At 46.7% G+C, this 67,094-nt stretch overlaps 7 protein-coding genes, 1 long non-coding RNA gene and 2 pseudogenes across 9 annotated transcripts in view; 7 read left to right on the forward strand and 3 right to left on the reverse strand.

Moving 5' to 3' along the window:
• The window catches only part of LOC101785649, a 2,680-nt gene extending 408 nt beyond the window's left edge, over nt 1-2,272 (forward strand). Inside the window, exons 1-4 of the mRNA XM_004984738.4 lie at nt 1-38; nt 231-357; nt 476-909; nt 1,653-2,272. The exon at nt 1-38 is cut by the window's left edge and continues 408 nt beyond it. Coding sequence (XP_004984795.3) covers nt 1-38; nt 231-357; nt 476-909; nt 1,653-2,037 — 984 coding nt within the window. The 3' untranslated portion in view covers nt 2,038-2,272. The remainder of the gene's footprint in view (nt 39-230; nt 358-475; nt 910-1,652) is intronic.
• Nucleotides 2,273-2,488: 216 nt separating this feature from the next.
• LOC101785247 (protein MODIFIER OF SNC1 11) lies at nt 2,489-5,512 on the reverse strand. Its single transcript, XM_004984737.2, has 6 exons — nt 5,189-5,512; nt 3,418-3,477; nt 3,200-3,325; nt 3,050-3,107; nt 2,866-2,919; nt 2,489-2,770 (listed from the first exon to the last, which is right to left on the reverse strand). Exons 1-5 carry the CDS (start codon nt 5,419-5,421, stop codon nt 2,890-2,892), a joined length of 507 nt encoding a protein of 168 aa, XP_004984794.1. The 5' UTR covers nt 5,422-5,512; the 3' UTR covers nt 2,489-2,770; nt 2,866-2,889.
• Nucleotides 5,513-6,842: 1,330 nt separating this feature from the next.
• LOC101784851 lies at nt 6,843-8,387 on the forward strand (annotated as a pseudogene).
• Nucleotides 8,388-13,117: 4,730 nt separating this feature from the next.
• LOC101784448 (protein IN2-1) lies at nt 13,118-15,036 on the forward strand. The gene is made up of 9 exons (XM_004984736.2): nt 13,118-13,226; nt 13,305-13,379; nt 13,523-13,583; nt 13,701-13,787; nt 13,870-13,968; nt 14,112-14,220; nt 14,306-14,382; nt 14,483-14,671; nt 14,783-15,036. The coding sequence occupies exons 1-9, from the start codon at nt 13,201-13,203 to the stop codon at nt 14,789-14,791; spliced, it is 732 nt and encodes a 243-aa protein (XP_004984793.1). The 5' UTR covers nt 13,118-13,200; the 3' UTR covers nt 14,792-15,036.
• A 1,173-nt stretch (nt 15,037-16,209) lies between these two features.
• On the forward strand, nt 16,210-18,713 carry LOC101783765 (protein IN2-1 homolog B). 2 transcript variants are annotated; one of them, XM_004984735.4, is made up of 10 exons: nt 16,220-16,457; nt 16,571-16,645; nt 16,740-16,800; nt 16,916-17,002; nt 17,111-17,209; nt 17,570-17,678; nt 17,769-17,845; nt 17,982-18,089; nt 18,259-18,339; nt 18,420-18,713. In XM_004984735.4, the coding sequence occupies exons 1-10, from the start codon at nt 16,270-16,272 to the stop codon at nt 18,426-18,428; spliced, it is 894 nt and encodes a 297-aa protein (XP_004984792.1). In that variant the 5' UTR covers nt 16,220-16,269; the 3' UTR covers nt 18,429-18,713. The 2 variants fall into 2 exon arrangements, with proteins under 2 accessions (XP_004984791.1, XP_004984792.1); XM_004984734.3 differs by lacking the exon at nt 18,420-18,713 and having other exon boundaries at nt 16,210-16,457; nt 17,570-17,845; nt 18,259-18,345.
• A 9,554-nt stretch (nt 18,714-28,267) lies between these two features.
• LOC101786064 lies at nt 28,268-29,672 on the forward strand (annotated as a pseudogene).
• A 6,057-nt stretch (nt 29,673-35,729) lies between these two features.
• On the forward strand, nt 35,730-37,097 carry LOC101786468. The gene is made up of 3 exons (XR_002675861.1): nt 35,730-36,077; nt 36,230-36,503; nt 36,826-37,097. It is a non-coding gene; the product is annotated as an uncharacterized LOC101786468 (long non-coding RNA).
• Nucleotides 37,098-37,542: 445 nt separating this feature from the next.
• Nucleotides 37,543-43,396, reverse strand: LOC101783367 (ABC transporter C family member 3). Its single transcript, XM_004984733.3, has 10 exons — nt 40,933-43,396; nt 40,744-40,830; nt 40,019-40,663; nt 39,760-39,924; nt 39,386-39,680; nt 39,065-39,279; nt 38,517-38,822; nt 38,310-38,373; nt 37,906-38,145; nt 37,543-37,824 (listed from the first exon to the last, which is right to left on the reverse strand). Exons 1-10 carry the CDS (start codon nt 43,333-43,335, stop codon nt 37,709-37,711), a joined length of 4,536 nt encoding a protein of 1,511 aa, XP_004984790.1. The 5' UTR covers nt 43,336-43,396; the 3' UTR covers nt 37,543-37,708.
• Nucleotides 43,397-45,716: 2,320 nt separating this feature from the next.
• On the reverse strand, nt 45,717-48,568 carry LOC101782959. The gene is made up of 6 exons (XM_004984732.3): nt 48,291-48,568; nt 47,424-47,580; nt 46,711-46,792; nt 46,573-46,620; nt 46,218-46,318; nt 45,717-46,128 (listed from the first exon to the last, which is right to left on the reverse strand). Exons 1-6 carry the CDS (start codon nt 48,472-48,474, stop codon nt 45,996-45,998), a joined length of 705 nt encoding a protein of 234 aa, XP_004984789.1. The 5' UTR covers nt 48,475-48,568; the 3' UTR covers nt 45,717-45,995.
• Nucleotides 48,569-49,398: 830 nt separating this feature from the next.
• LOC101782547 lies at nt 49,399-52,050 on the forward strand. Its single transcript, XM_004984731.2, has 4 exons — nt 49,399-49,683; nt 50,846-51,018; nt 51,122-51,311; nt 51,564-52,050. Exons 1-4 carry the CDS (start codon nt 49,602-49,604, stop codon nt 51,791-51,793), a joined length of 675 nt encoding a protein of 224 aa, XP_004984788.1. The 5' UTR covers nt 49,399-49,601; the 3' UTR covers nt 51,794-52,050.
• Nucleotides 52,051-67,094: the final 15,044 nt, after the last annotated feature.

Raw genomic sequence — 67,094 nt, forward strand, 5'->3', positions numbered from 1 at the left:
GAGGATCGGAGAATGGCTGCGGAGACCATGCAATGCAGGTTGCTAAAATTTGCCGGAGCTGCTTGATTCTTTCTTGCATTCGTGGATGGTTTCTTGGCTCCTAGCATCGTTTCTTGAGCTGTTGCTGGGAGTATTTTAGTTCTTGAGATTCTTGTTGGTGGCTCCTACTCCAATGGGATCCTAGGATCAATTTCTGACCAGTTTCTGCATTTTTGTTGCATTGATTGCAGGGTGAATGGTGGGGGTGGGGAGGGCGGTGGTGGCATGAGGACGGTGGAGTGCCTCAGGGGCAGGCTGCTCGCAGAGAGGGTGGCATCCAAGGCTGCCAAGGAGGAGGCCGACCAACTAGCCAAAAGGGTACAATCTTATCCCACCCATTCCGTACTGCTTCATCCTCTTTAATTTCTATTGGTTCACATCCTAATTGAACTCTCTGTCTGCTGAATGCTTGATTTGATGGTTGGTTCCGCCGCAGCTGGACGAGCTGGAGAAGCAGCTCGCCGACGAGGTCAAGGTGAGGAACAAGGCAGAGAGGAGGCTCAGGAGGGCCATCAAGAAGCTCGAGTCCCTCAAGATTCTGGACGTGGAGCTCTCGGACGGCTCCATCAGCTCGCTGTCCTCCAATGGCCACTCCGCTCACCGGGCGCCGGAGGTGGGGGAGAGGAACAGTCCTGGATCGTTGACCACCGATGATTCTGCTCCATCCGGTACCCAAGGAGGTGGCGATGCCGACGCCGACAGCGCCAAGGGCTCCTCCGCCGGTTCCTGTACTCAAGGGAACTTCTCCCAGGACGGGAGCTGGTGCTCCGTTGTGTCCGAGCAATCCCCGGCTGGTGCTTGCATGGATCTTGCCGGCACAAACAATAGCAGCAGCTCTGAGGAGAGTGCCGGTGATCATGATTCAGAGAGGTACGCATGGTCGCTTGCACAATAAGCTTATTGACAACAGTACTTAATTTGCTGTTTAGTAGTATATAAAATTACAAAATACGAGCTCAATTGCTTTAGGGACTTGTTTTTCACTTTTTTGCTTGCATAGTACTACTCATTTCAGGCTTCTTTCAAGATTAATTGTTAAGAGTTTTAAGTTTTTCTCATCCTTTTCAAGAGGAACTGACTCCTTTCAGGCTTCCTGCCAGAAATTGTGACATCATCCCTCCTCTTAAATGTTTACCTCTTTGGAGTTCTTGGAAGGTAGCTCCAGTAGGCATCTTTCACCATGTTAGGTGTAGAGGAAACAATTAGTGCTTCCCTTCACCTTAGGACAGAATGATTGCCTTTTGGGATAGCACACGGGAGGTGGACGGATTGTCTGGCACTACACAATGCACGCCACATAAGTAGACTGAAGCAAATCAGCCTGAGAGTTTCCTTTCATCACATCGGTGGATGCTATTGTAGCTGAACCAAATGAATGAATGATCATGCACTTGCAAGTTGCAATTGCATACCACTTGACCGGAAATGATCAAGAAAGGTGGAAGTGTTTTTACTCGAGACCACAACCATCAGTCCATCACAAGTAACATCAAACAACATAGGCATATTTAGAGAAATTCTCCAAGCAATTGTATTTCTGCAGCTACCTTGGCGGTTTACTTCTCACAAGTATTGCCGTGATAAGTGACTCTTGTAATGTGTTCTTGTGCCAGGCAACACCTTGATGCATCCAGCGGCTGTAGCTCCGCAAAATCCGAAGAATCATTCCACGACAGCGACGACAGGCTAGCGCTTGTGCTGGTAGACCCCCAGCTCGTCGCGCAAGCGGACGGTGGCTCGAGAACGGAAGCCAACGACACGCAAGCAGCAGAGCTCCACCCCGTGTCCCACGAGGAAGCACAACAGGAAGAAGAGAACAACAGGCTTGCCATCGTTCTAGCCGACCACCAGCCTCAGCCGGCCGCCGCGGAACCGAAGCCGCACGCCGACGTGGAGTCCGTGCTCCTGGCGCTGCGGCGGGTGAAGGAGCAGCTGCGCTACACGATCGAGCGGCGGTCGGAGCTCGTCGTTGCCCACCGGGAGCTCTACGGCCACTGAAGCCACCGGGAGCCGCTCAGACGCTCAGTATCGGATCTGCATCAGTGTCTATTCATAATGATGTTTATTAGGGTGCAATATCTGTTCCTAGTTCCTTTTCACCTGCAGTGATTTATACATAGCGCTGTTTAGGGAGTATCTGTAGAGAACGGAATAAGATTGGCTCATGTGGAGCCACATCTATTTTTACAAAGGATGATTTCTTGGTAGTTTATATGCTCCTGTTTCTTCGGTTTATTTATGCGTACAACTGATACGTTTGTCAGAGAAAAGGCCAATGGCATGCTGCTGGATGCATGCCGTCTCTGAAGCTTTACGCCAAGGGACCAATCGTCCACTGGATGGGCATCGCACGCCTGCATGCATTATCTAATGAGGCGCAGATGCCATGCTCCAGGGTTTTCCATATCCCGTTTCGTAGCACGCAGCAACTGAAGGACGTTGCAAGATAAACCAGTGCTGCCTTGTCTTCTAACAGCTGACTACACCAGCTTAAGGAAAGGAAATCACCGTGTCACCAAATGAAGAGGGAAACAGAAGGTACATGATCATCCCACAAACCAGGCAGCAACCTAGCTACACTGCCTAGCAAGTACCGTAAGCAAGAGTCATACAAAGCCAACATCTCGTAAGATGGCTGGGACTGGGAAACACATGACGTCCCCAGTCCAATGCAGTTAGTGGTGTACAAGCTATGGCTTCACCAAAAGTCTCCACGGATAATATCTGAGACCTGAAAGAGAAGTTGATTCTTTCCATGTTAGGGAAACTACAACGGCAAGTCTGACAAGGAAAAATTGTTACGGGATGATGACAGCATCGTCTAACCTCATCGAAGGCAGAGTGCTCTGATCACGCTGTGCCTGTCACAGTGGCTGCATCCTGCGTTAAGCATAGACAAACAGATGGAGAGCGCAGCCAGTTAGAATCTACCAACTGGAGGTGAAAGCTCCACGCAAAAATCATGTAGAATAGGAGGCAAAAGTTATTCACAAAACCATCCAAGACATACCGGCTTGGAGTTGTCCTTGCCATTTTCCCGAGGTGATCCACTGGATGTTTCTGCAAACCTGGCAAAGTTGTGAAGAGATGTAAGCTGAGCTGGTAGCTAGGTAAAGTTCCACAGAATAATCAAGGAATGACCACTGCCACGTTCACTAACCTGGCGGCCCGTGCCTTTCTTTTTTCTTCTTCTGCCTTGTCAACATTTGTGCCCTGACCAAATCGTTCTAAACGGGCCTTCTTCTTAGCCTCCTCATCAGAAGAAGATGATGAGGCAAGGCCAAACCTGGCAATTCCATTCATTTAACTATGCATCAATTCACCACTTGGGACAGAAAAAAAAAGAACATTAGAGAAATTTCTGAGTAATTAACACACCTCTCAGCCCTGGACTTCTTCTTTTCTTCATCCTTTACATTTGAAGATCCAGTCCCGAATCTTGTAGACAGGAAAAGTGAAATGCACTTAGGAATTGTGATGTATCATTTGGAAAGTTGATCAACCAAATAGGAATGATACAAAGTTTGGAGTATGCTCAAATTAAACCAAAAGGGAAGAGGATCTGCTTGGCCTCAGCTGGATTGAAGAGTAAGTTTGCTTGGCTTTAAGCAACCACTCAACCTTATTTAGTAGAATTTACATGAAGCACCATGCAGATGAACAGACTATATATCCATATTGGACAACCTACAGTGTAACCCCCCAAAAAAGTAAAATTTGTAAACCTTCTCAGAGAAGACATATCACAACAATCATCTCAGGGATACAGAAATCAGCTGACCACCTTAATAATAATTGAAAGTTGAAACTAAAGTTAATAGCTCATAAAGCAATATTAATTTCATAAAAGGGCGTACCCGCTGATAGTTCCCACACAAGGTGGGGGTCTGGGGAAGGGAATTTCATCATATACCATAAATTTCCAAATTTAGCCTTGGAGTAAAGTTATACAAATGCCATATGCAAAATAAGCACAATTTGTAATCACCAAACATCCTTGGATCTGATGTATCTTGTTTCAGATTTCAGAACAACAAAGGAATGTTCAATAATAACACATTTTATTTCAAATTTTACTAACACTGAGGTTAGGACATCAGACAAGAAGGTTAAACCTCTTTCAAACTAGAAGAAAACTTGATGACTCATCTAAAACACTTATGGATTCATGAGAAAGACAATTTAACCAGGAGGCTCCCTATAAGGAATTGCAATTTTCTTGCAACAATGCTCTTTTTCTTTGTTGATGTTTAAAGTGGATTAAAACAGAAAAAATACTAATATATTCTGAATTTTTATCGACTAGGTTTGCATCTAATTGTCTACAATTTTGTTGGGGCATCTAAAGACTGGGCACGGATAAATATAATTATGGACCTAAAGCTTTTGAATTCCTAACAGTTTATCCTAAGCAACAAACCTATAAAATGAAGGATTGAAATCAAGGGTTAACAAGGTGAACATGAATTGGCAAAAACTATAAAGTCTAACGAGTTTCAACAATCAAGTAATGAAGTAATTGAGTTAGTAACTGCATAACACTTAAACTTATAATTCATGCAAGGGCCTAGCTTCTTAAGTCTTGGAATGAAGTGATATCTCTGTGAATCAGGTCAGCAACAATTGAACACCACAACGGATCATACAATCATACACAGTTAAATTATGGATGTCCAAAAATTTGAGAATCACGGCAACATAGCAAACATGCTTTGCAACATTGTGGATAAATGCAACATCTGTACTTTAAAACCCTATAAACGCCCAAAATCCTATAGTTTTGCAATTCAAATATACACCTAATGAAAAAAAATGAATACTCCAATACTACGTCACTTCAATGTAGATTATTGGATAGTTGGGTTAGCTCAGCTGGTCCAGCTCAAGTTGAGTGGAGCAGGCCGACCGGGGTTCCAACCCTGGTTTGAAGTTTGAACACTGGTTTCCGCATTAAGCCTCAGAGGCAGGGCCGCAGGGGCTGTATTCAACCCCCTATAATCTCTATCTATGAAGATTATTCTGTTTAACTCTTAAAAGAGATAGGCTAAATGCTCGAGATTACCGAAATATTGCGCTTGAATCATGAACTTGTAGATTTGTTAGGAGAAAACCTCTAAACCCTAGGAAAGGGGATCCATGGGAGACTTACCTCTCGGCGCGGCTGCTACGCTTCTCCTCCTCGGACATCACCACCGCTGTCCCGAACCGCTCCGCGCGGCGCATCTTCTTCTCCAGATCCGTGGCCCCGGCAGCCGCGGTCGCAGCAGCGGTAGGGTTTTGTGCCGGCGTTGAGGAAGCGGGGCTCGCAGCCGCCTCTCCGGTGGCTGCGGCCGCCGGCGAAGGCGCGGCGGCGTCCGCGGGCGTGGAGCTCTGAGATGCCATCGGCGAGGGAGAGGGAGAGCGCTCAGTCGGGAGGTCGCGGTCGCGGGTGTGGCGAGAGATATTTTCCCTTCCCTTTTTGTGCGCGTCGCTGCTGCGTGCTCTCTTTCTTTCTTTTCCCTTTCCGCGCGGTCGGCGCCTCGGCGGTCGCCGGTCGCCGCCCTTCCAGCAAATGGGCCTTTTGGGCTGGGATATACGCATAATTGGGCTGGCTTGTGGCGTGCTAAATTATCATTTTTGACCGAACTATAAATTATTATGCTTCTTTAAAATAGGTTTCGATCTCAAAAAAATAAAATAGGTTTCTAAGTATGTCAATATCAATTTTCTTTAAATTATTTTTCTCCCACATATAAAAGTTGTGTCTTCCTCTCGAAAAAGAAAAAAAATTTGTGTCCATATCGCATGGACAATAACACATTTGGACCGTAGAACGGAGGTATTAATATATGTATCTGAATCTCTGTGCGAGAAATGGTACTCCATTAGGTACCATTTTGGACCGTCCAATAGATTAACATAGAGTAGGGAGTTTAGGAGATCGTAACGTTTGTAACTTTATTCAATTAATCCTGTAGAGACACAAATTTATAACCGAAAGTCATGTTTTTTTTACTATTTCAATAGACATTTTCATACCTACCTTCTCGTTTATTTCATGTCGAAATGGTTAAAGAGAACTAGCATTTTCAAAAACATTCTACTAATTCAAGCTCTCTGCTAGAAATGACAGCATCAATTATGTCATAGATGTCTGCAAAAAAAGTTACATCATAGACGACCATATATATACATCTAATACAGATGTGAGTGCGGTCGCATGCTAGCGAAGAAGTAAAAATGACCCAATCAGATACTTCTTTTCAAGAATGATCTAATCTTCTTACGTCTCACTCCATCAATAGAAACAAGTTTGATTTTTTAAAGATACAATAATGTAGATGCAGGTCCTCTCGTACATTCGCATGCATAATTAAAAAGCTTATTAATGGGCACCTCACTATTGAGTGTAAAAGAAGAAGAAGAAAGAAAGAAATCGAGCGATCAGCAAACAGCAAACTAGCACGAGGCTTTCTACTAAAGATGACTTGATCAGTTTCATATGGGTGAACCATAACATATATACATCGAGGACAAAGAAAAAAAGCGCAACTGCAATTACATTAAACGGTCAGACAAAGACTAGTCGATCTGAACGAATGAAAAGATCAACGAACCAGCCAACCCCCAGCAGCAGAACTGAATGAAATCTCATCTCACTAATGCGATTAGAGCCCGCCAGATTGTATAAATACCCACACGGCAGGCCACACCGATCCAATTCACAACCGCCCCGGCTTACGGCTCACCAATTGTTCACCAAAGCAGAATAGCAGATCATCCTCGCGTCTCCACACCTTCCTCCAAGCTCGTCGCCACCGGCAATGGCCACATCAGCCGCAGCACCAGCTGCCAGGTATTCCCATCTCACGATGCATTGCTGCTGCGATTGCCATTTTACGTGTCCCTGATGATGAAACGGAGTATGCGCGCAGCTCTGCCAAGGAGGCACTCCCGCCTATCCTCGTCTCCACCTCCGAGCAGCCCCATCTCTTCGATGGAACCACCAGATAAATCGAGCCGTCTGATTAGTGAATAATTACCATTGGTTATTGCAGAATCGTATGCTTTTTTTGCATTGAGTATGAGGCAAATTAGTGAGCAGTGTTGCTGGCATAAAGGCTCTACATGGGCTACTTCTGTCCGTTCTCTCAGCGCACTTGGGTTACCAGGAACTTCAAGGTTTTCTACAACTGCAACTCTTTTCTCTCTTAATTCTCAAGAGTTTGTTTAGTAGAACGATGAAATGAAAACGCAAAAACATAATCAAGTTTCATTTGCTTTCTTTCCAGGTTTTGCAGGAGGAGATCAAGCTGGTTGCGATTCATGTGCAGGACAAGCCAGCTTGGTACAAGGAGAAACTCTACCCCAAGGGCACGGTACAGATAAATTGTCTTGGATAAAACTGGAGCATGCACCGTGGAATTTTTCCTCCATGGACAAACCATCATATTTTGTTTCCTCTCAGGTGCCTTCCCTGGAGCACAACAATGAGATCAGGGCAGAGAGTTTGGACTTGATCAAGTACATCGACAGCAACTTCGGCGGCCCGGCGCTGCTTCCTCAAGTAAGGCTCATCGTTTACTGAATCAACATCGGCGCAACTCTTGGAATGAAAAACACAGTGATTTTTCTGGTTTTCTGATATGTTGTTAAATCTGTCGGGATTTGAATGTGCTGAACTTTTATCTTCCATTTTCAAGGATCCTGCGAAGAGGCAGTTTGCTGATGAGCTGATTACTTTCGCCGACACGTTCACCAAAGCGCTCTACTCACCCTTGATGTCCCATGTAGAAATGTCAGAGGAAGCAGGTAGGAGCATTTGTTAGAAATATGCTCTGTTTAGATCGAAAGAATTGCAGTTTGGGTTCACTGACATGTCAGTTTGCTGAATCTCCGTCTTTCTCGGCTTGGTCAGCTGCGGCTCTGGACAAAATAGAAGCTGCGCTGTCAAAGTTCAACGACGGCCCGTTCTTCCTCGGCAAGTTTAGCTTGGTATGTCCATCCATGCCACAGCCTGAATTGAAATCCAGTGGCTACCCACTATTTCTCCTTTTATTTTCTGATGAAGGATTAATTTCATCTGCTCCAGGCGGACATCTCGTACGTGAAAATTTTGGAAAGGGTTCAGATATACTATTCTCATGTTAGGAACTACGATATCACCGAAGGCCGGCCCAACCTTGAGAAGTTCATTGAGGAGATGAACAAGATCGAAGCATATACACAGACCAAATATGAGCCTATGTTTTTGCTTGATCTTGCGAAGAAACATCTAAAGGTCAGACATTTCCCAAAGGGAAGCAATTCATAACTTCTTTTCACCAATGATGTATAAATTGCATGTTTTAATTTTTCAGATTGCGTGAAAATGCCGGACAAGGTCGTCCTCTCGCTTGCTTGCCTGCCAGTATTCCACTTCAGTACATGCTTTGTTTGAATAAATGATGATATCTTATTAAATGTTTTGCGTAGTTGATAATGAACTGTGTTGTTTGTATTTCATTTAGGCGAGGCAATGGTACGTAGTATTGTAAATTATGTTCCTCAATGGTGGTATTGTATTTTTTTTCCTTGTTGCATGAAGGTGATGAACGATGTGCTTTGAGCCGCACAGTTCTTATCTCTGGCTTTAGTGGCTCATGGGAAGGGCATGTTCGATTGAGTTTCACCCAACTCTGCTCCATTGCAGTGTAAGGTCCTTCCGGAAAGCCAGAAGCTCAAGAAAGTTGAAAAACTCAGTTTTCTCAACTTTTCGTAGCCTTTTGAGTTCAGGAAGCTAAACATATCTTCTAAAAGCTAGTATTGGCTTTTCAGAACAAAAAGCCAGCAGTAGCTTTTTTAGAAAAGCTCAAAAGCTGCAGCTTAAAACCTAAGAAGAGCTGAAGCCAAAACCAAAGAAAAATTTATCTTCACTGTACTAGCTCCTCTACTCTAATTCATTTTTTACCTCGGGTCCTAAAACAGTTCCACGCTACAATAGTAAACAATGCTGCCACAATACTTTTTGCAGAGGGAGCCTCATGAAGCTTTGCTAAACATGCCCTAATGGTTCCTATAGATGACATTGAGCGCATATTTTGAGATGATATAGCGCCCTATATGCGTGCCTGCTACTTTCATGGAGCCTTAGCTTCGATTACTATATAATAACATTTTGGTGACATATCATCTCAACTTTGTTATTTTGGGTCATAATTTCAGGGATGCATACACCTAAATATCATCATTTCCTAGAACCCTTTTGTGATAGAACAGATAGGTTGTACTAGTCCACCAACTCATGTTTCTGCATGGGCTAGAATGCTAGAGTGCATACTAAAAGAAGTTTGTGAATACATTGACATGGAGACTCTATACAAGGAAACCTCCAGTATGCATTGGCGAGGAGTATATTTCATTTTGTAAGGGCTGTCCTTATTTTTTTTTTCAAATGTTATGTGCTGGAACCGGAGCTATTATACCATAGTTTTTGTTGTCACTTCTTAAATAAATGTCACAGCTTTTAATTAATTACTATCCCTAAAGACTGGTGAAGTGGTGATATTGTTATTATTAGTTAACTGGGAAAGAGGAGAGGAGAGAAAATAGCATGCATTATTCAACAAATCAAGCTTATTCTGCAACAAAACCTCCTCCTACTGATCATGACTTCATCAGTTATGTCACAGCTTTTAATTAATTATGTACAGTACTATCACTAAAGTGCGAGGAAGCTCCAAGTTACACCCATTTAATCAAGTCATCATCCATTAATCAACTTAACTAAATAAGAATAACTTCGGTCGTTCTTGAGATGTGTCATGAGCATTGCCTAGGATTTATACACACCTCACAAGCACAACAAGATGAACATCATCATAACATAAGCATTACACACATTGTCCATCACCTTATGTAACCTTACATAAAAGAGTTCAAGTCACATACATGACAAGTTCATAGAGTTTGCAGCGGAAAGTCCTATCATCGCTCTCAACATACGATATAACATAAAATAAGAAGGTTAACACTATATACCGATAGTGCCCTTCTTATAGCTATGGCCATCACTTCCTACCCGCACGTCCGTTCGCAGGGAAGAAGTACCCAAAGACGGCCTCCGGCTGCGGATCACCTGCAACAACTTACGGCGGCATCGTGAGTACAAAAGGTATTCCGCAGGTCTTGTCTAAGTATGGGTGTATACTTGCCTAACTCTCAAGGAGAATGCATTTGGTTAAGTAGTAAGGAATGGTTTTGGTAATTAAATTTGCATAAAAGCATCTACATTTGATCAAGTTATAATAAGCAAAACACATGGCATTCTAATATCTCTAAGTCAAGCATCAAGTAATTGCAATAAGTGGATGTGACCGTAAACATGAGCTCAATCTTCTATGAACTCCATTTGGTAACTCTACGTTAAAGTCCAAGTACATGAGTGTGGTCTTTGACCGGAAGCGCAGCTATTGCAATAGATTATAATCCTGCAGGATGTACAACTTTTTCCACATGAGACGCAAGACCAACGACCATAACCCCGACCGAGGATAAGTGTTGATTCATGCCCCCGACCGTTCACATACCCACACCCGTCTACGAATGAACGGTCGGAATGGATAGATGCACCGGACACGGACGATCACATCTCATCCCATCCCGCACTGAATCCGGTCAAGGCAAGGTGCGACTTATGCTACTTGGCTTACCATTCCCATATTAAGCATGTGGTTTGTACAAAATAGTGCTCAAGTATCACAACGATAACGATAGGGCCTTAACCACTTAAACAAGACTAAGTCAAGTGAGCTCCAATCTCAACATGACTCTACTATTCTTGCTCAAGTTCGATTCATCATTCATAGTTAATCAATTTTAATCCATTCAAAGCTAACCAAGTATTATTTAACCAAAAATTCTATAACTCGTGAGTGGTGGTGACCTTGCCACCTCTCGACTTCTACCGAAGCTAAGCATGGATAAGCAATTTAAATTTGTGACACCTAACAAGCATACTTGCCTAGAAGGAGTTACTCTAGATTAAGGGTGGATAATGCATCAAGTAGGAGCTAAGCAACATACACATAATTATTAACTCATGCACATACAAGACACGTATACATCATTGATCCAAAATGGGTTGAAAGAATGCTTAGGTGCATGCCTTGGGGTTCAAAGGGAGCATCAGCGGCGACGGGCTTCAGCTCAGGCTCACCCTCCTCTTGCTCCGGTGTTTCGGTCTCTACACGAGTGCAATGATGCTTGATAAGTAAATATGTCATGAATGGTTGCAATGATATGAGTATGATATGACTAAGTATGTTTTAGCATTGCTAGATAATTATACAAGAGGTGGTTGTATCATACATAAGCAAGTAAAACAAGTGCAAGTGTAAAGGTGCTGGACGAGGGGTGGCCTACCGTCCGGCTTGGAAAAGGCAGACCATCCGGTTTGAATGGCGGCCCGTTGGGCGGCCGTCTACCAATCAAGTGCGGACCCTTTTGGCAAAACTAGACAAATTCGGTATGGTTTTTGAGTTTGAATGGCGGACTGTCCACAGTACAAAATCAGCACATGTTGAAAATATGTGCAGAGGCTCAGTTGGTTGTGTGGTTGAAAGGTGGACCGTCCAGCCTCCAAGGGCGGACCGTCCGTAGTACAAAACGTGCTCGGGAAGTGAAAATGAAAGGTTTAATTGGTTTTTGTGTGAAAATGGCGGACCGTTCGCAGGTGTTGAGCGGACCGTCTGCGCTGACGGTGTCTGTTTGGGGTGCAGTTTGTTTCTATAGGTTCCTAACAGTGTCTAGAGTTCATCTAGGGAGATAGATTTGACATGCATTAAGGATTTAAAGCTCTAGGTCATCAATGGTGATTTGGTTCTAAAGGGTTCCATGGATTCAAAACCTAGGGTAATGGGGAATGGATCGGGGATGGAGATGGCTCACCGATGATGGGTAGAACTCCAGTGAGATGCCATAGGTTGGTGTAGGGTGGCGTTGGGGAAGCTTGGGGTCGTCCTTGACTTGAAGCTTGAAGGAGGTCTTGGGGAAGGAGGAAGAAGAGCTTAGGGAAGCTCCAAGCTCCAAGCCCAAGGAAGAAGATGAAGGAGAGGTGATGCAGCTCGCCAACGTCGAACTCCGGTGGTCCTCTGGCGAAGCTCCGACGAGGTTGAGGGGCTTCAATGTGGAGGGACCTAGGGAGCTCCTCCATGGTTTGGGTGGAAGAGAGAGAGAGTTTGGGAGTGAATGCGAGGGAGAGAGAGAGCTGGGAGGAGCTCAACTCGGGCGGGGGGCGTGGCTGACGGGTGGGGTCACGGAGGCGACGTGGCGCAAAAGCTTTGCGCACGCGACACGCACAGCGGTGTGCTGGCGGACAGTCCGTGAGTGAGGAGCGGACCGTCTGCGTGTGACGCGGCAAAGGTGGTGACCATGGTCGTGCATGACCAACTCACGGTGATGACGTGCAACGACGGACCGTCCAGCCTACAGGGGTGGACCGTCCGCAGGTAAAAAAAAATGACTCTCAAAATTAGCAAGTTTTATTTAATAACTAGGCTTTAATTTAATGCTTAATGATGCTCATGATGACATGATTAGCCTAAGCATGTTTAAGGCTGTTACATAAAGATCGTGATATTTGTATTATTAGTTAACTGGGAAAGTCGAGAAGAAGAGAGAAAACTGTACGCATTATGCAACAAATCAAGCTTATTCCGCAACAAAACTTCCTACTACTGAACATGACTTCATCAGTTATGTCATAGATCACGACGTACAAGCACCTGAACCAGCGCGATACAAATCAACCAGGCATCACAAAGAGGCACGGGATGACCCAATCGATTACGCCACCATCCTGTCGCTAAAGGGATGTGCCAGTCAGTTCCAGTTTACAAAAGGGACCAAGCAACAAAAGTCTAACCTCACTAGCTTGATCAGAAAAAGAAAAACAAAAAATTTAGAGGAAGCCAAGTGCCTCCACTCCCACAATTTAGCCACCAGCGACAGAGACGTGTCCTAATGCGAATTTAACAGCCATGCTGCCTGTACGCCATCCACGACCAATCCACCCGTATAAATTCCAAGCCCGATCAACGATCATCTCACCACCAGATTACTCGGCCCACCGCTCACCAGAACCACTGACACTGTCGCCGCCGACTCTCCAGCCTCCTTCCTTCACACTCCCAGCTCGTCGCCATGGCCGCAGCTGCAGGGCTAGCCAGGTGGGGATGATTGGTCATCGTCGTATACGATGCCGCTGCGATTGCCATGCTAATGGAATGAAACGCCTGTGCATGCAGCTCTGCGAAGGAGACGCTCCCGCCGGCCCTCGGCTCCACCTCCCAGCCACCTCCCGTCTTCGATGGCACAACCAGGTGAATGGCCAAGCCGCCTAATCACTAGTAGCAGTTAGTTACAATATCCCGTAGCATTTTTTTTTACTCCTGCGTGTATATTTGTCATCAGAAGGTAAATGTTGATTGACTAAAATGTTTCTTTCTTTCTTGCTGGAGTGAAGTCTGTACATCTGCTACTTCTGCCCGTTCGCGCAGCGCGCCTGGGTTACCAGGAACTTCAAGGTTCGACTAGTTTCAGTTCTACAGAGTTCTTAAAATTTGCTGTACTTTTTACTGCTCTTGTGTACTAGTGAAAAATTATCTCAACAGTTGATCTTGTTTCGTTTGCTTTCTCCCCAGGGCTTGCAGGACAAGATCAAGCTGGTGGCCATTGATCTTCAGGACAAACCAGCTTGGTACAAGGAGAAGGTTTACCCACAGGGCACGGTACGGTGAATCTCCAGTAGTCCAATGCTGTCCATCGTCAGCCATCCTCCGTGAACACTTGAGAACATTTCTTGCTCGGCAGGTGCCTTCCCTGGAGCACAACAACGAGATCGTGGGCGAGAGCTTGGACCTGATCAAGTACATCGACAGCAACTTCGACGGCCCGGCACTGCTTCCAGGGGTAAGGATGATCGTATACTCGATCACCTTCAGTGCAGACAAACACTTGCAGAAACGCAGTGATTTCTGATTGACTCAGAAGTCAGAGCAGAGGTTGTGAAAATTTGTTAATGCTAGGATGTATTTGATGACGGTTTTCTGCAGGATGCTGCAAAGAGGCAGGTTGCTGATGAGCTGATTGCGTATGCCAATGCGTTCACCAAAGCGCTCTACTCGCCTTTGATCTCCCACGCAGAGGTGTCAGATGAAGTTGGTAAGATCAGTGCTTAGACTGAAAGAATTGCAGTTTTGGATTCAGTAACATGCTGGCTCGCTCAAACTGTCTGTTTCTTCATCAGTTGCTGCTCTGGATAAACTAGAAGTTGCGCTATCCAAGTTCAACGACGGTCCATTCTTCCTCGGTCAAATTAGCTTGGTATCACACTGCATTCCGACCTGAAATGCTGTTTGATTTTCCTACTTGGTGGCATTATCGATTTTTTAAAACTCTTTTCTAATACATGAATCCCTTTCAGGTGGATATTGCATACGTGACGATTTTGGAAAGGGTTCAGATATACTATTCCCATCTTAGGAGCTATGAAATCACCAAAGGCAGGCCCAACCTTGAGAAATTCATTGAGGAGATGAACAAGATCGACGCCTACACACAGACCAAAAACGACCCTCTGTTTTTGCTTGATCTTGCTAAGAATCATCTTAAGGTCAAGTAACCAGATGTTTCCCAGAGTGAAAGTATGCTGATTTCTTTTCGAAACTTTATTTCACTTGCAATTCATTTACCAAACGCGACTTTTTTTCACATCTTTTTTCAGATCGCCTGAAGATGTGACAGCACGACAGTCTGTTTGACGGGAGACACGTCAGTCCGTACGTGCGTTACTGCTTTGTTCAAATAAAAGATGACATGAAGTGTTTTGTGCTAATACAGTAGTCTGCGCTGTTGTATTTCCGGGTCATGACAATTGTGTTGCAATTTCCCTTGTTTTCTGATGGTGAACAGTGTGCTTCGAATAGTCCAGTACTCTACTCTCATGTATTCCCATTTTTTTAATGAAACACATGTATTCCCATTTGTTCCATCAAATAGTTATATATTTCGAGTAAGGCAATGAAAGGTAATACGTCAATCCACCAAGCATATAAATGGCTATGGACTAGTTAAAACATAAAGTCTTTTTTTTAGCTTTTACTGAAGGATAGGCTAAATACGAGTCACTTAAGAGAAAATCAATGCAACTGCCCTGCTACACATGTGTTCTATACCACAATAATATAGAGGAATCTGTCTTGCATCTATTTCTATACTGTCCTTCTCCAAACAGTGTTGGAATTTGATTGGCCTGCAGGTTGATGACATGATATCAAAATCTGGAATCATTTAAACTCCAGCTAAAACTCTAGCTAGCACAACCCTTCATGGAGATGATAGTCATCATGTCCTGGAGTATATGGACAACAAGAAATGACTTAATCTTTGAGGGTCAATCAGCAACAATACAAAGGTGTAAAGAAATTTTCAAAGAGGAATTCTCCAAAGTTATATGCAAGGAAAAGGCAAAATATCATCCAGCGATCGACTCATGGCTTCAGTCTCTTTTGTAATTTTTCTTTTTTTTTCTCTTTCTTTTTTATTTTCATCTCTATTGTAAAAACTTATGTCTGTTTTTTAATATATAACTAGTAGAGGCCCTCCTGTTTCATCAAAAAAAAATATTTGTATGCGTGTTTCTTCTAGAATTTTAGTGACTAGGATGGAATCAAGCCATCTTAAAAAAGGAATAATAAAGTCCTTACGTAAGGAGTCCTGATGTTTCAAGTGTATGAATATTGAGTCTATCACAAGCCTCTGTAATTCTACTTTAGTTCGAATATACAAAGGCCACCGGTAATAAACCCATGTAATCCACCCACAGCTAGACCAAAAGGGAGTCATGGACTCATGGTCCCTCCTCTTATTTCTACAAATTCCTCCAGAAGTTATTTCATTCTATTTTAAATGCCAATTAAATTATGTGATTTTCTTTTCTTTTCTTGATCAATTTTTTTTCGTTAAATCCGTTTGTTCCATCCACCAACCACCCGCCGGAAGCCCGGAATCCTTTCAGAAAATCCAGGAAGGCTCAGCAGGACCGGAAGGACGGCCAGCCACACAGGGCCGTGCACCCGCACCACGTTCGCGTCCAAGTGAACCCGGCACGGCGGTACTCGGCTGAAAGCCGGCCAGACGGACAGTGACCCCGCCTGAACTGACGTGCCCACTCCACCAATCAGTGCCTCGCACATCCACACCTCGCCGCCCATGAATTCGCTCGCTTTCCCTCGATGCTGCCCGTCACCGCTGACGCCGGCCTCCACCTCTTCCCCCGTCACCTCTTACGCTCCATCATCGGCGAGTATAAAGATTCGCCGCTCGCGCCGCGCCGCTCACCGCATCGCCGTGCAGAAGCCCACCCGAATCGTCGCCATGGCAGCCACCGCACCGCCGAGGTAAGTAAGTGCGCCAAGCGGCGGAGTGGAATTCTGTCTCAATCATAGCCCGGCCGTCTAGATTCGGAACTGAATTTCTTAATGGGAAATGGGAAATTTCTTTCTCTGCGCAGCTCCGTCAAGGAAGTGCTCCCGTCTCCCCTCACCTCCGCCTCCGAGCCTCCTCCCCTCTTCGACGGCACAACCAGGTAGGCTTGTTCGACCCAGCTACTGCAAGTTTCCACAGTTGCGCAGAAACAGATCAGGAGGAAAAAATTAATCCTTTTTTCCTGTCCCGTGAAGGTTGTATGTTGCGTACCACTGCCCATACGCGCAACGCGCTTGGATTGCCAGGAACTACAAGGTACCACCACCTCCACTGTTCTTTGATTTGTTGATGAAGCAGTTCTTCTTTTAGTGGGGTGTCGTGCTGATAAAAAGGAAAACGAATCTTTTCTCTGTTCCCTTCTTCCGTCCAGGGTTTGCAGGACAAGATCAAGATAGTCGCGATCGATCTTGCTGATAGGCCATCATGGTATAAGGAGAAGGTTTATCCAGAGAACAAGGTGTGTTTGGTTAATCTGTTCCCCTATATCTTTCATGTACAAACCTTCCCCCATCTGGCCATCTTCCTCTTTATTTGCATAAATGATTTACCTTCATTTTTTTGGTAGGTGCCTTCCCTGGAGCACAACAACCAGGTGAAAGGAGAGAGCTTGGATTTGGTTAAGTACATTGACAGCAATTTCGAAGGCCCATCATTGCTTCCTGATGTAAGACGTTAGAGGGGTGTTTGGTTCTTTAGTCGGGACTAAAATTTATATCACATCGAATATTCGGACGTTAATTAGGAGGACTAAACATGACCTAATTATAAAACTAATTACATAGATGAAGGCTAATTCACGAGACGAATCTATTAAGACTAATTAATCCATCATTAACACATGTTTATTGTCGCACCATATTATCAAATCATGGACTAATTAGACTTAATAGTTTCGTCTCGCAAATTAGTCTCCATCTGGGTAATTGGTTTTATAATTAGTCTATGTTTAATATTTCTAATTAGTATCCAAACATTCGATGTGAGTTGTTTTTCAGTCTTGTTAATGTCTCAAATCTCTTCGCAGGATCCTGCAAAGCAGCAATTCGCTGAGGAGCTGCTCGCTTATACCGATGCATTTAACAAAGCACTATACTCATCTATACTCTCCAAGGAAGATGTGTCCGAGGAATCTGGTAACATAATAGTTCGTGTGTTTGACTTGTTTGAAAATGCTTTTATGTTGTATAATATGCTAACTTTCACATGTGAATTCTTGATATCAGTTGCTGCTCTGGATAAAATAGAAGAGGCCCTGGGGAAATTCAACGACTGCCCGTTCTTCCTCGGTCAGTTCAGTCTGGTATGTGACTGAACTCAAGGAATAATTCCCCCCTGCAGTGTGGTCGAAAGTCAAAAATCTCTTTGAGAGAGAGAGAGAGAGAGTTGTGGACTGCGGTTAACGTACGGTTTTGTCGTGATGCTTAATTTCCTTGCAGGTGGACATAGCATATGTACCATTTATTGAGAGGTTTCAGATATTCTATTCCAACATCAAGAACTATGATATCACGAAGGGCAGACCCAATCTTCAGAAGTTCATTGAGGTAATTCAGACTGATGGACGCTAAATTAGGCAATTAGTAGTACATTCACTTTGCACTCTTTGGAATGGTCATTTTTACTTCCGACAAGGCTGTATGTCTCAATACATAGCGGTTTTATTGATAATGATTTCCCGAGGAGAAATTTTAACTCTGAACTTCTATGTTTCAGGAAGTGAACAAGATCGATGCATACACACAGACTAAACAGGACCCACAGCTTTTGCTTGAGCACACGAAGAAGAGACTTGGGGTATGATATCTCCTAATATTCTGCGCTGGTCTATTTGATCCGCCAATTTCTAACCGTTTGACCGTCATTTTAACTTCCAGATTGCCTAGAGCCTGTGACCAAGGATGAAACTCTCGCTATGGCATTACCATCATAGACTTGAATAGTAGATCCAGACTCATTTGTATGCTTGAATGTTATATGCATTGTTTACAATAAGACATGTCCTTCTATGCTGGTCGTGCTTTTGAGAATAAACTATAGTTGTCAGGGATTAAGCTTTGTAGTGCATCATCATCAGTGTGCTACTCGACATGAAGGAGATGTAACGATGTGCAGTGTGCTGTTAAATGTTGCTGATTTCAATATATCAGTGCTCCTCTCATATTAATATTCTCCCTGTGGTATTCTTGTAGTCTAGTAACGATGGAAAGTATTGATCAGCAAAGGAAATCACAAGTGAGTGGAAAGAACAATCTCTGAAAATGGATCATTAACATACTTGGCCCGTGTTTGACACAAGTTGTTTCTCTGTTTCTGTACATAAAAAGGAGAAGCTTTAATAATCTGTAAGTCAAAATAAACTAAATATACAAAATTGGCTTTTTGAGCACCTTCTCTAATTAAGCAGATTCTGTATCATTATAGTTGCGTCAAACATCTCATTCCCTTAAATGTGTCGAATATCTTCAATTTAGAACGAAAATATGCTGGTACACAGGATACAAGTAAACAACTAGTTTGGATGCCAGTTCTTTGCTACAAATAAAAAAGCAGTACTACCCTTTTTTTTCTCTAAAATAAAAGGGTAGAAGTTTAAGCTACTGCGAGACTTGGCCCATCAAAATTCATCTGGAACATCAGTTTTGCCCCGCCATCGTGGCCAATCCACACTGCACCGGTCCTTAGCCAACGCCATCACGTCATATTGATTAGCATTGAATTAAAGACCGAGAAGATTCAAGATGATAAGGAAAGCCAATGAATTCCAAGGAGAAAAAATTGCTCAATTGAGCGATTGTTAAGACAATCTTGAAAAATGTTTTGAGGATTAATTTGTTCAGTTCTGCTAAGGATCGGCAACCTGGAAATTTTGAGAACTTCCTGCATCACTTCTTGTTTTCCACCCGTTATAAGGAAATGATTTCATCGTTACAGGCTTACAGCATTACGATTTCAGTTGCCCAAAGTCTACTACGACCAACGGCGCAAACCGTTAGATAATCCTATGCACGTTTACACGTTCCTGGTTAGTTAGAGTTTGATAGAATAAGCTGAGTCCGATTGTTGTCATCTGGGCGCGTCCGTTGGCACCTAACGCATGCTGCATTCGTGCGGAGGTAGCCCGAGTTTTTAGGAAGTTTTTCAGGACGCACTACACTTGCTTGGCCGGGGGGATGGCGCGTGGAGTGCGCGACGTCGTGGATGTTAATGGCCACGACTTAGTTTGTTTGTTAGGCTATTTATTTGCAATACAACGGTCAGAAAAGCTGCCGCATTGCAGCACAGAAAAGCTGCCACGGCGAGCTCTAACAATTAGCATCTGAGCCTTTAGGGTCTGGGATCGCCACCGTGCAATTGAGTGGGCACTCATGCCGTGCCATCGCTTAGCATCGCCGCTCCCCATCAGGGAGCGGCAGCAACGATAACAATGGCAGTAGCAGCAGCACGGACCGCGAGCTCGTTATCCATCGCGTCACGAAGGAGATAAGCAACGGCGGCTCGTTCCCGGCGCTCACCAAGACAAACTACTACGACTGGGTGGCGCTTATGTGCGTGATGTTGCAGGCGCGCAGTCTCTGGATCGTGGTGAGCCTCGGCACGAACGACTACGTCAAGGATCGCATGGCACTGGAGGTGATCGCCAAGGCATGCCGGCGGAGATGATGGCTCCATCGCGAGCAAGGCGGCCGCCAAGATCGCGTGGGACGCGATCAAGATGATGTTCGTTGGCGTGGTGCGGGTGCGCAAGGCGAAGGCGAACACGCTCCGACGGGAGTTTGACACGCTCAAGTTCCGCGACGGTGAGACGGTGGACGAATTCGGCGTCTGCATCAACAACATTGCTCACTAGCTAGCGGTCCTCAACAATAGGTGCACCGAAGAGGAGATCGTCTGCAAGTTCCTGCAGGCTCTCCTGGTGTCGGTGTTTTATACCAGCAACCTATTGAGGGGGTACCCGAGGTAGTAGATTGGTTGGTGGGGAATCGCTGAACCTAGAACTTGAAGGTAAAAGCGAGGACACAAGATACAGATTTAGACAGGTTTGGACCGCCAGCGTAGCGTAATACACTACGTCCTGTTTGGGGTGTTGTATATTGCTCCCTGCGCTTCGGTGTTGAGGTATAAGGATTTGGTCCTCTATTATCTAAGCTGCCGATTTAGGGACCCTGCCCTCCTTTATATACTCCAGGAGGCAGGATTACTAGTCGGTTACAAGGTGGAAGTCCTAGTAGGATTACATGGTATGAGTCCTAGTAGGATTACAGAGGAATTTTAGTAGGAATCCGCCTTCTTCCTTCCTTGTGGGTACTGGAGATCTATCCTCGACAAGCCTCCGAGCGCTACGTAATCGAATGCAGCAGTCTTCAAGTACTTTTAAGATCCTCGCAGAGTAATTTTGGTAGTCTTCGAATACTTTATCTGGCTGAATCTTCAAAGTTTCTCAAAGCTGCCATAAGACTATGGTGTGCTCAAAACCTTTGATCGTCTTGATTATGTAATCTTCATATATGGAGGGCGGCGAAAGTCGCACTCTATATGGAGTAGCCCCTGAGTCTTAGATTGAATCGTAGAATTAGGCTGAGGGTCAACAAAATTTTGAATTTTCTTCTTTCAACTTGAAAAAAATCAATTATTGGGTGTAGCTTATCAGCCCTCGAGCCTTGAATTGATTATTCAAGCCTTGAAATGATTGAATAATCAATTCAAGGATCTTGAATCTTCACGCAAGTCATCATCCGAGTAGTTTTCCAACGTCCAGCCCCCGAGCTTCTGCGCCATTTGAGTTGTGTAACCACATCGAGTAGTTATTGGCGCTTAGCCCCCGAGCTTGGAAGCTAGCTAAGCCATTGGAGATATTCCGAGTAGTAATTGACGCTTAGCCCCCGAGTTTGGAAACTAGCTGTGCCTTTGGAGGTACGCTTAGCGGCCTGAAGTGTCATCACCGAAGCTTGACTTGAAAGAAGAGATGCATATATTATGTAGCATATTTGTAGAATATTGAAAATTACTGAAATTTATTCAGTGATCAACATAAAATGTTGTGTGTCATGCTCTTATTTCAGCCATATTTCTCCCGAGTAGTTAGCTTGTTGCGTTTAGGCTCTCGGTGTTTGTTTAGCCATAGCCACGGCGTGGCGAGATCTTTGTCTCTTGTATGTGTAGGGCACTGCCGTTTGCACAGCTGAGATCTTTGTCTCGCGTATGTGTGCTAGTATTTAGGCATGACAGATGATCCGAGACTTTTACGAATTAAAGCATGGTCTGCTCGAGGAGATTAGTGACCTTAAGAGAAAACATAAATGAGTAGTCGGTATTTCGACAAAAGAGACTGCACGATTACGCGTAAGAGTTTGCTGCCCTCTAGCGAATAGAGCACGTGTAGTGCGCGTAAGATTTGTGCCTCCTTAGGGTGTAGCCATTGTGAGCCTCCACCATTTAGCGCATCAAATTTGGGGCTATTGCCTCTAAAATTCGATGTACCAAACCCGTGGCGGTGCCTCCACAACTTAGTGTCAAACCCGTGGTCGTAGCCTCCGTAATTTGGTATGTGGCTGTCGGTCAACATGCCCCAGAAATAGTTGATAAAGTGTAGCTCTGGAGGGTAATTACCGTCGAGACATGTACACAAATAAGTAGTCGACACATTGGCCAATCATGCTGAAACAAGCTAGAGAAAAAATAATTATTAAAAAAGTGACTTAGCTTGATTCGTAGGCGATTAATGTCGAAGCTACAGTGATTGTCGATGAAGTCGTGACGGTTTATTGATGAAGTTGACTAGTCGGAGTCGATTCTGACTAGTTGTCGACGGTGTGAAGTCTGCCCCGACTAATTTTCTAGTCGAGATGAATAGTCGAAGTAGTCGCCCTCGACTAGTTTTCTAGTCGAGACGAGTAGTCGCCTGTCCTTGACTAGTTTTCTAGTAGAGAAGAGTAGTCGCAGTAGACCGTTTTCGACTAGTTCTCTAATCGATAAGAGTAGTCGAAGTAGACCATTTTCGACTTGTTCTCTAGTTGAGAAGAGTTGTTGAAGTAGTCGTCGGTGAGTCGATGCCGCCGGAAGTTGGTGTAGTAATGCTCGCATCTTCCGTGTACATTGAGTGAAAAAAATCTTGAAGCTTCCTGGTGCCTTCCTTAGGGTGCCCGTAGGTAAATTGCTTTGAACTCCCAAAGGATCAGCGGCGTTGGCCTGCATGTTTCTGGAGGCACGTGTAGCTATGAACTTTTTCCCTTTCTGTCTCAGACTAGTGATCTGTTCCATTTTGGAATCGATTGACCAACACCGTCTTCAAAAATATTCACATGCTAGTTGATACGCGGGATGCTGTATGGATTCGATTCGAAGTTGTCATCCGAAACATGTCGGATTCAACTTGAAAGGAGCTCGCGTCTTCTGTTGATGGAATTGGGCATGATCCGATTATTTTTCATGGCTTGTCGTCAAATCGGCGATTCGCTTTGAATTGAAACTCGACGACTTATTTTTTGTTGAGTAGATTGATTTTGAAGATGAGGTCCTTCAAGCTCGTCCAATAATCTCGACGATCACCCCTAACTGGTGCGCCAGATTTCGGTGTTTTATACCGACAACCTATCGAAGGGATACCCGAGATAGTAGATTGGTTGGTGGGGAATCACCAGACCTAGAACTTGAAGGTAAAAGCGAGGACACAAGATATGAATTTATTTATACAAGTTCGAGCTGCCAGAGTAGCGTAATACCCTACGTCCTGTTTAGGGTGTTGTATATTGCGCCCTGCGCTTGGGTGTTGAGGTATAAGGATTTGGTCCTCTGTTATCTCAGCTGCCGATCTAGGGACCCCTGCCCTCCTTTATATACTCCAGGAGGCAAGATTGCTAGTCGGTTATAAGGTGGGAGTTTTAGCAGGATTATATGGTATGAGTCCTAGTAGGATTACAGAGGAATTCTTGTAGGAATCCGTCTTTTTCTTTCCGTGTGGGTACTGGGGATCTATCCCCGACACCTGGCAAGGTACTCTCAAATTGCCATGTCCATTGAGACGCTTCTTGACTTGAGTGAGGTGTCGGTCGAGGAGTTGATTGGGCGAGAAGTTTGCGGAGGAGCGCCATGACCTTGGCGGTGGATCTAGCTCCATCGCCAAGCTGAACCTCACCGAGGACGAGGTGATCGCGCGTGTGGCGGCGCGGATGCAGCTGTCCAGTGAGGGATCCTCAGGGCACGCCAAGGGATCTTCGTTGGACAATCATGGAGGTCGTGGGCGCAGGCGCGGTGCTCGTGGTGGCAGCTCTAGGCTGCCAAGGGGCGACGGCGGTGGGAGCAACAACGGCAATGTTGTCGAAGACGATGATGACAGAGACAAGTGTCGCTACTGCGGAAAAAGGGGCCACTGGGCTGCGAATGTCGCAAGAAGAAGAGGTACGAGGCGGCCGATGCGGCCCAAGTTGAGGATGCGCACGAGCCCACACTCCTGGTGGCAACGGCAACAGTCAACGCCTCATCCACCACTTCCCCGACTCTGGCCAAGACCGCGGTGCCGCCAGACTCCTCCTTGATCCACCTCGAGGAGGACAAGCTCTTTGTCCAGCTTGACGGTAACGGTGACCACGCGAGATGGATCCTCAACACCGGCACCATGAACCACATGACGGGGGTGCGCTCCACCTTCGCCGAGCTCGACACGGGGATCCGTGGGACCGTCCGTTTTAGCGATGGCTCTGTGGTCGGCATCGAGGGACGTGGAACCCTGCTCTTCACCTTCAAGAATGGGGAGCACCAGGAGCTGAGCGGCATCTACCACATCCCTAAGCCAATGGCCAACATCGTCAGCCTCGGGCAATTTGAGGAGGACGGCTACAAGATCCTGCTGGAGGGTAGATTCTTTCGGATCTCGGATCCACGGCGGCGACTACTGGTGAAGGTACCATGCTCACCGAGCCAACTCTACGTCATCACCCTCAAAATCGACAAGCCAGTGTGTCTCACCGTGCGGAGCAGAGAGGCGGCCTGGCAATGGCATGCCAGGTACGACCACCTTAGGTTCCAGGGGCTCAAGAAGCTGTCCAAGGCAGAGATGGTGCGAGGGCTTCCGCAAATCGAGCACGTTGAGTAGGTCTGCGAGAGCTGTCTCGCCGACAAGCAGAGGAGACTCCCGTTCCCGGCATCGAGTACGTACCGGGCATCGGCCCATCTGGAGCTGATCACACGGACCTTTGCGGTCTGATTACTCCCCCAACACTCGGTGGCAAGGAGCTCTTCCTCCTCACCGTAGACAACAAGAGCCGCTATATGTGGCTCATCCTGCTGGCGGCCAAGGATGAGGCAGCCATGGCGATCAAGCGACTGCAAGCCCGCCTGGAGGTGGAAGCAGGGGGGAAGCTGGGGACGCTGCGCACTGATCGCGGCGGAGAATTCACGATGCGGGCGTTTGCGGAGTACTGCGTGGAGCAAGGAATCCAGCGCCACCTCACCGCGCCATACACGCCCTGTCGCCCCAGCAGAATGGGGTTGTGGAGCGGTGCAACCAGACAATTCTGGGAAAGGCCAGGAGCATGCTAAAGGCCATGAACATTCTCGGATGGTTCTGGCGGGAGGCGATCACGACGGCCATCTTCATCCTCAATCGCGCGCCAACGAGAAGTGTTCCAGAGCAGACCCCGTACAAGGTGTGGCACGGGAGCAAGTCGACAGTCCACTTCTTCCGCACCTTCGGCTACGTCGTGCATGTCAAGAACACGGCGGGCCATCTTTGTAAGCTCGACGATCGCAGTACTGTGATGGTATTCATCGGGTATGAGCCGGGCTCCAAGGCGTACAGGTTCTACAACCCAAGCACCGAGCATGTCGTGATCTCACGCGATGCGGTGTTTAATGAGTCCAAGGCATGGGACTGAAGCATGGGCGGTGGCGACATCGACAACACGGGCATAGAACCGTTCCACGTCGAGCAGGTGTCGATGGAGATCCACGGTGGCACAAGGGCATCCGACGCGGCGCCAGTAGTGCACCATGGGGCATCCAATTCTCCACCACCAATGCCCGCGACGCCTGCGGCGACTCCCACGAGTTAGTCAGAACCGCGCACGCCATCGCCACCAACGCTGGCGATTGAATTCGCCTCACCGCCAAGTAGGGAGCTGGATGTGGACGACGACCACGACAGCAACGTTCCCTTTCGCTTCAGGACGGTGGACAATGTGCTCGGGCCGACTAGTCCACCAGGCTAGGCCGAGCACGTTCTAGGCGACGACCTGCTACTCGCCATCAGCGACGAACCGGTCATGTTCGAGGAAGCACGCAGCAAGGAGTGCTGGCGCAAGGCGATGCTCGAGGAGATGGCGTCGATCGAGCAGAACAACACCTGGTACCTGTCGGATCTCCCCTCCGGCCACCACCCAATTGGACTGAAGTGGGTGTTCAAGGTGAAACGCAACAAGAATGGCTCCATCGCCAAGCACAAGGCCCATCTCATCGCCAAAGGGTACGTCCAGCAACAAGGTATTGATTTTGAGGAGGTGTTTGCGCTGGTGGCAAGAGTGGAGTCTGTGCGGATGTTGCTCGCCGTGGCGGTGCAGCAGGGGTGGCTTGTGCATCACATGGATGTCAAGTTCATGTTTCTCAATGGCGAGCTCGACGAGGAGGTGTATGTCCATCAACCACCAGGTTTCATTCCAGCTGGGCATGAGGGGAAGGTGCTCCGACTGAGGAAGGTGTTGTACGGGCTCCTGCAAGTGCCTCGTGCCTGGAACGTGAAGCTGGACAGCAGCCTACGAGATCTGGGGTTCACAAGGTGCGCCAATGAGCACGGCCTATACACCCGCGGCGAGGAAGCGTCACGCGTGGTCGTGGGAGTCTACGTCAACGATCTCATCATCACCGGGGCGAGCGCGAAGGAGATTGGTGCATTCAAGGATGAGATGCGTTGCCTGTTCCGTATGAGCGACTTGGGGCTGTTGTCGTTCTACCTCGGCATCAAAGTCAAGCAGATCAAGGGCACCGTCACACTCTGCCAGGCGGCGTACCGCGTACGCAAGGAAGCTGCTGGAGAAGGTAGGTCTAGAGGGTTGCAACCCCTGCCAGACGCCAATGGAGCCACGCCTCATGCTGACCAAGAACAGCGGCACACTGAAGGTCAACACGACACAGTACCGCAGCTTGGTGGGCAGCCTGTGCTACTTGGTTCACACCCGGTCGGACGTCGCGTTTGCCATTGGGTACGTGAGCAGGTACATGGAGCGGCCGCAGCAGGAGCATCTGGTGGCGTCAAGCATATGCTCTGCTACGTCTCCGGCACGATCGACTACGGCATCATCTACTCCAAGCACGGCGACGGCGAGCTCTACCTCAACGGGTACAGCGACGGTGATTTGGGGGAAGATGTCGACGACAGGAAGAGCACCACCGGCATCATCTTCTTCCTCGGTGACATGCCATAGTCTTAGCAATCCCAGAAGCAAAGGGTGGTGGCGCTCTCCTCATGTGAAGCAGAGTACATCGTCGGCGCCAGTGCGGTGTGCCTGGCGGTGTGGCTCAGGTGGCTGTTGGGCGACATGATCAACACCAAGGTCCAGCCGCCTCTGCTGAAGATGGACAACATGTCCGCCTCGCGCTGAGTACGAATCCTATCCTTCACGATCGGAGTAAGCACATTGATACAAAATATCATTATATCCGTGAATGTGTGGATGACAGGAGGTTCAAGCTGGATTTCACGAGCTCTCAGGAGCAGCTCGCTGACATCCTGATGAAGCCGCTGGGCCGCGCATGTTCCAGGAGCTGCGCGGCAAGATTGGAGTCGTCGAAATTAAGTGAATCGTGCAAGTCTTAGGGGGAGAATGTTAGATAATCCTATGCACGTTCATGCGTTCCTGGTTAGTTAGAGTTTGTTAGAATAAGCTGAGCTCGACCGTTGTCATTTGGGTGCGTCCGTTGGCACCTAACACATGCTGTGTTCTTGTGGAGGTAGCCTGAGTCTTTAGGAAATTTTCCAGGGTGCACTACACTTGCTTGGCCGGGGGGATGGCGCCGGCCGTTTCAGGCGTGTGGAGTGCGCGACGTCGTGGATGTTAATGGCCACGGCTTAGTTTGTTTGTTAGGCTATTTATTTGCAATACAAGAGTCAGAAAGCTGCCACATTGCAGCACAGTTTGTATGCGTTCTTCCACCTCTAGTTCGCGTGTGTCCACCTGAGAACAAGCTCGCCGTGGCAGTTGAGAACGCCGGCGAGCTCTGATATAAGCAACAAAGGGACCGTCCATCCATCCATGGAGATCTTCGTGTAAGCCTGCAAGGCTTGCACATTTCGTTATCAGTTAATAATCTCGCAGGATTCGTGAAGAGCGGAAAGGTGTTTAGCGTTGAATAATACTAATCGCCTCCGAACTCCAACTCATGTGCCGTTCATATTGCGACATGCCACATCAAAGAGACAAAGACATGGCCTCAGCGGCTCAGCCATTACCAGTTTACCACTAACCCGTCTTGCCGCTGCTCGTCACTGCTGACGCTCGAGCAGAATCGCTTTCGTCTTCCCTTTAAGCTCTGACTGGCCTTGCTGATGGCACCAGATTTTTCACTTGAAAACTGCATCCTTTTTTTTACCTTTTCTATCCCCGGCTATAACAGGTTCTTGACAGTTTTTTTTTCTTACTCTTTTTTGATGATCATGTATTGACACAGCTGGATATGATACGAAGTGGCATAGCATCATTGTCTTCTTTTTTTTCTGTGAATGTAGCTGATTTGTGGTATGGAAGCACTTCCTCCTACCTTGACATCTGCTTGTGAGCAGCCACCTCTCGACGATGGCACAACCAGGTCGATTATTGCTTTGCTCTCTGAAGTTTAACATATGACCAAATATTTTAGGCCACAGACTGCATCTGCAATTATGCGTGTTCAATACTTACGGTAGTTTTCGATGCGTCTCTGACTGCACTTTACCTAGCTGACATCTGCTTAGATCTGGAACTACAGATTGTACATGTCGTACGTTTGCCCTTACGCGCAACGGGCATGGATCACAAGGTATTGCTGATCGTGTCCAGTCTTCTTGAGCTAGTTTTGGTCCGTCTGTACATGCTTTTGAATTTTCGATTATTTGCTTTGGGGCACTAGGGTTTGCAGGAGGAGATCAAGCTAGTCCCCTTGGACATGGCAGATAAGCCTGCATGGTACAAGAGGGTTTACCCCAAGAACCAGGTGTGGCTGGAGTCCAGATCCATGTAGTTATGCACGGTAATGAAAATTGAGATCCTTACCACTTGTAATTCTTCCTGACAGGTGCCATCCTTGGAGGACAACAAAAAGATCATAGGAGGAAGCTTGGATCAGATCAAGTACATAGATAGCAACTTCGACGGCCATAAACTGATCACTGATGTGAGTTCATCGTAACTGTACTTCACCGCAAGATGGAGTAGCTTGCTCTTCTTAGGTTGGTAATCCAACTGGTTATCTCAGGATCCTCGAAAGCAAAGGTTTGCAGAAGAACTGTTGGGATATTCAGATGCTTTCAACAGGGCAATGCTCGACGAACTGAGATCCAAGGGGCCTGTGACTGCTGAAGCTGGCAAGAACTAAAAATATTTAATTATTCCTATTATGTTTTTGTTGTAGTTATGGTTGTGCATATACTGGATCCCCATTTGTCAAGCACTTATGGTGATCAGTTGCTGCTCTGGACAAAATAGATAACTCCCTGTCAAAATTTGATGATGGCCTTTTCTTCCTAGGCCAATTCAGTCTGGTACATTTGCAGAAACCATTTTTGGCCCCTCATGCTAGTTATTTTAAAAAAAAATCAAAATACTAATGGTGTTTGAGTTTTTGGAACAGGTGGACATTGCATATTTACCATTCATCGACGGATTTCAGATTTTTTTGCTGGCATAAAGAATTATGACATCACACAAGGGAGAGTTCATATACGGGTATTCATTGAGGTACTTGAAATAATATTTTCATCAGCTTATTTTGACAGGGTGTCCTGACACCAGAACAATGTACCGCAGGAACTGAACAAGATTGATGCGTATACACAGACAAAGCAGGACCCTTAAGTGCTGCTTGCTCTCACAAAGAAGTGCCACAATGCGGCCTGGTTTGGTTCCGGTTACTTATTTTTAGCACCCGTCACATCAAATATTTAGATACTAATTAGGAGTAGTAAACGTAGACTATTTACAAAACCCATTACATAAGTGGAGGTTAAACGGCGAGACGAATCTATTAAACATAATTAGTCCATGATTTGACAATGTGTTGCTACAGTAAACATTTGCTAATTATGGATTAATTAGGCTTAATATATTCGTCTCGCCGTTTAGCCTCTACTTATGTAATGAGTTTTGTAAATAGTCTATGAGTATCTAAACATTCGATGTGACACGTGCTAAAAATAAGCAAAGGAACCAAACGCCGCCTAGTCTATACGGCCATCTTTATCTGAGATTCTACCAGCATGTGTTGTCGGTCAGTGGTGATACCTGACCTGTAGCAATAGCAACACTTGCGTTTCTGACGGAGTTATGATTTTTTTCTGCAGATATAAGGTTTTCACCTTGGTAGTCTGATGAACAGATAAAGGATGATGAGACGAAGCACCGAATCTGCTTGTTTTCAGCTCACTAAATGGCTATATTCTTGACTGTTTGCATAAGAATGATTAGGACGAGATCGATAACTTATCTGTTGAGTGATGTCGATTTGTTTTGTTCTCCAGAATGCAAATATTGCAAACACTTCTACAATTTTATTCGGTTAGATGTAGTTCCACCCACCAAATATTGTGTTATTCGGTCAGAGTTGGTAGGCCTCCTCTCTGTCACCCTCCATGCTACTCCTGACCGCCGATTTCTCTCCAATGATAAGGCTTTCTCTAGCAGTGGTGCCTACCTATCGCCTCTGGAAAACCAAGCTTCCAACGAAAGTCAACTTCTCCGGCTGGCTCCTTCACTTTGGTAGAAATACCAGAGCTCCCCTCCACCACAAAAATATCAGGTCCTTGGAAGAATCGTACTGTGAACTGTGCCATGGTGTCTCTGAAACCGCAGAGCATATTTTCTCGGCGTGCCCTGTCGCGATTGGAGTGTTGGAACAGGGTTGGCATCTCGGTTCAGGGAGAGAACCTGGCAACCCCGTGGGTGATGGGAGTGGAGCTCCCCCAGTTCGCATGGATGTGATGTTGCCTCTTCTTTGGCAACTTTGGAAGGCCCGGAACGCCCTCATCTTCGACCAGCAGACGTCAACTCCTACCGACGTTATCAGACGAACTTGCCGGGATCAAGAGTACTGGGCGTGTCGCTACGGACGCCTAAAGCCTCTCGTGCATGCTTGGCGAGAATTTCTCACCTCGATTTTGTAATCTCTCCCTTTAGCTCGTCGCTTGACTGAGCTCTTTGTAATCTCGGCCTGGAATGCCAGGATCAACCTTTGCATCATTTGCCACCTTGCTTCATCAATATAAGCAGTAGGTGGGGATCTTCCCCCCGATATTGGTCGAAAAAAAATATTGTGTTACGACATCTCTGAATGTGAATATTCAGCCGGCGGGCACGTAAGATTCAGAACGAAGGGGGTGATATTACCTGAATTGTCGAAACCGACCATTACAACAAGCAAAGCAGCCCGTGTGCGCAGCCGCGACGCGCGCGCACCACCGGCCGTTGGCCAACCGCCAAGTCTTCCCTCTCGCTCATGCGACGAGGAGCAGCGTCTTCCCTATCCACTCTGCAATGCTAGGGATAGCGATGACAAACGCCACCGCCGTCCGCGGGCAGGCGCCGCAGTGCCGGGCTGTAGGTTCGTCAGTCTCAGGCCACCGCGCGGAAGCGGGAGTCAGCGGAGGCGCGCGGGAACTCGTCGGAGGCTCGCGCAGGGCCATGGCGAGCGGAGGTCACCGGCGGCAGCGCGACCTCGCCGGCTGCCATGTCGCCGGCCCGAATGTTTACAGGTAGGCCCTTGAATGTTTTTCAGATAGGCCCCAGTAGATCGCGATTAATAATCGCGATCCGATTATTTACAAATACCCCCGATCGTAATAATAATCACGATCCGATTATTTACAAGTACCTCCTAATGTGGATCGCGATTTATTTACGAATACCCCCTTATTATTTACAAATACCTCCCTGATTTGGAATATTTACAGATATTATCCTTTTTTTCGAGAATACGCCGGAGAGCTGCGTACCTTTGTATTAAGAAGAATGAGTAGAATTGTTACAACGCGGGTCTACCGGGCTCACGCACACGGTTTTGAAATGTAGTTTGAGCTTACATGGCAACTTATTTACATCCGTTTAAACACAAAGGTCAGGGTAAGAAACCACTAAGGTACCGTTGCTTCAGCGTCGTCCTGCTGTTGCCGCGGCCATTGGAACATTGCTAAGTGTTTGGCTCCTGCCGCGCACCAATCAGCAGGTTGTTCTCGGATTAGCTCAGTTAGTTGCAGAGGATTTTTTTTGGGGGCTCTATCAAAGTTTCTGTCGTTGCGCTGTTTCCAAATTGTCCAGGAGATCAACATAAACAAGGAGTCCATCCCTTTTCTTAGTGATCTGCTCATAGCTCGCCGCTTATGCACCCAGTAGTCCGTTAAGGAGGTTTCAGGCAGCGAGGTGGTGTTCTGTATGTGCAGCACTGTCGAGATGATGTGCCAAACCTCCTTTGTGTAAGAGCAAACATCTAGCAAGTGCTCTGCCGTTTCTAGCTCCTATTCACAGAATGCACACTCCGCGTTTCCTTGTAACTCATGTCGATGTCTTCTATCAGCCGTCCACAGCCGCTCCTTAAGTGCCAACCAAATGTACAGATATTACCCTGTTTTGCCGCTCTAACTCGTTGGCTCGTCATTACGCCGTCGTCCTCGGCTCCTCGCGACCTTCGTTCCACTTCCAGCCCGCGACGCCGCCGTCCTCCCCAACATCTGTTGCAGGCGGAAGCGCGAAGATCCATCCCCACTGGAGCTCCAGCAAGAACCGGCTCTCCGGCAGCAAGAAAAGGAAACGCTCCCTTCGCCGTCGCCACATCCGAACCGAGAAAGAGTCGGGCGCTCGAGCAGTTGAGATCACGCCGCCGGGCATGGCGGCGGGCGATGCTGAAGAGGCTTTACATAATCCTGGTGAAAAGGTTTGTTCTCTCTGCATCACCATTCTGGCTGATTCTTCCCGCTTAACTGAACTATGTGCAGTGTACTTGAGGACTGCAGTTCAACTGAAAAATTCACTTCCTCTCACTTGGGCATTCTATTGAATTGCTGATTGTGGTATAATTGCCACTTATAGAAATCTGCTGGGAACTCCAAGCAAGATCATTCTCCGAGTCTTTTTAGTGAAAGAATGAGGAGTCCTCTTTGCGAAATGGTTGAGATGGCACAAACCATCCACTCTACTGGCCATCTCTTGTTCGTAAACCATTACCTTATTAGTCCTGAATACGAGTAGAATAAACGAAAGCTTGTTGATATTGAGTTTTCCATGCTACTGATCATCTCTGACTATGCTTGTAGCATGTATATCTACATTGATGCTGCATGCGTCTGAGTTTCACGGGCTTTATTAGGTGAGGAATTATTTATGCTTCTTTCAGGGTCATGCTGTACAAGAGATCATTGAATCAGTAGATATTGTGTAACCACCCAGAATGAAATGCTGAGGAGATTTTCTTGCTTCATTTTTCAAGGATAGAGCATCTTATTGGAAATTAGGATTTTGTAAATGATACATCAGTTCACTACCTTTTATGGGTTCTTGTGTCATTATTTTTCCTCATTAAACGTCAGAGATGAAATTCATTAACAACCTGAGAAACTTGCTCGTCCTATGCTTGCTGACACCTATGGAATTCTCCTAAAAGGTCTCAATGCTTGGTAATGATTGCCAAGGGAAAGGGGATGATTCAGGTTAACCTCATAACAATGTTTTATCTTTCTGTCCTTCCAATGCTAAGCATCTATCTCCTGCATGCTAGGCTGTGAAACCTCTCTCTGTGTCTCTCGCCTTGCAATCTCCTCCTGGTATGCAGGAGTATGTCTTTGTAATGAGCTTCCGCTCTCCCGATCAATATATTGAGTAGGTGGGGATCCCCGTTGGGAAAAACAAAATGCTAAGCGTCTCATTGAAGAATGTTCGAGGCTGCAAAAATTGCAGAAGATATCAAAACTTACTTGCAAATTCTGTTTAAAACCCTGACATATTTAACTGGGATTCCTATTTAACCGCGAATTCTTCCTGACAGGTGCCATCCATGGAGCACAAGAAGAAGATCATAGGAAAGAGCTTGGATCTGATCAAATACATAGATAGCAACTTTGACGGCTCCAAATTGATTACCGATGTGAGTTCATCGTAACTGTACTTCACCGCATGATGTAGCAGTTTGCTCTTCTTAGGTTGGCAATCCAATTGGTTATCTCAGGATCCTGAAAAGCTAAAGTTTGTAGAAGAACGATCTTTCAAAAGAAAAAGTTTGTAGAAGGACTATTGAGATATTCAGATACTTTCAACAGGGCAAAGCTCGACAGACTGAGGCCCAAGGGGCCCGTGACTGCTGAAGCTGGCAAGAACTAAAAATATTTAATTATTCTTATTAGATTTCTGTTGCAGTAATGATTGTGCATATACTGGATCCTCATTTGTCAAGCGTTTTTGAAGGTCAGTTGCTGCTCTGGACAAAATAGACAGCTCCCTGTCAAAATTTGATGATGGCCCCTTTTTCCTAGGCCAATTCAGTCTGGTAAATTTGCAGAAATCATTTTTGCCCCTCCTGCTAGTTATATTTTTTTTTGCTGGCATAAAGAATTATGGCATCACAAAAGGGGGAGTTCATTTACGGAAATTCATTGAGGTACTTGAAATGACATTTTCTTCAGCTTATTTTGACAGGGTGTCCTGACACCAGAACAATGTACCGCAGAACCTGAACAAGATTGACGCGTATACACAGAAAAGCAGGACCCTCAAGTCCTACTTGCTCTCACAAAGAAGAAGTTTTGTGTATGAATTAACTTTTATACGGCCATTTGAGATACTTCCTGCATGTGTTGTCGACTTGTCGGTCAGTGGTGATAGCTGACTTGTAGCAATAGCTACACTTCTTGCGTTTCTTTGTTTCTCTCTGACGGAGTTATGATTTCTTCTGCAGATATAAGGTTTTCACCTCGGTGTTCTGATGAACAGATGAAGGATGATGAAAGGAAGCACCAAATCTGCTTATTTCCAGCTCACTAAACGGCTGCACATAGGAATAAGCTGAAGGATGTATATTATTGGTCTGTTGACAGGCTTTCCACAAGAATAATTAGGATGAGATCAATAACTTGTCTGTTGAGTAATGTCAATATGTTTTGCTCTCCAGAATGCAAAGTTGCAAACACTTGTGCCATTTCATTCAGATGTACTTCCACGGTTCCACCCAGCAAATATTTTGCTACAACATCTATGAATGAATTTGAATAGTCAGCCGTCAGGCACGTAATAGTCAGAACGAAGTTCGCTCTTTCAGTAATGACGCTCATGTAACTCTCCTAAAAGGTCCAATGCATGGTATGGGCAAATGCTTGCTAAGGGATAGTTGAGTCGTGACATGCAGTGGCGGATGCGGCCCTGAGTTTAGGAGGGGCTCCCTCTCCTTCTTTCTTCCTAAAAATCAGGGAGGGGCTCAAAGGAGTTCCATAGTCCAAGCGGCGGTAGGGGGAGCCCCACCCACCCCACCGCGGCGGTAGGGGATAGCATCAAGGGAAAGGGAATGATTCTTGTAATATTATAACGATGTTTTTTTATTGTGCTCCATTTTTGTTCTGAGAATCTCTTTGACAAATGTTGAAAGGCAAAGATCACAGAAAATGTCAAAGCTTCCTGGATATTTGACAACCCTGAGTTTTGCAACCGTCCCTAACATGGTGTGTTTCACCACGATCGTTAATTCGTTATATCATTCCATTGGACAGGGTATCTCTGCCGTTGGTGTATTTTTTGAGCCACTTAGTCAAACCAGCTTAAAGTGTGCAGCATCCGGAAGAAAACAAGCAGGTTGCTCCGGCTGAACCATGCCCCATCCTGAAGAGGCTTTACAGAATACTGATAAAAAGGCTTGTGTTCTGTATCGCGTGTTCTGTATCGCGTTTGCTCTCTGCTAGTCTCTAACAGGGTAACAGCCTAACAGGAGTACCGTATGTGCGGATGCATTCTGCAACCTGTAGCATTAGAACAAGCAATGCAGACCGGGCGCAGCCGCGAGAACCACCGGCCGTCGGCCGACCAGACCTTTAGAAGCTTGTGCCTTTCCGCTCCGGTTCTGCAATGCCACCCCGCGCCAGCGCCGCCGCCGTCCGCGCACGGGCGCCGCAGCACCGGGCTGTAGGTTCGTCGGTCTCAGGTCACCGCGGCATCCCTGGAGGAGAGAGGGCCGTCAGCGGCGCGCGAGGGGAGCGGGAGTCCGCGGATGCGCGCGGGAACTCGTCGGAGGCTCGCACGGGGCCATGGCGGCGGGTCTAGCGGAGGTCACCGGCGGCAGCGCGACATCGCCGTCGGCCATGTCGCCGGCCCGAATGTTTACAGGTAGCCCCTGAATATTTTCATATAGCCCCCTAGATTGGATCGCGATTAATAATCGTGATCCGATTATTTACAAATATCCCCTGATTTGGATCGCGATCAATATTGGCGATCCGATTATTTACAAATACCCCCCTAATTTTGAATATTTACAGATAATCCCCTGTTTTGTCTGCCCGTGCTCCGGCGTACCTCGCGGCCTTCCATTCCAGCCGGCGACGCCGCCGGCCCCCCCAACATCTTTGCAGCCGGAAGCGCGAAGATCCATCCCCATTGGAGCCCTAGCACAAACCAGCTCTCCGGCAGCAAGAAAAGCAAGCACTCCGTTCGCCGTCGCCACATCCGAACCGAGAAAGAGTCACGCGCTCGACACGGCGCCGCATCGCGGCGGGCGGTGCTGAAGAGGCTTTACAGAATCCTTCTATAAAGGTGTGTGCCATTCTAAGTTCTAATTGCTTGAAATTGCTGATTGTGATGTAATTGACACTTACGAAATCTGCAGAAAACTCCAAGCAAGAGACATTTTCCAAGTCTTTTTTAGATGAAACAATGAGTCCTCTTTGCAAAATGATTGAGATGGCACAAACCATCCACTTTACCGCCGTCTCTCGTTTGGAAACCATGACCTTATTAGTCCTGAACATGAGTAGAATATAAACGAAGGCTTGTTGGCATTGAGTTTTTCCATGCTACCAATCATCTCTGATTAAGCTTGTAGCATGTATATCTGCATTGATGTTGCGTGTGTCAGTTTCTTGGTCTTTATTAGGTGAGGAATCCTCTTGCTGAGGTTTTGAGGCAGCCATATTTCGTTGTCTGGGACAACAGTGATCTTGTCACTCATGAGGTGGTGGGCGGCCTCAAGAATGTCTATGCTATTGGAGCTGGTAACACTATCTTCTCACTTTTTTACACTAAATTTTGCTTTCCCAGCCCTGAAATTGGCCCTATTGGCATTCTACCCTTCATGTTGGTTGCTTATGATGTTGAATAAAGCATAAGTGCATACCATACATGGCAGTGGTTTATGCTCAGATTTTACTTTATCTGTTTATTAGTGCTTACCCATCAGCTTGACCTCTTCCCTTAATAGCGTATTGGTGAGGTACACTGAAATTAGAAGGGTTCCTTGGAATTCTAAGAAAGGAAACAATCTATGGAAAAAATCCCAGAATAGAGATTTTGCTTTTCCACAAATGGTAATGGACATAGATATAACAGTACCTACTACTTTGGTGTACTACATTTTGTTAGTTCTTGTGTCATTCTATTTTTCTCTCTACGTTTCCGGAATGGTGTCAGCTTTAACAAATGAGAGCACAACAAGCAAATCCATCTATTTTGCTCATTGTACTGAGATGATAGTACTCATTTGCTGACAGAACAGCCTGAGAAACTTGGCGGTGCTCTGCTGACTGACACTTAGTAAACCCTCCTTAAAGGTCACAGTGAGCAAATGCTTGCCAAGGGAGAGCAACTCTGGTAACATAAGTTACTATAATCATGACCAGTATATGTCAGTTCTGGTAACACTGTCCCTGTTTGTTCTTGAACGTAATGCGATCTAGTAAATTTTTTATATTTTCAACAACTCAGCCTGCCTTGACAGAGTGGCCAAAAGAAGCACTGAATCTTCACTCGTCATCTATGTATGCAGTGGACCTCATTGTATATTCTGAAACGAGCTTTGAGAACAGAGACGACTTGTCCTCCAGCAATTTGGTTGGCGTGTCGTGCTCAATGGCTACACCTGAAAACAATAGCACAGCATCATCACAACAGAGGGCTCAACGCTTCAAATTCGGTAATTACTTCTGCTAGTGGCGCTAACCGTTGTTAAGAAGGAGCACCATGTCACTGTCAAGAACTGAAGTAATTCTGTGCGCAATGGTGATGACTGTCGTCTCCAAAAACTGCTGCCTAAGCGTTTTCTGGATCAAGTTGTCAGTTGCAGTATCCACCGAAGCAGTGGCTTCATCCAGAACAAGGATCTTACTCCGTTTCAGAATTACCCTACCAAGACAGACAAGCTGACGCTGGCCTACACTCCAGTTCTCACCATTCTCTATCACTGCAATCCAAGTCAAGAGGATTTCATAAGAAGAACAAGTACCATGTGCCTCAATTCTTGCATTTTGGTAAAACTAGTACTACGAAAAAAATTGTGAAAGGTACAGGGTGAGAAAAAAGATCTAGTAGCTTTGAACTGCATGACTCAATGCAGCTATATCAGACCTGGTGAATCAAGCTTCAGCTCCTTCTTCCTAACTTCGTCCCCTAGCTGACAACAATCCAAGGCCTGAAATAGTAACAGATAGATATTTCAGATATTTTCTTTCTTTTTGAGAAAAATAAACATATTGATGTTACAACTTAGCTATGATCGACGTGCGAAAAGTGTTAGAACTTTCAAGAAAGGGAGTGTGTAAAAAGTAAAACTACCTCCCAGATTTGATTATCAGTGTACTCCCCAAGAGGATCGAGGTTACTTCTAACAGTTCCCTCAAACATCGTTGGCTCTTGTGGGATGATGCTCAGTCTGGATCTCAGATCATGCAGTCCAATGGTGCAAATATCGACGCCATCTATTATTATCTGTCCAATAGTAGGGTCCACAATACGGAAAATGGCCTGAATGAGGGTTGATTTGCCACTTCCTGTTCTTCCAACAATACCTGTCTTCATGCCCCCAGGAAAAGTGACTGTAAGGCCCTTCAGAACAAACGGCAGTTGTGGGGCATATTTCACCTGCATCAGACCGAAAAATTATGAACGCCGTCCACCTAACATAATTCCTTTGCTCTTTTAATTGGTAATTCATATGACCCTTTGGCTTCTTCAAATGTGTTGACGAATGATCTTCAGAGCATAACGAAGCACAGATTTTATCTATTGTTTTGCATCAGACTTAATTCTCAGAACACTACTCTAGTGCTGAAAAAATAAAAGAAAAGGAAAGAGCATGACGCCAACAAGGATGAGGGATTTACATGGAGATTGTAGAGCTGAATTTCTCCATCAGATGGCCAGTTATGAGTCAACTTATCTCCTGACATGTAAAGCGGGGGCTCTGCAGGAATGCTTATATATTGCAGAATTCTCTCTACTGATATAATCTTATTCTCCAAATTGCACATACCCCAGACAACCCTGGCTTGCAGCATGTTCAGATTAAGCCCATATGTGATAGCAAGACCAGCAATACCTGAAAGTTGGGTGTAATGTTAGTTACAAACTCGGAGAAAATTCCTAACTAATTTACCACCATCCATTCAGTAGAGCTATAAATTTGTTCAGAATGAGCAGAATACCTGGATTGATAAGACCGGTGGGCAGATTGATCAAAAATATCAAAGAGAAGGCAAATATAAGAGCTGACAATGCATCCAGACGGAAGCAAAGCCAATACCTTGCCCCCATGTTGTAGAATCTTGGTTGAGAGTAGGCATCTATTAGATGGCTATTAGTTGCTACAAACTGATTTTCCTTGCCGAAACTTCTAATGGTAGTTAATCCTGTTATTGATTCTGCAAAATGTTGTATGATAGGAGCTTTGCAAACTCCTACTAGCCTTTGCAGCTCCCTGGCTGTATCAATGTAATATCTCTGCAAAAAGGCAAGTATAATGAGATATCGGTGACCCTGCACCTTTACATGCAAGAGGATAAGAGTGGGTGGAAGGTACCTGATACCAGACACATGCAGCAAATACAGGAATGAAAAGAACAAAGACCTGCCATGCGACCTGAGACATCACCACTACAATTCCAACAAGCTGAATGATGGAAAATGCCACAGAGCCCATCTGGTCAGCAATGTTGGTGTCCACTTCGCTTTGATCAGTTGAAGCCTGCAAATTCCAACAAGCTTTGATCAGTTGAAGCCTGCATACTCCAAGCAAATAAATTGAACTTATGAGATTTGATCTGATGAAGATGGCTTGCCCTATTCAAGATGCGCCCACTCGGAGTGGAATCAAAGAAAGACATAGGAGCTCTGAATATGGACATATGCATCTTGTTGAATAACAAAGTCGCTGTCTTGTATGCAGCTGTTGCAAGGAACAGCGATCTTACGAGGACGCACCATGAGCTTCCAAGAGACAATGCGACATAGACATAGAGCAGTGTTGACATGCTCACTGGAGGCTCCACATCCTTCGACACGGGAGCTGCCCAAGCCATCCAGTAATTGCTTGCAATTTGAAGTACTTGAAAAAGTATCTGCGCTAGCAACACAAATGGTACAAGAGCTCCCCTATAAGCTACGGTGAGGTAATTCCAGTAGACCCAGAACCCCACGCTGCCTTTCTTCGTTTCTTCTTCCTGCACCAGCTGCCGACTCTGAGCATTGCCTTCGTCTTCGTTGGCTTTTTCTTTCTTCTCAGATGATGACAGTGATCTTGATAGCTTCAGCTTTGCTGTGCCACTGCAAGAGGAGGACACATTGCCTCCACCATTCATGGCATCAATCGCGTCCAATGTCGTTAGAGCATCCTTGTGAGCAACAACTAGCTCCATGAACTCTTCCCCTGAACCCAGTATCTCGTCGTACTTTCCTGCTTGTGCTATTCTCCCATCTTTCATGACCTACATTACAAGATCCGCATGAAGAGTCATACAATTTTTGGCATTAATTATACATGAAAATTTTACCAAGAAGTTCTCACAAGAATGAGATCTGCAGAAGGTAGGAATTCAATCTGATGAGTGACATAAACCACTGTTTTTGAAGCCAAATCACCAAGCAAGCATTCCTGCAAAATAAAAAGGTACGAATTTAGCAATGTGTTCTAAAACTTCTATGGAACAAGTATAAATGTTGAGGCTGAATCAGAACAAACCAATAAACCATGTACCTTAAAAAGGTGGGATCCTGTATGCGCATCAACTGCACTGAATGGATCATCGAACAAATAGATGTCAGCATCCTGATACAAAGCACGGGCTATCTGAATCCTTTGCTTCTGCCCGCCACTAAGGTTGATGCCTCGCTCGCCGATGATCGTCTGGTCACCAAATGGCAAGATCTCCAAGTCTTTCTTCAGAGAGCATGACTCAAGGACTCTGTCATACTTCTCTTTGTTCATCTCCTTTCCAAACAGTATATTCTCCTGAATTTTGCCGCTCTGTATCCATGCCGACTGACTGACATATGCTGTCGTCCCACAGATCTGAACCTCTCCAGACAACTTTGGAATCTCACCAAGAATGCAAGATAGCAAGCTCGATTTGCCAGAGCCAACTGTTCCACAAACTGCAACACGCATGCCTGGCCTAACTTTGAAGTTGAGGTCCTTCAGCGTTGTGACTTCAGGTGAGGCTTCCCAGGAGAAGCACCCATTATTGATGTTGATTGCAAAGTCAGACCTACCACTTGGCAGCCTCTGCACAGCATCACTCGGCAGCTCCTCGAGGCACAGGAATGATGCTATCCTGTCAAGGGACACCTTGGTCTTAATCAACATTTGGACAAAGTCAGGAAGGCCATATATCGGTTCCTGCAGCACCCGGAATGTGGCCAATGCAGACAGCACCTTCCCTGACTCCAACGGGATCCCCATGAGCATGCAAGCTCCAAAGGTCACCACAGCAACAAAGGTCGGGGTCCCCCAGAACACGAAGGTCACCGTGGCCGATGTGTAGAGGTACTTCTTTAGCCAGTTGGTCTCCGTCTTCCTCAACTCGATGATCTTGGACAAGAATCTCATCTCCCACCCCTGCAGCTTCAGAATCCTCATGTTGTGCAGGATCTCGGACGTCGCCTTCATCCTGACGTCCTTGCTGTCCATCAGCTTCTCCTGGAACTTCTCCTGCATATTTCCCGGGGGCACGTTGGCAAGCATGATGACCACGGTGGCGCCGAGCGCCGCGAGCGAGGCGAGCCCGAGGGTGGAGTAGAGGATGAACATCGCCATGCCTACTTGCAGCGGCAGCAGCCAGATCTCGTGCATGTACCACGCGAAGGCGTCGACGCGGTCGGCGTCGACGCTGACGATGTTGATCATCTCCCCGTTGGTGCGGCTCCGCCTCGATTGGCCGGAAAGCGCGAGGCTCTTCTGGTACACGACGGCGACGAGCGCCGACCGCGCGCGCATCCCGGCCTGCTGTAAGCGGAAGAACCAGTGCCGCTGCGACAGGCACTCGAGCACCTTGGCGACGATGAAGACGAGGACGAGGAGCTGCCCCTGGCTCGCGTACCTCTCGTCGCCGTTGAGGTACTGCACCAGGGAGTCTATGAGGTACGGGCCGACGTAGGTGGCGACGTTGTAGACCAGCGCGTAGAACGCGGTCACCGCGACGTGCCACCACACGGTGCGCACCAGGGCTTTGGTGAGCTTGAACGCCGTGACGACGTTCCGGCCGGAGCTGTCGCCGTCGCCGGTGAGCGCCTCGAGGTTCGCCTTGAACCGGGAGAGCAGGCCAGCAACGCTGTCGCCGGGTTCGAGGCCCGGGACGTCGTCCAGGACGAGGGTCTTCGCGTGGCCGACGGCGAGCAGGGGCGCCATCCACGAGAAGGTGAGCACGCTGAGAAAGCCGGCGCCAGTGAGCAAGGATGTGTCGGTGGCGCTGCTGCTGTTCTCATCAGCCGCCTCGTGCGCGCCGATTAGCAGAGGCTCCTCGGAAGAATGGCCGCCGCGTCGATCCCTCCTTCCAAGGAACCCGGCTGAGAGTAGAACCACTGCTGCAACAACAGAGACGGCGTCGTGCGCCCACGACCGACCGGGCACGAGGAGCCCGTCGAGGCGCGCCGCCGCGTGGACGCCGGCGGCGACGACGGAGAGCAGCATGAAGAGCGCCCACCAGAGTCTGAGCGGCGCGGGGAACCGCTCCTGATGCCGCCGCCGGCCGACGCCAAACTGCAGGTACGCGGCGAGCAGCAGCCACGCCACCGCGCGCGCCGCCGCGTCCCCCCGTTCCGCGATCGCGTCGCGAGACCAGCCGGCGCCAGCGTCCGCATACCACGAGTACGCAGCCAGGACGAGCTGGAACGCCGCCAGAGCCCACGTGGTGCAGACTGCGACTGCGTAGCACCGGAACCCGACTACGCCGCGGCCGGCTTCTCCCCCCACGTCACTGTCCTTGGCGCGGTCGGCGAAGATGGGGAGGCGGCGGAAGAGGAAGCGCCCCACGACGGTGACCGCGAGGATGAGGTGGGCCGCGGCACTCACGCCGTGGAGGAACAGCGGTTGCAGGAAGAAATCGAGGGGTTCCTCACCGGTCGGCGTTGCCGCCATCGCGGCTGCGGCGATCGAGGGCATGGGCGTCTGCAACGAGTGGCACAGTGAGGCACGGCACGGGACAGGCGAGGGCTTATATAGTCAACACTGCCGTGGCGCATCAGTCGTCGTGACGGCGGCGACGCAGCCATGGCGGTCAAGCACCACCGCCCGCTGCTAATACAATGGATAATCATTTTTTTCAGAATCACTGTACATACGGACACTTACGTACGCGCATACGCACCCACCTCTATGAATACATGTACGCAAATCCTACGTTTACGATTGTGCTAGTAGAACTTTGTCACAAGCGGCTCAATATCGATGCATGTCGCTTCGTTAATTCGTAAACTAAATTTAGAAAAATATAAACAAACGTGCCGAGTAAAGAACTCAAGCTAGAATTGATAGTTTCCGTCGTAAGAAATCTAGCTAGCTAGTGCTCAGTTCGTAATCGATTATCACTTGTGGTGCCCATCCTCACTCGAATTCTTTTATTTGGAAATTTTTTTAAAAAAAACAAGCCAATATCTAGCTTGGCTTTTGAGGTTTGACAGAAGTCTCTCTTTTTTTAATGCGACTCCCAAATCAATTATGTTGCAAAAAGCCATCTTAATATGCACACGCTACTTAGTATGTTTTTATCAATTTAGTGTTTACCGATGTTGGATATTTCCAAAGTATAATCCCAACACCTTTTGATATTCCTCTAAAAGAAAAAGGTGACAATAGATTATTTTAACTCGCTCGCACCGAGTTTTGCTATTTTTACCTAAAACATAATTGTAACATGATAAACAAAGCATTTGAAAAATCTTGACTCGGGAAGTTTGGCCTAAGTTTATAGATAATGGGGTGGATTTCGCGACCGAGACGAGCAGGAAAAAACATTTGCAACAAAACAGCTTAGAGAAGATTGCATTTATCGTGTTAGCACCGGCATAAGTCAGATATAAGACATGGCACATGAAGAGATTTATTTCATAATTTAACCGCAATGTCCTTTCAGTGGTAGGTGATATACCCGTCGATAGCGAAGCACCAATGGTGACTTCGTCAATCTCGAGAATCTGCTGGTTGAGTCTCTCGGAGGTGCTCATAGAGGTAGGGTTACATGCGTACGTTCGTAGGGGGCGATTGTATGTTGTGAGTGTATGTGTCTGTAATGTGTTCCAAAAAATATATTTTTCTTATTCATATGTTTTTCAATCCTGCGATCCAGAGAGCGAAATTGAATCTTTAATAAATGCGCATTTCAAACTCTCACGGGTGATGTGCTTGGTCGCACCGCAGAACTTACCATGGCCGCAAAACCTACCCTGCTGAGTGGGCTCGACCATCGTTCTCTCCGCTGCGCGTGCGGTGCGCTACTTCACCCGTTTGGTGCCTTCCCCCAAACTCCCAACTTTGATACTGTGCAAAAAGAAGATTTCCCATCACATCAAACTTATGGTACATGCATGGAGTACTAAATGTAGACGAAATCAAAACTAATTGCACAGTTTTGTTGTACTTTGCGAGACAAATCTTTTGAGCCTAATTAGTCAATATTTGGACAATAATTCACACATACAAATGAAACGCTACAGTATGCTACAGTACCAGTGATTTTGCATCTTCAAAGTTGGGCACTAAACAAGATCTTGGATCCTTTACTTTGGTGCTAGACTGACATGACTCATCTTTCCATTCGCCTGACAGCTCATCTTTCCATTCGCCTGACAGCGACGGAGAAGACGGGACCAACGACCAAGGAACCACCAGAGGAAAAACGGCATGCTTGGTAGCGAAGCTAGCGTTACATCCTTTGTCTCACTCGCCTTGATCTACATAGTCCAAAGAACTTTTTTTTTCATTAACATAATTTTGATGTTCCTCGTCGATTATCACTAATTTGGCTTCGACTTCTGCAACAAAGAGAGCGCCATCCGTGTCCCTTTCGGACATGAACTATCAGTACATTTGAGCACCTAATCTTTGACCTGCACACTTCAAAAAGATTCTCCAAACGTCCCTACAAATTATATTGACTTAGGAATCTATACAAACAAAAAAAGCACAGATCTTTTTATATGTGCATCATAGAAGATATATACTACATAATTGTACGAAATAAAAGCCTAATATCTTGTGTTTCAAAACAATGCACAAGTAAACATCTTTGCACGTTTACGCATAGATTGTGTACACGTATTGATTCTCAAAAGGCAGTAGAATTGTCGGACAAAGCATTCATAGCAAAAAGAAAATACACCTCTTAATTCCAAATAGATGGAGTATTAAATAGAATAACCAAAAGCTGGTGCACCTTTTGCCATGCCTTTATCTCTATCCGGAGGTCTCAATAACCAAAAGCATTATTGTCGCGAGCTGGGAAGGGAACGTCGCACATTCAAAACTATTATTCGTTCTGGCGGAGATTGAACAAGGTAGATTCTAACTTTAGGAGGCATGCTGTTAATTTATTTTACAATAATCAGGAATAGCTGAATAGTCTCCTGGGTACATATGAAACATGTGAAACAGTACAATTAAAACCTCGCAACAAGGGGGAAATAATCCTAAAGCAGGCTTGCAAGTTGAATCGAAGCTACAGAACCACACAATGCGATGTTTGTGGACTGACCCCATATCAAAGGATCTAAAAGTTGCGATGAAAGAGTTAACCCAAATATCACATGATTTGAAAGGCTACTTGGTTACTGAAGAACACGCATGCTAACTTGATTGTTCAGACAGAAACTCTTGTTTTTGGTAATGAAGGCATTCATCGCATCGGTCTTTGTACGGAATTTAACCAGCACCATTTTTATGGGCTCTGGGACACCAGGTCTGTGCAGCAGTCATATGTGGAATCAGACAACTACGAACTGAACAAATTGAATACTGGCAAACAAGAGTGAGCGTCTCGAAGTCAATACCTGAGAAAGCTTTCAAATGGCGGAGGTTCAAAGTTAGTGCCACACAAAAAGCGTTCTATGTCCTCTGGCAGGGCATTCCGTGGAACTCCTTGCAAAAGTACCTGTGAAGACCCATACAGCAAAAACACAAGTAAAACATTGTGAAATGTTTCAAGACAAACTAACCACTTGATATCAAATGCATATGATTTGCAAGAGCTAGGGGATTCAAGAGTATTGTACTTCTTGGTATATGCACAATCAATAGCACGAAGCAGAGGAGAGATAAGAATACATTTGCTCTATGTAAATCTTATTGCAAGCATAAACATAAATTGATAACATACATTTACTTTAATGCAAAACTAGAACTTACAGCTTTTCCATCAAAAGACTGTTTGAGATCCCACACATCACGACTTATCTGTTGTATTAGAGTAGACAAACAAATCATTGTTTACCACTTGCTGGACCAAACGAATCAAAACTGATAAAAAACCAAGTATTGCCTTACCATGTCCATCTTGTACAGACGAATCTGACTTGTTTGCCTAATTGCTGTGGTAAACGCTGCCTTTGAAGGAAACCTCAATAAACTAATCGAGCAAAGCATTACAAAAAAATTTCAGGTCGATAATCACATCCAGAAGTGGGAATATGAAAATTAATGATACAGATATTCAACTCCAAATCTATATCAATATCATGCCAACAGCTATAGATGATTAAAGAAGGCATGTCATCTGTTCACCATCAAGGCAAAATGTTTGATAGTGGTAAACCAAGTACTTGTGTTTGTTTGTACAATATTTCTTAGCATTATACAGAACAATAGCACCAACGAAGATGTAACTATAGTCCCTCATACATAACTCATCCTGCACTCAAAGAGAAGTATCTTGCACTGGTAGTCATCCTAATCAAATAGATCGTCACTTTTACCGTACAGACAGATCAGTGAAGGCTAGTCAGGGACAAATTAACCTACTAAGAAAGGGCAAAGCTTCATGAACATTATATGGAAAAAAGAATGCATCAACCAGGAACAAGGTTCACTTATAATCTACAGTTCTAACGGGCTAAGGTATCACTTGTATAGAGGGTGGGATTGGGATGAAAACATGAAGTGGGTTAGGGGCCCAAATTCAAGTAAAAAAAAGTATATAAAAAGGTTGTATATACAGAGCATGCTGAGGAAAAAGATTGGAAACACAAGAGGAACCATACGCGCCCAAAGGAGTAAATCCCCTGTTGTAATCAATCTTCACATCATCCAATGACAATCCACATCTGTCGAGGTGATGGAGAATGTCAGTTTTCAACATGTTCTTTTCAATACGGTTTCCCCCGCCAATGTTACTGTAGAACCTTCCATAGGCCAATCCTGTTGCAGCAGAAAAGTATTATTTAAATGTAAGGTGAACAAGTAAATTATTACAAACTAAGAGTACCAGCAACACAAAAAAGCTAAGAGGCCGCAACAAAATCCTCTTGATCTCAAAATCAAGATACAACAGCACAAGAGAAACAAGAGTCACTTTGAATGTTGCAACATATGTCACAAGCTCAGTGACCTATCCAGTTGATACTTCTCTAAGTTAAGCATGGCAATACTCAACAGATATTAAATCAACAGAAACACCTAAGAACATTTTCCCTGTCCCTTTACACTCACATCCCAAACAATGAAAAATTGTAATCCAAAATTGAACCACTTTTCTTTTGTGGCTTACTTGTGATGTAACTTCCAGCGATAACAATGAGTGGATGCTGGTAGCAGTGTCTCTTCATAGTGTTCTACAGTAATATCAGAGCTCTATCTCATGCTTCCAAACCTATGATTCGCACTAACAAACATGGTGTGATATCATGACCTTAGAAATCAAGGTTTCATCAAATTCACTGATACCTTACCCTCCCTGCATTTATCATCGGCTATTCAATCTCCCTAATTCCTACTCGATATTCTAAAACAGGAATAGAGCATTAAACCCTAAACCCACGACTAAGCAAACAAACTGACATGCTGCAGCTGAAACATGAACAGGTAAATGAAAAGGCAGAAACACGAGGAGTCGAGGATGACCGAGCTACCTTCGCTGGATGACTTGAGGAAAGGGTCGTTCTGCGAGTCCGCGGCCGAGGCAGCGACTTCGCCGGATGCATCCGCGGAGAAGAGCCGAGCGGACGCCGGCGCGGTAGCGGCCAAGAGCGAGGAGAAGGGATCCCTCGATGCGACGACGCTGCGGCGGAGGGCGGCGGCCGCGAGCCTCGACATGTCTCCGGCGGCGCGGCGGCGGAAGAGGGAGGAATCAGGAATGGCGTCGGGCGGAGTCAGACTCGTGGGAGCACGAACGGGTCGTAAATGGGTTCCCTTTGTGATTCGTGTAGCCGTATGGGCTATTTTTGCGCCGTTATAAATGGGCTTTTTTGGATCATCAGGATTTACTGGGCTTTATGAGTTGAGAAGGAATTTTTTTTATTTGTATATTTTTTATTTTAGTATTTTGCAAAAAATATAGTGCGGAAGCAAGCTACAGTTGAACTGGCGGTGAACTGGCGGTAAGTTGCGCAACACTAAGTTCAAACTTTTTTCGTTTGGTGTCATCTTGATGCTCAAATAATCGACGTAAGTTTCAGATCTAATATTCAAATTTTAGATTTGAAATTGAACATTACACATTCGAAAAATCATAACTAATTCATATGAACTCGGATAGAGATAAGTTTTATATAAAAAATGTAGTCCTCGATGAGATTTACATCTTTATAGTTCAAAGTGTTTTTATTTTTTATTTGGTACCATCTTGGTACTCAAATAATCGATACAAGTTTCAGATCTAAAATTAAAATTTTAGATCTCAAACTTGTGTCGATTATCTTAGCACCAAGATGGTATTAAATAAAAAAGTTTGAACTATAAAGTTGTAGATCTCATCGAGATCTACAATTTTCATATAAAGTTTATTTCCATCCGAATTCATATGAATTAGTTATGATTTTTTAAGTGTGTATTTCAGACGGTGGTATAGGTATAGATTTGCAAAAAATTTTAGCCCTACATTTTCGCAAAATACTAAAATAAAAAATAAAAAAAATCGTTGAGAAGCTCGGGGACCCAAAGTACGCCAGTGACGAGGGTTCACAGAAATTTAGGAATACGTCTTCGTAGCTAGCTCTAGAACGACGGCAAAGTATGCGATTCGGGCATCGCCTTCCCCACGAAGGAAAAGAGAGAAGAACCAGTCCCGTCTCTTTCGTTCTGGGAGGTCGACGAGGAAGAGGAGTCGAGCACCCGACCGGCGACCAGCCCGCGGCGACGCGGCGCCAGGAGAGGTGCTCCCGACTCCTGAGCTCCGGATCCCCATCCCGCCGTCAAGCAGTTGCGCCCGCCGCGGCCGTAGCATGAGGTGGCCGCCGCCGATCTCGCATCGCCGCCGCCCCTTCCTCCTCCTCGTCCTCCTCGTCGCCCTCTACTCGATTCCTGGTGAGATCTGGGTCCTATCTAACAGGATAAGGGTTTCGTTTTCGGAATAGGAAGTTAATTTGATTGTCTGATCGTGAAGGAGGTTTGACCGAATTACTTTACCTTATTTTCTGGATAGAGTGGTTGCTTAGATGTGAAGTGCTAATCACTTTCCAGATTGTATCTTTTTTTCCCAATGGATTTGTGTCCAGTGGAAGAAATGGCCGCATGGTGAGGTCTGGGGTGCAATTCTCATAGGGAAAGGAGATTTAATAATTTATAACTCGTGAATGGAAACTGCATGTAGCAACAAGTGAAATTTTGGCCAGCTAGGTGCCTGGGTGATGTGTTTGCAATAGTGTCATCAATGTGAAGACTGAGGATGGTCGCATGCTCTGTTGCATGTCTGCAAAGGGGAAGTATAGCGAAGGTTTGAAAAAAAATGTAGTGCGCCAAATGCCTCTAGAAATCTCTGTAGTAATTCAAGCTTTACATGTGAAGAATTCAAATGTGAAGAAGGTATAATAGTACGCTATGACGAAACGTCTCAAAGTCAAAGTTGGTATAGACAAAGGAAAAGGCCATTGAATTTGCGTCTTAAGGAACAGCTTGGGGATTCTCTTGGTGTTGGATCAGTGTTGTGGGCTTGTGGCGCATTTATTTTTTCAACTTGAAGGGCATATGTTGCTTAGGGTCTGTAAGTTACGAAATATATTGTGTTCTGTGCATAATTCATAGTTTCATACTCGTTGTGAACCCTAGCAATCACCTTCCTTACATTTTCAATGTTCATGGGGATTGTTTTGTTTTGAATTTTGGAGCCCCAGATTGTTAGCACTTAGCAGTGTCAAGTGCCGAGAATGATTTATCTCTTCCATGTTTGTGCATTCCAGTTATTTTTCTATCATCATCACTTCATTCAGAAACAACTAATGTTATTTTCACAGTTGAGCAAACACAACTTTTGGTAACCTTAGTGACTCCCAGCCATCAGACTAAGCTAAATGATTATCATCATCTTCTTTGCAAAGATAAAAATGATTCTCATCTGGCTGTCTTTCAAGCAACTGTTCAGCATGTGGTTTCATATTAGATGCCAGTAATTTTGCCTGATCAAACACGGCATACTTGTTTATTTCCTTCCCTAAATATTTATCCATCACTGACGAGCTTAATTGTGTAGGGGCTTTTTCATTGAGGCATGTCACGCTCAATACGGTTGAGATATTTACTACTCATGAATGGTTTGGCAAGCCAACAGTGTATTTCCGTTGCAATGGAGAGAACAAGACAAATTTGCCAGACGTCAAGGAGGCACACGTGCTCTATGCCTTTAAGGGTGAAGAATCATGGCAGGTTAGTCATACTGTTGATGTAGTTCTTAAGATTGTTCCTCAGCTCCTCACTAATTGTGTTGTTAGCACCGCATTACACATTGAGTATTGTGCAATTTTGGCAGCCATTAGCAGAGCTTCCAGAAAAGAAATGCAAGCGGTGTGGTCTGTATGAAGAGGACGCATTTAAACCTGCCGATGTATTTGATGAATGGGAGATGTGTTCTAGTGATTTCAAGGATGGAAAATATACCCGCTTTAAGGAAAACCAGTTCAATGCAACATTCCTATGCCCAAACTGTACTGCTTCTGCTGGTACGCTGATATCTAAGTATACCATTCTTTTATGTTTGTCAAGATATTTTCTATGAGAGCTGGATTTGCAGTTGGTTTCCATAGTCTGGGTAATTCTTAGCAGCTTTTATTTATTTGGTTAGGACTTAGGAGTACTTCAAATTCATGGATAACACCTCTGCAGCAACTTTGATGTTGAAATTAATGTTGAATTAATAGACCTTGTGTGTATGTTCTACATTGCTTTTCCTCAATATTTTTCTTTCCTGCCAGGTGATCATGGAAACGGTGAGCATAGCTCGGAGGTGGAAACTAATAAGGCATCTGTTCCAGTTATCATTGTAGTTAGTGTTCTTGCTTCAGTACTTGTCATCATTGCCTTGTTTGGGGGCTATAAGTACTGGCAGAAGAAGAAGAGAGAGCGAGACCAGGCACGATTCCTCAAGCTCTTTGAAGAGGGAGATGACCTTGAAGACGAACTGGGGCTTAGCAATGAATTCTAAATCAGTGAGTACAGTACTTACTAGGTACAGGCTACAGTCAATATTTTCAGATGTAGTTTCCACGTTGTCATGTATAGAATGCGTAATTTTCACTTTGAAATTTTGTAGTGTGTAGCATTACCGTAGTGTAAAGAAACGATTCTGACAAAACTATGATTCAGTTCAATCGGTGTTTCTCCTGACCTCGTAGCTTTTGGGACTGAAAATCTTGTAACAGTTTGCAGCAAACCATTTCAAATTACAGTTCGTTCTAGGTACATAGTTTTTGACATGCACCTAGATACATACTATGTCTAGATACTAGACATAGTAAAATTAATGTATGTAGAAAAGTCAAAATGAATTGTAATTTGGGAAGAAGGGAATATATCTCTTATATAAGTGGAACCCTTTAAACATCATTTCTCTCTTCACTGGTAACATCGTCAAGAAAACACCAGCTGTTTGATCTCTTCTTAGATTGATCTTAACCATCCACTACCTATGTGCCTTACCGTTGCTTTGCATGCGTTCTCAATACAGGAAAAGAAGCGTTTCTACATTATCTTACGCTAGTTTCCGCCAGACATTGCTTCATACGACAATTGAACGTGCGATGATGAATGTTACTTTGTAAAATGCAAGAAATGAAATAATGTACTGGCGCACAGTAAGAATACTGTACTGAAGGCATCAGTTTTTTTCTTCAGCTGCTCCGGTCGCCTATTTATGCTGCCATGGCTCCTGTCGTGCTGCATTGCTTGTTCCATTCCTAAGTGCGGGCCTGACTGACAAGTGACAACCATCATCCCTCGCTGGCTCTTTTGTTCTGAGTTGCTTTCGCATTCTGAACAATGTACGAAATAGCAGGCTATAGCGGTTAAGTACAGCTCTACGCTAAATCTTATAGTCTGCTATTTTGTACATTGATTCTGAATTGTCATGCCCAGTACATGTACAAGTGTACAACCGTGCAAAAAGAAGGCACGTCTAGTCTTCGTCGTAAGCTTCATGTTTCCCTTTCTCCGTCAGTTTGCCATGCTTATCCAAGTAGCCGCTGGCGACCAGCTCTCCAACAACATTCTCCAGCGCCGGCGCCACTGCTTGGTCAAGAAGCTCGAAGCCTGGCATGTCACAAGCAGCGTGTGTCTCTTGGGCATGAACGCGAGCTTGAAGAGCGCGCCATCCCGCCTGATGTGCGGGACGGTATGCTCGTCGAAGCCGGCAGCAGTGCCCCGGGCAGCCGGCGGCACCGGCCACCGCCGCCCGCCGGTTCGCCGTCTCCTTGGAGACCCTCTCGAGCGGATCCTCCGACAGCACGCCGGTGTCGACGACGTACGTGATCCCGGGGACAAGCACCGCCGTCTCCGCCACGTCCGTCGCCAGCACAACCTTCGTAGCACATTGCTTCACTACCAAAGAACTCATCTTTCATCCAACACTTTTTATCCTGATTGACTTTGAACTTGGGATTAAAGTGCCACCTTTAGTTCCGGATCAAAAATGAGCCACCGAAGGCCACCTCCGACGGGCTCTTTAGTCCCGGTTGGTAATATCAACCTGGACTAAAGAGCCCCTTTTAGTCCCGGTTGTAATGGAGGGAATCTGGTGGAGCCTTTAGTCCCGATTGAAAACACCAAACGGGACTAAAGGGAGGGTTTTTAGTCCCGGTAGGTAACACCGAGTCTTTAGTCCGGATGAATGACCCGGACTAAGGAATCCCTCTTTTATCTTGAAAACTTAGTCCTTATTGGGTTTTCGGGATCTATAACCCTATCCAACCGGAGCTAAAGGTAGGTTTTCTCGGGAGGTGGTCGCGGACGACGCAGACAGCCACACCAGGCAGGCCGAGCTGGTCGTAGGCGTCCTCGACGCGGACGACGTCGGGCAGGAACGCCAGCACGTCGCTGGGCGACTTCGACCTGTGGTCTGTGGATGTTCACCACCTCGTCGACCACCGCGCCCACCACGTCGAGCATGGGCCCCCGCGAGTAGAGCACCTCGACGGGGTGCACCGCGCGCTAGAACGCGACGACCGGCGCGCCGACGAAGTCGCCGAGCACGCCGTCCGCCGGCCCGCTAGCGGTGCAGACCACCACCTTGAGGTGCCTCATTTGCTCCGTCGCCGCGGCGGCCCTGACCATCCCGAGGAGCACGTCGGTGCACAGCGTGCGGTCGTGCGCCTCGTCGACGACGACCGTGCGGAACGCCGCGAGGAAGGCCGACGCCGGCCCGTCGCGCAGCACGTCGATGAGCCGCCGGGTGGTCGTGAACGTGACGTCGTGCTCTGACCCCTGCCGCGCGGCCTTCGCCGAGGCCACTGTCATCGCGAAGTGCCGAGGCTGCGCGCAGACGACGGGGCCGTAGCCCCCAAGGGTGAGGCACCGGGGGAGCACCGAGGACTTGCCGGAGCCTGGCGCCGCGGATACAACGACGACCTGGTTGTTTCGAAGATGATCAAGGATCGTACGCCTGTGGTGGCAGATCGCCGGTGCCTGGGGCTCGGGTTCTTGCGGAACGCCGGTTGCCATGTGGCCGGAGAATTGCGGGAAGCGACGACGGGACGAGGAACGAATCGGGTGCGCGCCTCCGAGCGGTTTATAGAGCAGATTGCGAGTCGGGTGCGACACGGACTCGAAGTCGGACTGTCCTGAGTCGGCGCCGGGACGACATGCGATCGGATCGGCACGAAATAATCGTAGTCCTTAGCATGTGGTGGCCAAAATCGCGATTCTTGATTGAGAGGCTTGATTATTATACAATTCTAGTCAATAGAGTCTAAGTTTCCATGATTTTTATGTTACTGAGTATATCTTTATAATTGCGATTTTACTGAGAGCTCGGATTCGATTCTAACAATATTGGTCTACTAGTTCTGTCGACGACGGGTTGGGCCAGGCGCCCAGGCCATATACAAGTTCTTCGTGCATCTCTTCTCTTGTGTGATTCGCAGACCTAAGAATAGTTGATAAGCCCAACGGCATGTGAGAAGAACGAAGAAAAGGTTAGGTAAAGCAAAGGTTTGAGATTTCATGAGGCTTAGGTCGTGATGAACTTGCTCGGATTAGATAGGCGATTGGGTAGATTCAGCAGGGGAATTTGGGTAGAAGGGCAGACACGGGAGGAATCATGAGGAAGGAGGAGATGGTTTCAGATAGGGGGTGTTTGGTAGCACTTCACTGTAAAAGAAAATAGCTCCACTCGATCCAATCTAGAAAAATATGGAAAAAAAAAATTTAGGTTCAGAGCTTTATTCATAGATGCTTTTTAGAGCACAACGACTGTCCATTCCTTTGGTTGGGCTTCCAAACCTGCTTTTGATTTTGCAAAAGCCAACCAAAGCAATAAAAAGCCATATGTGCTTTTACCCAAAAGCAGCTTTCACTCTACTACAAATCCATAAGCAGGTTTTCCCTACTTTTGGAAAAAAAATTACCCACTTACCACTGGTTATGGAGGATAACGATTTGTTTTCCCCTTCTATTCCCGTCCGTGGCCCTTCCCGTCACGTCACGACTCGCGGAGAAACGCAAGATGCTGCACGGCTAGGTTTCCTTGCCGGCGCACTTCCCTGATCTGCCGCCACCACCACAGCCGGCCCAACCCCTCCCCCCCCCCCCGACCGCTAAAGCCCCGAGCCACCCCAGCCGGCCCGCCGCCCACCGCACCCGGCTGCCAGCCAGAGGCCCCAGCTGGCCACCACAGGCTCCCAACCGGTCAGCAAAGGCCCGCCAAATCTACTGCTCCTCTGGAGGTACATCTCTCCCTTTTGTTTACTAAATGCATTGAGCTGTTTGGTTGATTTGCATGGTTAGGTAGGATGTTTGGTGCTTGATTTTTTTAGCTTGTAGTATGAAAAAAGAATTGAATCAAATAATATTTTTGGTTGGTTGAAGAATAGGTGACAAGGCAGATTAGGGTGATGCTTTTTTAAGGCATTTCATTGGTGCCTGCAAAGAAGAGATTGAAGCTAGTAATAGGCTAATGGGAATTTTTAGAAAGAATGTTGTTTCCAAGTTTGTAGAAAAATCCGGTGACATGCGAAAAAAACAATTGAAGAACAAGTTAAATGTTCTGAAAAAGAAGTATTCAACATTTATGGAGTTCAAGAATTGTGCCACTGATCTTGGATGGGATGAGGCAAAATAAACTGTTGACTGCTCAGAAGAATGGTGAAACGAACACCTTGCTATAAAAACTATATTGTCATTGTAAATATATTTTTTCCATTCTTTGTTATGGTGTGCCTTGCTATTTCTTTTAATTTTAAAGATGCAACAATTGTGACAAAGGAATCAAATGCAATCATGTGAAGTTTCAAAAATAAGGACCCAAGTTCCTTGATGACCTGCATATCTTGTTTGGCAAGACACATGTTAGTGAGTCTTTTGCATCCTATCCTGGAGATATATCCTCCGATAAAGCAAGTGATGAGGATGTGGATGAGGTATCAAAACCTATACAGAAGGATAAGACAGTCAACCCAGGAAAAAGGAAACGCAAGGGGACCTCCATTGGTGTTGAAGAGAAAGATGAGAAGAGCCCATTTTTTCGTTTGTACAAGAACACTTGTTTGAAGATAGAAACTACTGCATAGAGGATCTCCACAAGTGTTGAAGCATCATCAGCTCTTCCAACCAACCTAGTTCCTACCATTGCAGAGACTGTAACGATAGTGAAAGAATGTGGGGTGCAAGAAGGAACTGCTCTAATGTACACAGCCGCCTCCCTAATTGTTAAGCCTGAATTTAGGGAGCTCTTTAGCTCTCTAAGAACAACTAGAGGAAGGCTCGATTTGATTGAGAGGGAGCTAGAAAAGAAGATGATGAAGCGTTAGTGATTTGTTTCCATGTTTGTCAGATTATTTTCTTGTCACATGCCAGAACATTTTCCCTGTGTTGAACCAAAATAACTTACCCGATGTTGAACCATAATTTGCTTGGGCATGTGAAATATTATTTATCTATTATTGTGTCATGCTGAGCTCCTTCATATAGTACTGTCAAGAATGTTGTTGTATTTAATTATTAATATATCAGTGTCTCCTTTAGATGGATGATAGATTGGGAGATGTAGTCAAAGAAGGGCAAAAGTGACTACTATTACTAGCTGAACTTGCACAGCATGCTGGTGCTATTAGAGAAATGGGCAACTTGTATACTGAGCGGTATCTGCACAAAGGTGAATACAGGGAAACACCAGAAACTGAAATTCAATGGGTGATGAGATGTATGTCACGTCCGAGGTATTTTTATAAGATGTTTCGGATGAGCACCAAAATTTTCGAGAAACTTCATGACTTGCTAGTCTCTACCTACGGATTGATCTCAACCAATAATGTTTCATCTACTGAGTTATTGGCGATGTTCTTGTGGATCGTCGGAGGACCACAATCTTTTTCACAAGCTGAAAATCGTTTCACACGTTCACTTTGGGCAATTCACACCAAGTTTCATGAAGTGTTGAAGTGTTTGCGCAAGTTAGCTAAGGACAACATTAGCCGAGAGATCCTACTTTTTCTACGAAGCATGAAAGGGTGAGAGAGAACCGTTTTTTCCATACTTGGCGCAACTGGAGCAATAGATGGTTCACATGTTCCAGTGGTAGTGCCAGTGGACGAAGTGGTTAACCACACATGCCATCATGGTTATACATCTCAGAATATGCTAGCTATTTGTGACTTTGACATGAGGTTCACCTATGCGGTTACTGGTTGGCCGGGTTCTGCACATGACACATATATCCTCAATCATGCATTAGCAAATTTTCCTTCATTTCCCGTGCCTCCTAAAGGTATACATGGTTTCTTCATGAAGTTAGCAATACTTGTATTATTATTATGTACCTTACTAACTTAGTTTTGTAGGAAAATATTATCTTGTGGACTCGGGTTACCCAAACCGAACTAGGTATCTCGCGCCTTTCAAAGGAAGCATATACCATATACTAGAATTTTGGCATCGTTCGGGGGCTTCCTCAAGGAAAGTACGAGGTGTTCAATTTCTTGCATTCATCTCTTTGTAATGTCATTAAAAGGTCTTTTGGAGTCTTAAACCAGAAGTGGCATATTTTGAAGGGCATGCCAAGTTTCTCACCTCGTACTCAAAAGCATATCATTATGGCTTGTCTTGCATTTAATTTTATCTGTGACAGCAATTTGTGTGATAAGGAGTTCGAGAGTTGTGATGTTAATGAGGAGTACTTGGTACAACATACGAGTAGCACAACACAAACATAAGGAGATGAGAGTGACAATGTGGAGAATGAGGATACCATGAATACCATTCATACTAGGATAGCTGATGCTTTGGTTAGTGCGAGAGGAGGACAATTATGTTGAAGGATGGCATCATTGTATAAGTCTTTTGATGGATATTGTTCTATTTATGTGGACCAATCACTTTGATGGATGAAAAATTTAGAAATTTTTTTCCTTTCTAAAATAGTCATTTACATGCGAATTAGTGAACAGATTATCTGATTACGAACAATTTGCATATAAACAGGTCCTCAGGTCTTTAGGAGCATTACAAGTATTTTTTATACCGCCTACAATTTTACAGCTATTCTAACTAAACGGCTTTCTGCTTTTCCTACAGCTACTTTTCTACAGCCTACAGCTAAGCCGTTTTCTTGCTGGGACGGACACGGATAGACTAACAACAATTTTTTAAAAAACCACAGCGAACCACAAGTGTCTTTATACAAGTCCATTCATGTCTTGACACAAAAAATAACTCTTTTCCCTCTATAATATTGAATTTTTTTTTGCCTTAGATGACATCAAATTTAACTTTTATATATGTATTGCGGAAGTGTCATATGTGGAAGGAAACAATTTTCGACATCATAAAATAAAAGTGAGTTATCTTCTTATGTCAATAAAGTAATTTTCTCTTGTTCGTATATATCTTATACATAAATTATGCATTCAACCTGTATACTTGATGTCATCTCATAAAGCGGCTCACACGCGCACATAATACTAATCCTGAGATGACTTAACATATAACCTCTATAATGGGTTGCAATTTGTGCTTGTTATGAGTTGCATGGCAACAACAATTAGTATAATGATAGCGGAGAGTAGTATCATAGTTCTAGAATTTAGTTTACAAGTGATTGTTTCACAAATTAGATGGTGAGGGTAGTAAAATGGATATTTTCTTTTCGTGAAACAACGTCCTATTCTTTCTTACATCCCTTGGCTTCCCATAAAAAATTTTATATGATATTTCATAAGATAACCTATTAAATTGCTAGTGTGTACAAATATTATGATACTTATATGGATGCAAGTGAAAAAATACCAATAAATATTAAAAGTGGATAGAGGCAGAGTGAGGATGCAACCATCAGCCACGAACAAATGAGGTTCACATGCTAGATGCCATTGCTCTTGTGTGTCCTATCCGTGAGGAAATTCTAATGTATTTTTTAAACGGCAGACGACGTGTGCATTTCTATTGATATAGCAAAAAATACAAGATTATAATCTAAAAGGCCATAACCAGGGGAAACAAAAGAAAGAAAAAAGAAACACCTAAACAACACCGGTGGGTTGGATTGGGATCTCAACACTCACCAAACTCAACTCAACACAACAACCCTGGAAGATCGGATCGGGGTAGCACACCACCCAAGCACTCCACGTTCACTGCTCATGCACCAAACTGCACCACCATCACCGGGGCACAAGGCCGATAGAGGATATTCCATCGTCACCGCCAGCGCCGTCGTTGCCGACGATGTCTCACACTGAGCCCACCACTACTATGCAGGGTTGGCCGTCGTGATCCGCTGCAAGACGTGTAGCTATCATACCATTGGATCAGCTTACGCCGCCTCACGAAGTTATCCTACACCGGACTAACACCTGCCAAACAGGGCTAGCCGTCGTAGAATGTTGCAAGCCGTCGAACCAATATATGAGTAGCTACCTCTGGCCATCAACCACCGACCAACTTCCACCAAGATCAGACCACCAAGCAACCCAGTCATCTCATCGGAGAAAGCAAAATTGCCATGCGGGGCCTCCAGCAGCCGTCTAAGACCACCTTGCATCAAAGCTGCCACCGTCATGCGGGGCCGCCCAACGCCTCACCGCACAGGTCGCTTCGGCAATTCACATCTGCCGGCCACCTCCTACCACGCCGGCCTCCATGCCAACTCCGTGGTCACCACTGGTGTACGGTCCCGCCAAACCGTCGCCTTCAAACGCCTAGCAGAAGTCATGCCATCTACACTCTGTACCAACGCCCACCTCGTGGCCGCCATCCAGCACCGCGGGCATCTGCACCTCGAGTCCTCAACTTGGTCTCCACCCACTCTACCACATGGCCCATTCCACCAAGGTCGAAGCTTAGCACCAACTCGGCCGCCGCTATGCGTGAGCGATCGCTATCAAGCCTCACATTGAAACTTCCAGTGCACTACCCACCGCCATCAATGTCAAGCCAAGCAGCACATCAACAGATGCGGGGGCTCTCGAGTGCCTCCACGGAAAGGATACAGGGAAGAGGGTGAGAGAGAAGAAGGCCACTCTCCCCCGCACCCACCCATCTTGGCTCCCGATAGTGCTGCCGACATCGTAGATAAGCCGTCGGGAAGACAGAGAAGGTAGAACAGAACTCCAAAGACGACGCCAGTCGCGCCGTCGCCGCCTGCACGAGAGAACTTGGGCATGGTTTTCACCCGGAGATTCCGCCACTGAAGCGAGGAGGGTGCCTTGACAACGTCCCACCAGGAAGTGCGGCGCTCGAGGCGTCGCCGTTGTCGGCCCAACGTATTGCCGAGGAGGCTTTCACCCGACACACACCCACTCGCCGCCGCCGCAAGGTCACCAACCACCATGGCCACCGCCACCAAACTCTCCTCCCAGCCAGCGCCACCACCGTTGCCCTACACTCTCCGCGTCGGCGCTCCACCTCCACGCGCCCAGCAGCCGGCATCCTCCCGCTCGTGCGCCACCGTGCAGTCGCCACACTGTCGCCCGTGCGCCTCCGCGGCCCTTGCCGGCTGCCGCTGGCCTTAACCCACGCATCTCTATGGCCCCGCGCCTCATCCTCGCACGCAGCTTCCGCGCGGCCTCCACACATGGCCACCACCGAGTCAAGCGCGGGTCGGCACCTTGCCTCGCACCCACCGCTGCTGCCCTCTCGCCCGGCTCTGGAGCCCACCCGCCTGCTCATCACGACCGCAGCAGCCGGGCCGCCTTCTCACCCTGTGCCGCCACCGAGGCCCCACAGGTGCTCGCCACGCTCGTGGCTGCTGGGCTGCCTCCTCGCTCTGCGCTGTCGCGCCGCCACCGCGGCCCCATAGATTCGCCCAGCCCTGCTGCACCGGTGGGAGCTCGCTTCCCTACGCACGCCATGGCCGCCTCCCGGTGTCTCCCGCCCAGATCCGGGCAGGCGCAGCGAAGACCGAGCGAAATCACCCCGCCGCCACCTTTCTAGGGGCCGCGCGGGCTTCCGGCGGCACTGAGGTGGAGTAGATGGGGAGCGGCGCGGCAGCGAGGTGGTCAGGCCGCCGCTCGTGTCGCCCGAGCGGGAGGCGACGCGGGGCTTGAGTTTTGGTTCCTTCACTTGCTTGATCTTTCAACGTAATCGTATGTTTAAGTTTTGTTGGATATTCTAATGTTGAATTTAGATCAATTTGATCACTTACATGTAGGCCCATGTGTACCTAGGCCAACGTGTCAGTGACTAAGTCAATCTAGATCCACTGTTACCACTGTTGTGGAGCACTGGACCTGCATGTCAGTGACCAAATCGCTTCGACCATATAGCTTGTGACGAATATGCAATGCAAACTTTAGAGGGGTGTTAATTCCTTGTTTGTTTATTGGAGATGCTAATCATACTTTTGACTTTTGAGCAAACTTCAGGGTTTCTTTAAATGGTTTAATTAGTTTTTTTCCTGATCGGGTCATGACTCTCGTGGCATGACGTGGCGAGATATCCACCAAATTCCTGGTGCTTCTTTAGCTAATGATTTAAAAAAAGATCAATAATCATTATGCAATAGACCAGAATTCATCAGTAGTTGTGTATGAGCTGGTGTGGCAGCAAAAGCTGTATAGGAGCTTAGTATTGATTATTGGCTACACAGATTCAGCTATCAGAATTGGTCTACCTGGAAAGCAGGCAACCATATCAAATAATGTAAAGGAATAGTTTCAGGTGCAGATTCTATGTCGTTTTCTCAGGCCTGATTATTATTGGTTCTTCACTTCTCTGTAGATATCAGAAGCTAAGGGCTTCTTTCCAGGTGTGGCATATGTATTCAGTATTCTCACGTCTACATCGACAGACACAGTACAAGAGATGAAGAGAGTATAACAACTTTGTGCACTGTTCGGCAGGGAGAATTTCGTATCATCATTCGTGGAGATTCCAATCATCCATATATATCAAATTCCCGTGAGGCCGAGATACAGACGGACCTTAATGGATGAGCTAGCCCATCACAACATTTGGCACGAAACACTTGGAAATTAAAATGCTTTTGCGCACAACTATATCGATTATGAGTACACCTCAAGTACAATCAGAGGTGTAAACCCTTTGATACATTTATCAGCTTCCATCCAAGTAATGGCTGTACATGAACTATAACGCACGCGAATGGCATGTACTCCCTACCAGCACGGTAAAGATCATTACCTGCATTTTACCAGTCTTCAAAGATTAGATGATGGCCCATCAAGCGAGGCATGTTTCTTGCATGAAACTCTTTTTATCGCGAGGCCAAAATTTGTACAGATGGCCCGGCCTAGCTTCTTGAGTTTCGCAACTGACCGCCGTGTGGTCTTTTCCATCGTGGCGTAGTCCCCCTCTCCGGCTACCTTCACAGTTTCATCTGCAGACGTCGTGCCAGCAGGTTGCTTCGTGCTTTGGTACCGGGGGAAACGCTTTCAATAACTTCGGTACTAAACGAGATCAAATAAATAATATTAAAAGGATATTAAAAAATAAAAAAAGAAATCTGCCGTCCAGAGCTCCGGCCACACCCCGCCGCCATCCGCCAGAGCGTCGGAGCCGTGGCCGCACCCCATCGCCGTCCACCCGAACGCCGGAGCTTCGGCCGCACAGCACCTGAGCCTCGCACCAGAGAGAGGGAGGGATGGAGGCGGCGTACTCACGCTGCTCAGCCACCACCGCCAGTTGCCGCCACCGCCGCTCCTCAGCCTGCCGGTTGCTGCCACCGCCAGATCTGAGGGAGAGGTGGCCGCTACTCCAAGATCCACGCGCTCCTTGCTCCGCCACGCCTGCTCCGCCGTTGTGCCCTCCTGCCGGAGTTCCACCGCTCCTTGCTTCGCCACACCTTGACGATGCTCTGCCACCTCGCCGTGCCCTCCCTTCTTGCCTCCGCCGCTCCTTGCCCCGTCGCCGCTCCTCGCCACATGTAAGAGGTGAGGGGCGAGCGGAGGGGGGAAGAAGAGAGAGAGGCGCAGGTGAGAGGTCGGATGAGGGGGACGAGCGGATAAGAAGAGGGGAGGTACTCTTTTAGTACTGGGTAGAGGCTTCATCCGGTACTAATGGGTACTAAAGGTCCTCAGGCACATTAGTATCGGTTGGAGGTTTCAACCGGTACTAATGGATGACCTTTAGTACTAGGTGAAACTTCCACCCAGTACTAAGGGGTCACGGGGGCTCCTCGAGGACTTACATTAGTACCGGATCAAAATACAACCGGTACTTGAGTTTCGGGATGAATGCTGAGTTTTCTCAGTTTCGCCGCCGGGCAACTCGCTTCCGTGCAAGCAAAGCATGCATATGGCTCGATCTTTTATAATGTTTTCAGCTGTAAAGTTCTCACCTCGCACAAAACACAAGCCAGGTGGTTCCAAGGAGTGGGTAGGCACGTCGACTGCCACTTCACAGTTCACCGTCTCGAACGATCAAAGTAGCCTTGAACTACGTATAGAACTAGAGAACATCCGTGGAAGTCCTTTTGCGGCAAGCGGTGGACCGGTTGGACCGCACACCGCAGTCCGCAGGCAAAGGTCGTCGTCGCAATCCCGTGCCCACGGTTAGGCCATCCTGTGCGACTGTTCCCCTGTGATGATAAAGGCCGGCACCACCGTACCACACCAGCGTCTGGTCCGGCCAGCCAGGCAGCCACCACTGGTTCCGCACCTGTCGCAATCGGCCTCCACGAGATGGCGCCGGGGTGGCGGGGCGGGAGAGACGCCGGCCGCACCCCCGGCAGGATTCGGTGGAGCGTGACCGGAGCGACGCACCACCCTCCAATCCGGCCGGTTGCCGGAGGCCGTGATTATCTGCTCGTTTCTTTACTCCTTTCCACGCCGATATTATCATATCGGCCACATGCCGCAAGGCAGCCAAAAGTGTTGACGTGCCCCCTGGACACCTTTATCTTCAACGCGATCTTCTACGGCGTGCCCACCGTGCAGTCGAGCGTGCTGGAGATCTTTTTGTTGGGACTTGGAAGGAATCTTTCACCATGGAGAACTCAAAGATTCCTCCCAAGTCCCAACAAAAGTTCTCCATGCGCATACACACGGCGGCAGCGGTGTTTCACCATGTTGGGCGAGCCACGTGCCTTGATGCTCGTCGTAGCAGGCATGCTTCCGGCTCCCTGCCCGTTCCGTAGGCCGCAACTAGTAACGTAACGAAAGCTAAAACCTGCAAAATTTATGCTGCTCGCCTGCTCGCATATCGAAGCAATGCAAGTTACCTTTTTTTTCTTCCAACTTTAGCACGGTAAAAAAGAAGATTTCTCATCACATCAAACTTGCGGTACATGCATGGAGTACTAAATGTAGACGAAATTAAAAACTAATTGCACAGTTTTGTTGCACTTTGCGAGATGAATCTTTTGAGCCTAATTAGTCGATGTTTGGACAAAATTTACAAATACAAATGAAATACTACAATTATGTATTTATGAAAAATACAAACTTTATCACTCCTAATTTAGGAACTGAACAAGGCTCAAATAGCAGGCGGTTGATGTATCGCAGCAGCACCGCCGTGTACAAGGAATCCAAGATATGTGTCAGCCAGTCAAGACCTGAAAGCTGTGAAAGGGCCGGCACGGAGCCCCACCTCATGAACGTCTACGGGCTTGTTTGGTCCAGGCTCCTAAAAACAGCCTTTTTAGTCAGCTCTTATAAATTATTTGATTCCAGTGATTAAAATTAACTGAAGATAATAAATATTGTGGTAAAAGGATCATGCTGCCCTCCCATGCCCCTGCTCCTTCTCCACTTGGCGCCTCTTCTTCCCTACGCTTGCTGGCACTATTTTGCTGCCGGCACCATACTCGCCACTGGAATCCAAAGATCACAACACAGCTCAATGCAGAGACAAAGTAAGCATCAACAGAAAAGCAAGCAACAATACCAAATAAGTGCAAATGGGCTCAGTAACCATTCCATTCCAGGCAGATTAAGGTTCGCATTCTAAGAACTAGATGGAGAAACACATAGTTTCCATGACGAGTTACTGGACCAACAATGCCCACACCACTACTTCAAACAGCTAGCGAGAGTTGTTGCAAAAAAAAATTGCTTGCATAGTAGGCAGCTCTCTATCTACAGACGTACACCTCCAGCAAGCGGCGAGCGGGAAACCGGGGCCGACGATGATGGGAAGGAAGGGCGGCTCTTCTCCTCCAAGCCCAAGCTCGATGCGGCCGACACGCCATGGCCATGGCCCTCCTGTGCCGCCAGCCTGCAGACGGCCTCCTTCCACCGCCAGGGACGCCACGACGGCGACGACTACCGGCCATGCACCACTCGGAGGAAGAGGAGGCGCCGGCGTCGGCATCGCTAGTGGAGGAGAGCGTGGCGGTGGACTCGGAGGCCACGAACGGGGACTGCCGGCGGGGGAGGCCGTGGCCGCCGGCGTGGAGGATGGATCTATGGGCGGCGACGGGGTTGGGCGAATCTGCGCACGGATCCTTCCTGGGATCCGGCGGGGGATGGCCCAGTCACCGGTGAGAAACCGCGGGTAGCGGTGTGGAGGAGGGAGGGATCGGCGGCGGGGCTGGGAGGATTCGGTGGCGTGGAGGGGGGAGGGTGCGGCGGGAGGGAGGGCGCGGCGGGACGCTACGGTGCCATGCGGGCGCAGGGGCGGCGGGCGGGGCAGCGGGAGTGGGAGGGCGCGGGGTGGGTAGAGTGGAGTAAATGAGGGTATCTGTCGTCAAGTTACTACTTTAGGAGGTTTTAGGAGGTGGTGGAGCTCTGAAGCCACCTAAAATTATAATTTTAGTCACTTTTAGTTAATGTGTTAGGCTCTTTAGTCACTTTTTAGGAGCTAAAGATTTTAGGAGCTGGAACAAAACAGGCCCTACGTGTCGCCGCTGCAGCGTCGTACCACCACCACCACTGCCAACTCCGGGGTTGTTTGGATACTAAGGTGCTAAACTTTAGCAATGTCACATCGGATGTTCGAATGCTAATTAGGAGAACTAAACATGAGCTAATTATAAAACTAATTGCAGAACCCTGTGCTAATTCGCGAGACGAATCTATTAAGCCTAATTAATCCATCATTAGCAAATGGTTATTGTAGCACCACCTTATCAAATTATGGACTAATTAGGTTTAATAGATTCGTCTCGCGAATTAGACTTCATCTGTACAATTAGTTTGTAATTAATATATATTTAATACTCTTAATTAGTATCTAAACATCCGATGTGACAGCTGCTAAACTTTAGCAGGAGCATCCAACGAGACCTCCGTCCTGCCCAAAGGAGCAAAGCCCTAAACCCAGCCATGAGCCGTCGCATCGCCCTCAAGCAACAGGCCGTCTCGTCTCATCTCCTCGCGCGCGTCGGCGTCCGGCGTCGCCGCCCGAAAACGGCGCGGCGCCAGCGCGATATGCGCAAGCCGCGGGGCGCGCGGGACGCCGCAAGCCCGCAATCCCTCGCTCTCGCTGGCTCGCTCCCGCGTGTCCCCACACGGTCCGTGCGCCCCACCGGCCCCGCGCCCTGGATGGCGGCCCCCGCCAGGCGGATAAATTATTGGGCGACCGGAAGAACCCTACACCAGGCTAGAGAGAGGGTAGGGAGCCGGCTCGGGGCCCACTCGTCGGACGGTCCCAGTCAAGGCGCCGCGCGGCACGTGCCTCGCACTGGACCACCCGATCCCGGTGGGGGCAACCCGGGCCGCCGGGCCAGGCGTGCTTGGACTCGAGGAACTTCCAGGAAGGCCACCCACGCACCGCATCTCGAGACGGCTATAAACAAAGCGAGCCGGAAAAATATTCGAGCGCTGCAGTTTTTGGTTTGGGGGAGAGGAGGAGGGAAGGAATCAGATTGGTGGGAGTGGGAGGGAGGAAGGAGAGTC

The sequence above is a fragment of the Setaria italica genome, chromosome IX (assembly GCF_000263155.2).
Source record: "Setaria italica strain Yugu1 chromosome IX, Setaria_italica_v2.0, whole genome shotgun sequence".
Lineage (NCBI taxonomy): Eukaryota > Viridiplantae > Streptophyta > Magnoliopsida > Poales > Poaceae > Setaria > Setaria italica.

Bases quoted from the DNA above. Each gene is read 5' to 3' on its own strand.
- LOC101785247 (XM_004984737.2), bottom strand. From the start codon at position 5,421: ATGGCATCTCAGAGCTCCACGCCCGCGGACGCCGCCGCGCCTTCGCCG. The intron at 3,326-3,417 runs GTGTGTTAATTA...TGGAATTGCCAG, and splicing joins AAGAAGTCCAGGGCTGAGAG to GTTTGGCCTTGCCTCATCAT. The intron at 3,108-3,199 runs GTTAGTGAACGT...CAACTTTGCCAG, and splicing joins AGAAAGGCACGGGCCGCCAG to GTTTGCAGAAACATCCAGTG.
- LOC101784448 (XM_004984736.2), top strand. From the start codon at position 13,201: ATGGCCGCAGCTGCAGGGCTAGCCAG. The intron at 13,969-14,111 runs GTAAGGATGATC...GGTTTTCTGCAG, and splicing joins GCCCGGCACTGCTTCCAGGG to GATGCTGCAAAGAGGCAGGT. The intron at 14,221-14,305 runs GTAAGATCAGTG...TTTCTTCATCAG, and splicing joins AGAGGTGTCAGATGAAGTTG to TTGCTGCTCTGGATAAACTA.
- LOC101783765 (XM_004984734.3), top strand. From the start codon at position 16,270: ATGAATTCGCTCGCTTTCCCTCGATGCTGCCCGTCACCGCTGACGCCG. The intron at 17,003-17,110 runs GTGTGTTTGGTT...TTTTTTTGGTAG, and splicing joins AGGTTTATCCAGAGAACAAG to GTGCCTTCCCTGGAGCACAA. The intron at 18,090-18,258 runs GTAATTCAGACT...TCTATGTTTCAG, and splicing joins ATCTTCAGAAGTTCATTGAG to GAAGTGAACAAGATCGATGC.
- LOC101783367 (XM_004984733.3), bottom strand. From the start codon at position 43,335: ATGCCCTCGATCGCCGCAGCCGCGATGGCGGCAACGCCGACCGGTGAG. The intron at 40,664-40,743 runs GTGAGAACTTCT...CTTGTAATGTAG, and splicing joins CTTCTGCAGATCTCATTCTT to GTCATGAAAGATGGGAGAAT. The intron at 38,146-38,309 runs GTCTGATATAGC...CTTGGATTGCAG, and splicing joins GCTGAAGCTTGATTCACCAG to TGATAGAGAATGGTGAGAAC.
- LOC101782959 (XM_004984732.3), bottom strand. From the start codon at position 48,474: ATGTCGAGGCTCGCGGCCGCCGCCCTCCGCCGCAGCGTCGTCGCATCG. The intron at 46,793-47,423 runs GTATGGTTCCTC...TTGCTCGATTAG, and splicing joins GGATTTACTCCTTTGGGCGC to TTTATTGAGGTTTCCTTCAA. The intron at 46,319-46,572 runs GTAAGTTCTAGT...GGGTCTTCACAG, and splicing joins AGTCTTTTGATGGAAAAGCT to GTACTTTTGCAAGGAGTTCC.
- LOC101782547 (XM_004984731.2), top strand. From the start codon at position 49,602: ATGAGGTGGCCGCCGCCGATCTCGCATCGCCGCCGCCCCTTCCTCCTC. The intron at 51,019-51,121 runs GTTAGTCATACT...CAATTTTGGCAG, and splicing joins AGGGTGAAGAATCATGGCAG to CCATTAGCAGAGCTTCCAGA. The intron at 51,312-51,563 runs GTACGCTGATAT...CTTTCCTGCCAG, and splicing joins AAACTGTACTGCTTCTGCTG to GTGATCATGGAAACGGTGAG.